General features: G+C 43.1%; 1 protein-coding gene and 1 long non-coding RNA gene across 4 annotated transcripts; both read right to left on the bottom strand.

The window, feature by feature from the left end:
* Positions 1–28,464: 28,464 nt before the first annotated feature.
* LOC308631886 lies at positions 28,465–30,811 on the bottom strand. Its single transcript, XR_014018378.1, has 3 exons — positions 30,710–30,811; positions 30,383–30,433; positions 28,465–28,578 (listed from the first exon to the last, which is right to left on the bottom strand). It is a non-coding gene; the product is annotated as an uncharacterized lncRNA (long non-coding RNA).
* A 4,601-nt stretch (positions 30,812–35,412) lies between these two features.
* On the bottom strand, positions 35,413–65,541 carry GATA6 (GATA binding protein 6). Of its 3 annotated transcripts, none has more exons than XM_081263207.1 (7): positions 65,285–65,541; positions 62,749–63,914; positions 57,948–58,114; positions 54,395–54,520; positions 53,412–53,499; positions 53,213–53,316; positions 35,413–36,771 (listed from the first exon to the last, which is right to left on the bottom strand). In XM_081263207.1, the coding sequence occupies exons 2-7, from the start codon at positions 63,875–63,877 to the stop codon at positions 36,604–36,606; spliced, it is 1,782 nt and encodes a 593-aa protein (XP_081119333.1). In that variant the 5' UTR covers positions 63,878–63,914; positions 65,285–65,541; the 3' UTR covers positions 35,413–36,603. The 3 variants fall into 3 exon arrangements, with proteins under 3 accessions (XP_081119333.1, XP_081119334.1, XP_081119335.1); XM_081263208.1 differs by lacking the exon at positions 65,285–65,541 and adding an exon at positions 64,619–64,709; XM_081263209.1 differs by lacking the exon at positions 65,285–65,541 and adding an exon at positions 64,044–64,240.
* Positions 65,542–72,089: the final 6,548 nt, after the last annotated feature.

Below are 72,089 nucleotides of genomic sequence, written 5' to 3'. Positions count from 1 at the left end.
CTTAAGAATTGAGAGGAAGAATCCCCTCAGCCTTCGCCACAAAGCTGTGTGACCACAGGCAAGTCACTTCACTTACTCCATTTCTGCTTTGTGCAGAGAATGAGGGACATCCAGTCTGTCTCCCTACACTATCAGCTGTCCATTGACCGGACACTGACTTGAGAATCGAAGGAGAGAGCAGGAAGAAAAAAGAAAAAGGATATTAGCTATATTATCTGTGTATATTATCTGCATAGATTTTAGATAGTATTATTTTAAAACGGAAAAAGCAGATGCACAATAGAGAACAGAGGGTGCCGACTCTCTAGGGACCGACAGTTAAGGACACAACATTGCAGTAAACTGAGGTCCAGGGCTGCCTGGGGTTAGCAGAGCCCTTGAAAAAGCCACCACAGGTCACGACCATCCATTTAAGAACAAAGAGAGAAATGCAGCCCAGAGAGAAGCAAAAAATAAAAATAAAAAATAAAAAGAGAAGCAGGAGCTTCCAGGGCAGGCGGGAGAGCCCAGCCTTCGCCTCCAGGCTCTGGTGACAGAGCAGGCATCAAAAAGAGCTGGGCACTTCTCCGGGTTCCTCCCACCCATTCCAACCCAGGCAGCACCTGAGTCACCCACATGTCAGCACACTGGGCTTCCCTGGGACTCCTCTCCCACAGGTGCTGCCAGATGATGAGCTCATGGCACTTAACAAAACCCTTTCTTTCAAAAGCACCTTTTATCCAGATGATTCAAAAAAAAGATCCTAACAGGAATTATCTTACCGGCTGTCCCACACGGCCAGGTCTGTGTGGGGCACATATTCGGTATTTTAAATAGACTTCATATTTGGCAGCCATGTAGCTTCACAGCAAATTTGGACAGAAATACAGAATTCCCACACACCCTATCACCACACGCCCATCCTCTCCTGCTACCAACATCCCAGCATCCCACGCCAGAGCCGTGCAGTTGTGACAACCGATGACCCTACATTGACACATCTTTCTACCCAAACTTCACATTAGGATTCAATTCTCAGTTGTGTGCATTCTTTGAAATTCTGTTTTCAAGGAAGGAAACAGGCAAAAAAAGTCAGAAATTCACAAACATCAGGAGAGCAAGGATCCTACTCTCCCCAACCAGAACATTCTTTTCTCCATCTTTATTATGAAGCCCGCCTTCAACCATAAAGCCAGGGAACATGATATACTAACATGTGGGACAAGTTAAAAATAAATAAATAAAGAGTCATCTAATTCAGTGCTTCTCAAACTTCCTCATGAATATAAGTCCCTAGATAGTCCTGTTAAATCCAAATTTGGCTTTAATATGTCTGGGGTAGGGACTGAGATGCTCCAGCAGCTCCTAGGCATTGCCCATGATGCTGGTCATGAGAGCACACTTTAAGGATGAGGCTCTGCTTCCCAGGAGCAGCCCCAGGACAGGAAGCTTCTCAGGTAAGTGGATTTAGTCAAACTGGAGCTCAGCCACAACGGAATCCAGGAAATGTAATGATCAAACCTACCTTGCCAGATTCAGCAGGATAATGAATGTGAAGTTCAGGTCAGAGCTGGCACTCAATGAGCTAAACAGTAACTATTATTGTTTCCTTTTTGTCACTATTATGTTGTTTTTGTTATATTTGATTATGGTCAGTTTCTCCCATACCCATTTTTTTTTATAAAAGCATGTTACAACCTGTAATCCCAACTATTTAGGAAGCTGAGGTAGGAGGATCGTAAATTCAAGGGCAGCCTCAGCAAGTTAGTGGGACCCTCATCTCAAAATAAAAAACTAAAGGACAGGGGGTGTGACTCAATGGTAAAGTGCCTCTAGATTCAATCCCCAGTACCCCAATCCATAAAAAACGCATTTTACCTACTTTGGGGCAAAAGCCTTACACTTTGCAAAAATTTCACATTCAATCTCACCAAGAACCCTTCATAAAACAAAAGTAGCATATGAGTTAATAGAACCGTTCAGAATTTTAAATGCTATACATTCCAAAACATTTCTTCTGCTCTTTTGAGATCAATCAAGAGATAGGGTTTCCTCTCTGCCCTTTCCTTTCTCTTTCAAGGTTCTGATGTAACTTCAGCCTTTCCTATCTGACCTCACATGTGTTCACTTTAATTACACAATGTTAGATTTGGATGGAACCTTAAGATGTCCTGGCTCAAATCCCTCATTTTAATAAGAAAATTAAGGCCCAAGAGGATTCGATGATTTGGGGGGAAGATGGCGGCGAAGGGAGTGCATCACTCCCGTGTACCGCGTCACTGTTCGGAAGAATGATGAGTTAGAACAGCTAAAAACTATCTTGTTAGGAATTTCTAGCAAAACTGGGGTGCTCCAAAACCTAGTGGAAGGATTTTCATCGCACGAGGATCAGCTACAGGGGCTCAAACGCGAGCGATTTGTCCGCACGGAGGGTCACGCCGCTTATTCAGCAAATCGCCCCGGGGCTAGAATCTGCGGCAAGCGCTGGGAAGCAAGAGATAGCAACGCAAAGATACAGTGCTGCAGATTCTGTGGGCTCCTGCCAGCTGTGCAATCACGGTACACAGTGCTGAATTCTGGGTTTGAGACGGGGAAAGGAAGCGGTCCAGTTCGGTTCTCCACACCGGTCAGACCACAGAGGAGGCCAGCGGCCACCATCTTGGAGAGTTGACGTCATCATCCCTGTTTTCGACTGATCGCAGCTCATTCAACCATAGAACAGGTAATTTCAGGCTGCCATTCGCCTGCGTCTCGCAGACAAATTACTCAGGCGCAGTGCTAAAGAACCCGCGGAAACTGCTTCTTGGGCCCTGCTCCTATCAGAACATACACGGAGCCCGGGGCGGCCGAATTCTGGCTCCCGGAACTGCTCTGGCCCAGGGCTAAGGAGCCCGCGGAGGCTGCTTCTTGGAGCCTGCTCCTATCAGAGCATGCACAGAGCCCAGAGCGGCCGAGTTCTGGCTCCCGGAGCTGCTCTGACCCAGGGCTGAGGAACCCGCGGAGACTGCTTCTCGGTCCGGATCCTGCTGAGTGCTGTGGGGGCCAGGGGGGCAGAGCAGAGCTGCAGCCCGCGTCCGGAACAGCCCCAGCGACCCGCTGGAGTGGTATCACTTCACCCCAACTGCGGTGGGGGCTGAGCAGAGCTGCCGCCCAAGCCCGCAAGGTAGGCAGACCACTGGCTGATCGGCGGAACGGGCCCAGCCGCCTGCCAGCGTGGTAGACACGTCACACCAATGGGAGTAGGGGCAGAGCAGGGCCGCCGCCCGCGCCCGGAGTGGGCCTAGTGACCCGCTGGCGTGGTATCACTTCACCCCAACTGCAGTGGGGGCCGAGCAGAGCTGCCGCCTGAGCCCGCAAGGTAGGTAGACCTGCGACCGACCAGCGGGACAGGCCCAGCGGCCTGCCGGCGTGGTAGACACGTCACACCAATTGGAGTAGGGGCAGAGCAGAGCTGCCACCTGCGCCTGGAACAGGCCTAGTGACCCGCTGGCAAGGTATCACTTCACCCCAACTGCAGTGGAGGCCGAGCAGAGCCGCCGCCCGAGCCCACAAGGTAGGCAGACCTGCGACCGACCGGCGGGACAGGCCCAGCGGCCTGCCGGCGTGGTAGACCCGTCACACCAATTGGGGTAGGGGCAGAGCAGAGCCGCCGCCCGCATCCGGAACAGACCCAACGACCCGCGGGCATGGTAGTCACATCACACCAATTGGAGAAGGGGGAGAGCAGAGCTGCCACCCGCGCCCACAAGGTAGGCAGACCTGCGACCGACCGACACAACAGGCCCAGCGGTCCGCAGGCGTGGTAGACACGTCACACCAATTGGAGAAGGGGCAGAGGAGAGCCGCCACCCACGCCCGGGACAGGCCCAGAGGCCCGCCGGTGTGGTAGTCACGTCACCCCAATTGGAGTAGGGGCAGAGCAGAGCCGCTGCCCGCACCCTGAACAGACCCAGTGGCCGGCCGGCATGGTAGTTACGTCACACCAATTGGAGTAGGGGTAGAGCACAGCCGCCACCCATGCCCGGAACAGGCCCAGCGACCCGCAGGAGTGGTAGACACGTCACACCAATTGGAGTAGGGGCAGAGCAGAGCCACCTCCCGCGCCCGGAACAGGCCCAGCGACCCCCCAGTGTGGTAGACACGTCACCCCAATTGGTATAAGGGCAGAGCAGAGCCGCCACCCATGCCTGCAAGGTAGGCAGACCTGCGACCGACCGGCAGAACAGCCCCAGGGGTCCGCGGGCGTGGTAGACACGTCACACCAAATGGAGGAGGAGCACAGCCACTGCCCGCCCTGCAAGGGAGACTTTTCAACTATACAAGAGTAATATAAATATATACGGGGGAAATTTCAAAAACACAACGGTTTCACCAAGCAGAAAGAAACACGAGCAGTATGAAAAGACAAGGAAAGAGAGGACCACAAGCAATGCAGGTCAACTCAACTTTAGAAGAGGTAATAGCTGCAGCAGATGGAATGTCAGATAAAAAATTCAGGATATACACGCTTCAGATGATCTGGAGTCTCAAGGAAGACATTAGACAGCAAAATCAGTCAATGAAAGATCACTTCGACAATGAATTACATAAACAAATCCAAGAAGCAAAAGATCAACTATACAGGGAGATAGAGGTAATAAAAAACAAACAAACAGAAATCCTAGAAATGCAGGAAGCAATAAACCAACTTAAAAACTCAATTGAGAATACTACCAGCAGAGTAGAACACTTAGAAGATAGAACATCAGACAATGAAGACAAAGTATTTCAACTTGAAAAGAACATAGACAGCTCAGCAAGACTGTTAAAAAACCATGAGCAGAACATTCAAGAAATATGGGATAACATAAAGAGACCAAACTTAAGAGTCATTGGGATACAGGAAGGCACAGAGCTCCAAACCAAAGGAATAAACAATCTATTCAATGAAATAATACGAGAAAACTTCCCAGACTTGAAGAATGAGACAGAATCCCAAATCCTAGAAGCCTACAGGATGCTGAATGTGCAAAATCATAAGAGATCCACACCTAGACACACTATAATGAAGATGCCCAGCATACAGAATAAGGAGAGAATTTTAAAAGCTACAAGAGAAAGGAAGCAGGTTACATTTAGGGGTAAACCAATCAGGATAACAGCTGATCTCTCAACACAGACTCTGAAAGCTAGAAGATCCTGGAATAACATATTTCAAACTCTGAAAGAAAATGGGTTCCAACCAAGAATCATGTATCCAGCGAAATTAAGCTTCAGGATGGAAGATGAAATTAAAATCTTCCACGATAAACAAAAGTTAAAAGAATTTGCAGCTAGAAAACCATCTCTTCAAAACATCCTTGGCAAAACATTTCAGGAAGAGGAAATGGAAAACAACAATGAAAACCAACAGTGGGAGGTAGGACAGTAAAGGGGGGAAAATAATCAAAGAGGAAAACAAACCATGTTTAGTAACATAAATAAACATATATGGCTGGAAGAACAAACCATATCTCAATAATAACCCTAAATGTTAATGGCTTAAACTCACCAATTAAGAGACACAGGCTAGTAGAATGGATCACAAAACAAGTCCCAACAATATGCTGCCTACAGGAGACGCATTTGATAGGAAAAGATATACATAGACTGAAGGTGAAAGGTTGGGAAAAATCATATCACTCATATGGACTTCGGAAACAAGCAGGAGTGTCCATAATCATATCAAATAAAATAGATTTCAAGCCAAAGTTAATCAAAAGGGATAAAGAGGAACACTACATACTGCGCAAGGGAACCATACACCAACAAGACATAACAATCATAAATATATATGCCCCAAACAACGGTGCAGCTATGTTCATCAAGCAAACTCTTCTCAAGTTCAAGAGTCTAATAGACCACCGTACAATAATCATGGGAGACTTCAACACACCTCTCTCACCACTGGACAGATCGTCCAAACAAAAGTTGAATAAGGAAACTATAGAACTCAATAACACAATTAATAACCTAGACTTAATCGACATATATAGAATATACCACTCAACATCAAGTAGTTACACTTTTTTCTCAGCAGCACATGGATCCTTCTAAAAAATAGATCATATATTATGTCACAGGGCAACTCTTAGACAATATAAAGGAGTAGAGATAATACCATGCATCTTATCTGATCATAATGGAATGAAACTGAAAATCAACGATAAAAGAAGGAAGGAAAAATCATGCATCACTTGGAGAATGAACAATAGGTTACTGAATGATCAATGGGTTATAGAAGACATCAAGGAGGAAATTAAAAACTTCTTAGAGTTAAATGAAAACACAGACACAACATGTCGGAATCTATGGGACACATTGAAAGCAGTCCTAAGAGGAAAATTCATTGCTTGGAGCTCATTCCTTAAAAAAAGAAAAAACCAACAAATAAATGATCTCATACTTCATCTCAAAATCCTAGAAAAAGAAGAGCAAAACAACAGCAAAAGAAATAGAAGGCAAGAAATAATTAAAATCAGAGCTGAAATTAATGAAATCGAAACAAAAGAAACAATTGAAAAAATTGACAAAACTAAAAGTTGGTTCTTTGAAAAAATAAATAAAATTGACAGACCCTTAGCCATGCTAACGAAGAGAAGAAGAGAGAGAACTCAAATTACTAGCATACGGGATGAAAAAAGGCAACATCACAACAGACACTTCAGAAATACAGAAGATAATCAGAAATTATTTTGAATCCTTATACTCCAATAAAATAGAAGATAGTGAAGGCATCGATAAATTTCTTAAGTCATATGATCTGCCCAGATTGAGTCAGGAGGATATAGACAACCTAAACAGACCAATAACAACAGAGGAAATAGAAGAAACCATCAAAACACTACCAACTAAGAAAAGCCCAGGACCGGATGGGTATACAGCAGAGTTTTACAAAACCTTTAAAAAGGAACTAACACCAATACTTTTCAAGCTATTTCAGGAAATAGAAAAAGAGGGAGAACTTCCAAATTCATTCTACGAGGCCAACATCACCCTGATTCCTAAACCAGACAGAGACACTTCAAAGAAAGAAAACTACAGACCAATATCTCTAATGAACCTAGATGCAAAAATCCTCAATAAAATTCTGGCGAATTGGATTCAAAAACATATCAAAAAAATTATACACCATGATCAAGTAGGATTCATCCCTGGGATGCAAGGCTGGTTCAATATACGGAAATCAATAAATGTTATTCACCACATCAATAGACTTAAAAATAAGAACCATATGATCATCTCGATAGATGCAGAAAAAGCATTCAACAAAGTACAGCATCCCTTTAGGTTCAAAACTCTAGAAAAATTAGGGATAACAGGTTCATACCTCAACACTGTAAAAGCAATCTATGATAAGCCACAGGCCAGCATCATTCTGAATGGAGAAAAATTGAAGGCATTCCCTCTAAGATCTGGTACAAGACAGGGATGCCCTCTCTCACCACTTCTGTTCAACATAGTCCTCGAAACACTGGCCAGAGCAATTAGACAGATGAAAGAAATTAAAGGCATAAAAATAGTAAAAGAAGAACTTAAATTATCACTATTTGCAGATGACATAATTCTATACCTAGCAGACCCAAAAGGGTCTACAAAGAAACTATTAGAGCTAATAAATGAATTTAGCAAAGTGGCAGGATATAAAATCAACATGCATAAATCAAATGCATTCCTGTATATCAGCGACAAATCCTCTGAAATGGAAATGAGGAAAAACACTCCATTCACAATATCCTCAAAAAAAATAAAATACTTGGGAACCTAACAAAAGAGGTGAAAGACTTATACAATGAAAACTACAGAACCCTAAAGAGAGAAATAGAAGAACATCTTAGAAGATGGAAAAATATACCCTGTTCATGGATAGGCAGAACTAACATCATCAAAATGGTGATATTACCAAAAGTTCTCTATAGGTTTAATGCAATGCCAATCAAAATCCCAACGGCATTTCTCATAGAAATAGATAAAACAATCATGAAATTCATATGGAAAAACAAAAGACCCAGAATAGCAAAAACAATGCTAAGCAGGAAGTGTGAATCAGGTGGTATAGCAATACCAGACTTCAAACTATACTACAGAGCAATAGTAACAAAAACAGCATGGTACTGGTACCAAAACAGGTGGGTGGACCAATGGTACAGAATAGAGGACACAGAAACCAATCCACAAAACTACAACTATCTTATATTTGATAAAGGGGCTAAAAGCATGCAATGGAGGAAGGATAGCATCTTCAACAAATGGTGCTGGGAAAACTGGAAATCCATATGCATCAAAATGAAACTGAATCCCTTTCTCTCGCCATGCACAAAAGTTAACTCAAAATGGATCAAGGAGCTTGATATCAAATCAGAGACACAGCATCTGATAGAAGAAAAAGTTGGCTACGATCTACATTCGGTGGGGTCGGGCCCCAAATTCCTCAATAGGACACCCATAGCACAAGAGTTAATAACTAGAATCAACAAATGGGACTTACTCAAACTAAAAAGTTTTTTCTCAGCAAAAGAAACAATAAGAGAGGTAAATAGGGAGCCTACGTCCTGGGAACAAATCTTTACTCCTCACACTTCAGATAGAGCCCTAATATCCAGAGTATACAAAGAACTCAAAAAATTAGACAATAAGATATCAAATAACCCAATCAACAGATGGGCCAAGGACCTGAACAGACAATTCTCAGAGGAGGACATACTATCAATCAACAAGCACATGAAAAAATGCTCACCATCGCTAGCAGTCAGAGAAATGCAAATCAAAACCACCCTAAGATACCATCTCACTCCAGTAAGATTGGCAGCCATTAGGAAGTCAAACAACAACAAGTGCTGGAGAGGATGCGGGGAAAAGGGTACACTTGCTCATTGTTGGTGGGACTGCAAATTGGTGCAGCCAATTTGGAAAGCAGTATGGAGATTTCTTGGAAAGCTGGGAATGGAACCACCATTTGACCCAGCTATTCCCCTTCTCGGTCTATTCCCTAAAGACCTAAAAAGAGCATGCTACAGGGACACTGCTACATCTATGTTCATAGCAGCATAATTCACAATAGCATGACTGTGGAACCAACCTAGATGCCCTTCAATAGATGAATGGATAAAAAAAAATGTGGCATCTTTACACAATGGAGTATTACTCTGCTTTAAAAAATGACAAAATCATAGAATTTGGAGGGAAATGGATGGCATTAGAGCAGATTATGCTAAGTGAAGCCAGCCAATCCCTAAAAAACAAATGCCAAATGTCTTCTTTGATATAAGGAGAGTAACTAAGAACAGAGTAGGGACGAAGAGCATGAGAAGAAGATTAACATTAAACAGGGATAAGAGGTGGGAGGGAAAGCGAGAGGGAAGGGAAATTGCATGGAAATGGAAGGAGACCCTCATGGTTATACAAAATTACATACAAGAGGAAGTGAGGGGAAAGGGAAAAATAATACAAGAGGGAGAAATGAATTACAGTAGAGGGGGTAGAGAGAGAAGAGGGGAGGGGAGGGGAGGGGGGATAGGAAGGGGATAGGAAAGGCAGCAGAATACAACAGACACTAGTATGGCAATATGTAAATCAATGGAAGTGTAACTGATGTGATTCTGCAATCTGTATACGGGATAAAAACGGGAGTTCATAACCCACTTGAATCAAAATGTGAAATATGATATGTCAAGAACTATGTAATGTTTTGAACAACCAACAATAAAAAAAAAGATTCGATGATTTGCCCATTGTGACAGTGTGTCCTTGAGTTTACATCACTTTTGTTTTGCACATAATAAATTCATGTCCAGGAGAGAGTGGTAAAAATAATTCACAATAGCACATTGCTAAATAATGTGCAAATATAAAGGTAACCTTCTGAATTAGCGGTTCTTGGAGTCTGGGTTTCACAGTTCAGGAAAAGAAAAAAGGGGGGACAAGAAATATAATTCATAACATCATAGACTTAAAGATAAGAACCAAATGATTATAACAATTGATGCAGAAAATGCATTTGACAAAATACAGCACCCCTTCATGTTCAAAAACACTAGGAAAACTAGGGATAAACAGGAACATATCTCAACATCATAAATGCTAAGTCCCAGGTCAATATCATTCTAAATGGAGAAGAATTGAAGGCATTCCCTCTAAAAACTGGAACAAGACAGGGATGCCCTCTTTCACCACTTCTATTTAACATAGTTCTTGAAACACTGGCCAGAGCAATTAGACAGACAAAAGAAATTAAAGGGAAACAGATAGGAAAAGAAGAACTCAAATTAGCAATATTTGCTGACAATATGATTCTACACCTAGAAGTCCCAAAAGAATTCCACCAGAAAGCTTCTAGAACTAGTAAATGAATTCATCAAAGTAGCAGGATACAAAATCAACACCCATAAATCAAAGGCATTTCTGTATATCAGTGACAAATCCTCTGAGAAGGAAATAAGGAAAACTACCCCATTTACAATAGCCTCAAAAAAATAAAATAAAATACTTGGGAATCAACTTAATGAAATAGGTGAAATATCTATACAATGAAAACTACAGAACCCTAAAGAAAGAAATCAAAGAAGACCTTAGAAGATGGAAAGATCTACTTTGCTCTTGGATAGGCAGAATTAATATTATCAAAATGACCATATTACCCAAAGCACTATACAGATTTAATGCAATTCTAATCAAAATCCCAATGACATTCTTCATATAAATAGAAAAAGCAGTCACAAAATTTATCTGGAAAAATAAGAAACCCAGAATAGCTAAAGAAACCTTAGCAAGAAGAGTGAAACATCACTATACCAGACCTTAAACTACACTGGAGAAAAGATAGCCTCTTCAACAAATGGTGCTAGGAAAACTGGAAATCCACATGTAACAAAATGAAAATAAGCCCCTATCTCTCACCATGCACAAAATTCAACTCAAAGTGGATCAAGGACCTAGGAATTAAACCATAGACACTGCACCTATCAGAAGAAAAAGTAGGCCCAAATCTCCATCATGTCAAATTAGGCCCCAACTTCCTTAATAAGATTCCTATAGCACAAGAATTAAAGTCAAGAATCAATAAATGGGATGGATTCAAACTAAAAAGCTTCTTCTCAGCAAAAGAAACAATCAGTGAGGTGAATAGAGAGCCTACATCTTGGGAACAAATTTTTACTCCTCACACATCAGATAGAGCACTAATCTCTAGGGTATATAAAGAACTCAAAAAGCTAAGCACCAAAAAAACAAATAACCCGATCAATAAATGGGCCAAGGACCTGAACAGACACTTCTCAAAAGAGGATATACAATCAATCAACAAACATATGAAAACATGTTCAACATCTCTAGCAATTAGAGAAATGCAAATCAAAACTACTCTAATATACCATCTCACTCCAGTCAGGATAGCAGCTATTATGAATACAAACAACAATAAGTGTTGGTGAGGATGTGGGGGAAAAGACACACTCATTCACTGTTGGTGGGACTGCAAAATGGTGCAGGCAATATGGAAAGCAGTATGGAGATTCCTTGGAAAACTGGCAAAGAAATCACCATTTTACCCAGCTATCCCACTCCTCAGTCTATACTCAAAGAACCTAAAAACAGCATACTAGAGGGACACAGCCACATCAATGTTTATAGCAGCACAATTCACAATAGCTAAACTGTGGAACCAACTTAGATACCCTTCAGTAGATGAATGGATAAAAAAAAAAGTGGCATATATACACAATGGAATATTACTCAGCAATAAAATAGAATAAAATCATGGCATTTTCAGGTAAATGGATGGCATTGGAGAAGATAATGCTAAGTGAAGGTAGCCAATCCCCAAAAAACAAATGCTGAATGTTTTCTCTGATATAAGGAGATTGATTCATAGTGGGGTAGGGAGGGGGAGCATGGGAGGAACAGACGAACTCTAGATAGGACAGAGGGGTGGGAGGGGAAGGGAGGGGGCAGGGGGTTAGAACTGATGGTAGAATGTGATAGACATCATATCCAAAGTACATGTTTGAAGACACGAATTGGTGTGAACATACTTTATATACAATCAGAGATATGAAAAATTGTCCTGTATTTGTGTAATAAGAATTGTAATGCATTCCACTGTCATTTATTTTTTAAAATTCAATTTAAAAAATTTTTTAAACTAGTAATTAAACCAGAGACACAGCACCTATTAGAAGAAAAAGTAGGCCCAAATCTTCATCATGTCAAATTAGGCCCCAAATTCCTTAATAAGATTCCTATAGCACAAGAAGTAAAATCAAGAATCAATAAATGGATGGATTCAAACTAAAAAGCTTCTTCTCAGCAAAAGAAACAATCAGTGAGGTGAATAGAGAGCCTACATATTGGGAGCAAATTTTTACCACTCACACATCAGATAGAGCACTAATCTCTAGGGTATATAAAGAATTCAAAAAGCTATACACCAAAAAAAATAGCCTAATCAATAAATGGGCCAAGGAACTGAACAGACACCTCTCAGAAGATGATATAGAATCAATCAACAAATATATGAGAAAATATTCAACATGTCTAGCAATTAGAGAAATACAAATCAGAGATATGAAAATTATGCTATATATGTGTAATATGAATTGTAATGTATTCTGGTATCATATATAACAAACTAGAATAAAAAAGAAGAAATTGTAATTAAAGATGGAACCATCTTTTTCTAAATGTTATTTTTTAGATGTAGTTGGACACAATACCTTTATTTTATTTATTTATTTTTATGTGGTGCTGAGGATCGAACCCAGGGCCTCACTCGTGCTAGACAAGCGCTCTGTCGTTGAGCCACAACCCCAGCCCCTGGAACTGTCTTATGACTTTGTCAAGAGAAAGCCTTAGCCAGGGGCAGTGGCACCCACCTGTCATTGCAGCTACTCAGGAGGCTGAGGCAGGAGGATAACAAGTTCACGGCTACCCATGTCAACTTAGGGAGACCCTGTCTCAAGAATAAATAAATAAAATGAAATTAAAAAGGGCTGAGAATGTAGCTCAGTAGTAGGTAGAGAACCCTGTGTTCAATCCCCAGTATGGACAAAGAGAGAGAGAGAGAGAGACAGAGAGAGACAGAGAGAGACAGAGAGAGAGAGAGAAACCTTTCTTAAAATTACCATTCATTAGCTCCATTATCCCATAAAAGGAAAGAATATTTTAATACCAAAGTAAGAGACAATCCCAAAATTAAGGGCATTCTTATAATTTTAGGCTTATTTAAAAAAAAACAGTATACCCTTATTTTCTCATTTTATTACAAACTAGCAATCAGAAGTGATTTACTGGTTCTTACCTACTTGGGGTTACAAGTGGCTTTGAGAATCTAATGAAATCAATGGAGTTTTCCCCAGAAAAATGCGTAAACCTGTACGAATATAAAATTCTACCAATTAGTCCAAACAATTGCAGGCCCCAGGTCAAGGTCACCTGCTGCTACCTGACGATTTCACTTCCACCAGACTGATCAGTGACTTCATCCTCTGGGCCTTGTTAATAGCTCTGAGATCCTCTACCAGCTATAGGGGACTCAGGACCAGGTCCTCTGCTCGGGCCCTAGACTAGTTGGCAGGACCCATAGCCCTAAAGCAACTGACATTTCCATAAAGAGAAACAGTTAGAAGCAGCTTCTCTTCTTCCCAGACACTGTCTATCAATAATAACGAAATACAAAAAGGTTATATAGAAGGAGGAAAAGGAGGAGGAGAAGGAGAAGGGAAAGAAAAATCATTTTTGGCAATCTACCTATCCCCTCCCACCCCAACCCCTAAACTAGATACATCTTATCTGCACTGTTGGGGGTTGAGGGTAGGGGGAGTTGCTCTGCCTTAAGCCTATAAAGATTCCTGGCCCTAGTCTCCACAGAAATTAAGAATGGGGGAGCTAAACATGTTATTAACAGGAAGAGGTCTCCCTGTGTGCACTTTCAATCCTTTTTTGTAGTCAAAACTGGGGAAAGTCCTCAGCGGTGGCCAGGATTGTGGGGAAGCTACTGGGAAGGTTTTGGGGAGGGAAGAAAATCCTTCAAATCACCAAGACCAGTTGTTATCTGGAGGATGCCAAAGAGGTGATAGTTGGACATGTTTAAATGTAAAGGTGTGGTGGATTCAGACATTTGGCAGTACATTAAATAGACATGGGCACCTGAAAACTGACCCCAGCCCCACGAAGAAGAGTTCAAAGACTCTGATGCTACTCTACTCTGAAGCTGCATGGTGGGACCTGGGTATTTGTATTGTTATTATCTTTAAGCTGTGCATACGGACGATATGTATCGTTTTGTTTGTGTATCTCATTAAAATGAAAATATTCAATTAAGAAAACTCCTCCATTCCCATGGCCTCCTCTACACAGAGTCAGCAGGATGAGCCTGTTGGATCTGATTTGAAAGTACCTCGCTCTTTCCTTGTCCCGCTCTCTCTTGGTCTCTTCCTCTGTGCTTCTGTCCTTTGTTTGGCTTCCTGTTTCCTGACCCTGCTGGAATGTGAGCACAAACCTCCAAGAACAGAATTTGTGAACAGCTCATGTCTGCCAAAGGACTCAACCTTTGTGTGTTCAGGAGTGACGCTGGCCCAGAGACCCTTTCCCTGAACTGCCCCAAGGAGAGAGAGATCAGATGAGAAGAATAGAGCAATCCCTCCCTTGGGTCCACCTTAGAAGCCAGAGACAAGAAGTGGCTTTGCTCAGCGTAAAGAACCCATGGACAGGCAGCAAGTGACAGTCCCTTTTAGTCCCACCCCTCACTAAAGAGTCACCCAGGGAACAGATTGAGTTCTCTTTTGTGTTTTTTTTCTCTCCCTCTCTCATCTCCTTCCCTTGTCACATGAATGTCCGTCTTAAAGAAGTTGCTTAGGCCTCAAGAGTGGGAAAGCATTCAGTACAGGGAGAGAACCAGAGGGAAGAGGAAGCTGGCCTTCCCACTCTGGAAAACAAAGAGTACGGAGCCCAAGTCCACAGGCCCTTGGATGAAATCAGCCCTGTTGAAACAGCTTTGCTTACTCCACACAAAAGGGGAGTTGAACCCAGTGGCCATGTTAGCTTGGCTGATTTGCAGCAGTAACCAACTCAGAAAAGAGGAACCAAGGGCATCTTGACTCCCAACTTCAGGCATTTGGAGAGTGCCAGTTAAATAACACGCAGAGACTGAGTGTGGTGGAACACATGTATAATCCCAGTGGCTCTGGAGGCTGAGACAAGAGGATAGCAAATTCAAAGACAGCCTCAGCAACTTAGCAAGAACTTGTCTCAAAAATTAAACAAATTAAAAAACAGGCTAGGAATGTGGCTCAGTGGGTAAGTGTCTCTGTGTTCAATCCCTGGTACCCCAAAAATAAAAAATAACACTCAGAGAGCTAGAGGTGTGGCCCAGTGGTACAGTGCTAGTGTAGCATGCATGAGGCTCTGAGTTTGAACCCCAACACTGCAATAAATAAATAAATAGCATGAAGACTATATTGAAGTGTCCTCCAACAGTTTCAAAGGAAGGAAAAAGAGAGAGCCTAGCTCTTTAAAGAATGAAATAATTGAAAGAAACTAATAAATGGTAATTTACAGCCACTTGGGAAAATTGGTTAATGGTTACTAACAGCCATTTGGGGTCTGAAAGAAACCAATGAAGAGAAGGGGTGAATACATTCTGGCCCAACCCAAATGATTCTCTAGAAAAAGGAGGAAAAAATTCTCAGGCTCAGTCCTACAGAGAGCAGTATGGACCAGCCTCAGCCTCCCAAGCAGCCCAGCCAATTCTTACACCGTCACTTTTTTTAATATGCAATTGACAAAGATTGAACATATTCAAGGTGTATAACATGATGATTTGATATACCTATACAACCATGTAATGATTACTACAAATAAATCAACACGTCCATTATCACCTGTACCATTCTGTCTTTGGAAATTGAAAGGATTTTTCTTTTATGTTTTTAGTTAGTTTTGGAGAGAAAATTATTCACCATGATCTGAATACATTATTGATAGTATTTCAAGTCTAAAAGTATTATGCAGGGGAGGGGCAGATATTTTGTTTTGTTTGGATTAATATTTTGTTTTTGTAGTGTTGGAATTAAACCCAGGGCCTGGTACATGCTATAAACTTGCATTTTAGTTAATGTTTTTCAATATACTATGCAAGTCTTTTGAGGTCTTGGAGAGACTCTGACAGGGAGTAAAGCCTAGAATTGACACTTTCAAAACTGGTGACTTCAACCCTAGTAAACCCACCTCTACTCTGGCTCCTCCCAAAATTGTTCTCAACGGAAGGTTCTATTTTTAATGACTTGCATTGGTAATGTACTTGAGGAAAAAAACAATATTTCCTGTAATGATTCATCATTTCTTCCTAGAAAGGAAGAACCGCTGATTTCCTAGAGTACAGACTGTCTGTTTTAAAAGTTAAGTAAAGCACTTTAGGGCTTGACCCTCCCTTTCAGATGTGACATGCTCCACTGGTGACCACACCCTGGTGTGGTTTAAAACAAAAAAAGAGAGTCAGATAAGTTCCTTGACACTTGGGCACCTGGGAAAGTGAGTCTCTTATTTATTTATTTTTCTTTTTAGTTGTAGACAGACACAATATCTTTATTTAGTTAGTTAGTTAATGAAATGGCATAGTTTATTCTTCACTTATTTATTTTATTTTATTGTGGTGCTGGGAATTGAAAATATAGCATTTATTTTTATGTGATGCTGAGGATCAAACCCAGTGCCTCCCACATGCTAGGCAAGTGCTCCACCACTGAGCCACAACCCCAACCCAAGCCCCTTTTCTTGAACTTCCTACTGGTACCACAGTGCTCTAGGACTCCAGAAACTACCCAAGAGGAGAGAAAGGAACTCATTTTTATTTTGAGTTAACTCTGTGTCAAGGATTATGCTTGGCAGTTGACAGATAGCATTTCATTTAACTTCACAGCTACTCTGTGAGACATCCTATTACTTCCATTTGCAGATGAGTAAATTGAAACTCAGAGGAATTAAAAATTCTGGCCAAGTTCACAGAGCTCATAAGTAGAAGAGCCACAATGGAAGTCCAGATCTATCTCATTGAAGAGCTTTGGTTCTTTCCAAATGCTATAGTTTGGATCTTCAATGTTGCCCAAAGGTTGCTGTGTTGAAGGCTTAGTCTCCAGCCTGGGGCACTACTGAGAGGTCGTGGACTCTTTAGGAGGGAACAGCTAGTGGGAGGAAATTAGGTCATTTGGTGCATGCCTTGGAAGTACATTGGCACAAACCCCTTCCTGTCCCTGGATTTCCTTCCTTGCCACTGTGAGGTGAACAGGCCTCCTCTATCACATGCCCCTACCATAATGTACTGGGCTGCCACAGGCCCAAACCAACAGGACCAAATGACCAGGAATTGAAATCTCTGGACCATGAGCCAAAATAAGCCTTTTCTACTATTAATTTGATTATCTCAAGCATTTCATAATAAGGACTCAAAGTTAACACACCAATATACTCAGGGGTTCCCTAAACCACAAGACAGCTGATGCAGAGAAAGGGTCAATCTACGATTGTCCAAGAGCTTCTGCTATGAATATAAATAATGAGATATACATTAAAAAAATTTAATCCAAAAAACATTTATCAAGCACTACTAGATGAATGATAGCATCACATCACTGATAAAAAGGTATCACTTTTCCTCTCAATAAACATGTGATGTCAATTCTTAATGTTGCTTAAAAATATGGAGATATTTCCAAAAAAGTGAAGCAATCATAAGCCAGAAATTCCTAACAAGTCTCTGCAAACCTGGTATTAAAAGAGGATCGGAGAAAAGCAGTGTTAAAAGGGGAAAAGAGGACAGGCTCCGGAAGATGGCGGTGAAGGCAGTGCATCACCCCAGTGCGCCGTGTCACTGTGCGGGAGAAAGACGAGGTAAAACAGCTGAAGGCTATCTTGTTGGGAATTTCCAGTGAAATTGAGGTGCTCCAGAATCTAGTGGACGGATTTCCATCGCGCGAGGTTCGGCTGCGGGGGCTCGGTCGTGGGTGATTTCTCCGCACGGAGGGTCGAAGTGCCTGATCGGTGGACCGCCCCACAGCTGGAGTCTGCAGCGCGCGCTGGGAAGGGGCAAGGTACCGGAGCGGGAGTACAGCGATGCGGATTCTGGGGGCTCCTGCCAGTGGTGCAATGGCCGTGCTTAGTGCTGAGTTCCAGCTTTGAGACAGAGGAGAGAAGCGGTCCAGTTCGATTCTCTATACCGGTCAGACCACGGAGGAGGACAGCAGCCGCCATCTTAGAGAGCTGATGTAATCATCCCTGTTTTCTACTGATCTCAGCTCATTCAGCTACGGAACAGGTGATTTCAGGCTGGTATTTGCCTGCGTCTGGCAGACACATCGCTCAGGCTCGGGGCTGGAGAACCTGAGAATACTCCTTGGGGCTCGCTCCTGGAAAGGCGTGCGCCGGCTTTGAGCGGCCGGATTCTGGTTCCCCGGGCTGCTTTGGCCCAGGGCTGGGGAACCTGCGGGGACTGCGTGTTCAGGCCAGCTCCAAGTGGAGCGTGCGCTGAGCTCGGGGCGGCTGGGCTCTGACTCCCAGAACAGTTTTGGCCCGGGGCTGGGGAGCCCGCGGGGACTGCATCTTTGAGCCTGCTCCCAGCGGAGCGTGCACCGAGCTGGGAGAGCTTGGAGCGGCCAGGCTCGGGCTCCCGGGGCTGCTTTGGCCTGGGGCTGGGGAACCCGCGGAGGTCGCTCCGTGGAGCCTGCTCCTAGCGGAGCGTGGCCGGGATCAGAGAGGCCGAGTTCTGGCTCCCGAAGCTGCTTTAGCCCAGGGCTGGGGAACCTGCGGGGACTGCTCCTCGGTCCGGGTCCTGCTGGGTGCTGTGGGGGCCAGGGGGGCAGAGTGGAGCTGCAGCCTGCGCCCAGAGCAGGCCAAGTGACCCGCCGGCGTGGTATCACGATACCCCAACGGCAGCTGGGGCTGAAGAGAGTAGCCACCCACGCCTAGAACAGGACCAGTGACCCGACGGCGCGGTAGCCAAGTCACCCCATTTGGAGTAGGGGCTGTGCAGAGCCGCCATCTGAGCCTGCAAGGTAGGCAGACCTGCGACCCACTGGCAGGACAGGCCCGGTAGCCTGCCAGCGGGGTGGACAAGTAGCACCGAGGCAGTAAGGTCACACTGATTGGAGTGGGGGTGGAGCAGAGCCGCCACCCATGTCCGGAAAAGGCCCAGCGACCTGTTGGAGAGGCAGTCAGGTACCCCCACGGGGAGTGGGGGCTGAACAGAACTGCGGCCCGAGCCCGCAAGGTAGGCAGACCTGCGACCCACCGGGGGAACAGGCCTAGAGGCCGACCAGCGTGGTAGACACGTCACACCAATTGGAGTAGGGGCCGAGCAGAGCCGCCGCCCACATTCGGATCAGGACCAATGACCCGAGGGCGTGGTAGTTACGTCACCACAATTGGAGTGGGGGCAGAGCAGAGCCACCACCCGCGCCCGCAGGGTGGGCAGACCTGCGACCAACCAGCATGGTAGACAGATAACCTTAATTAGAGGAGGAGCACAGCCACTACCCGCCCTGCAAGGGAGATTTCCCAACTATACAAGAGCAATATAAATAAATAGGGGGAAAATTTCAAAAACACAACAGTTTCACCAAGCAGAAAGAAACGCGAGCAGTATGAAAAGACAAGGAAAGAGAGGACCACAAGCAATGCAGGTCAACTCAACTTTAGAAGAGGTAATAGCTGCAGCAGATGGAATGTCAGATAAAAAATTCAGGATATACACGCTTCAGATGATCTGGAGTCTCAAGGAAGACATTAGACAGCAAAATCAGTCAATGAAAGATCACTTCGACAATGAATTACATAAACAAATCCAAGAAGCAAAAGATCAACTATACAGGGAGATAGAGGTAATAAAAAACAAACAAACAGAAATCCTAGAAATGCAGGAAGCAATAAACCAACTTAAAAACTCAATTGAGAATACTACCAGCAGAGTAGAACACTTAGAAGATAGAACATCAGACAATGAAGACAAAGTATTTCAACTTGAAAAGAACATAGACAGCTCAGCAAGACTGTTAAAAAACCATGAGCAGAACATTCAAGAAATATGGGATAACATAAAGAGACCAAACTTAAGAGTCATTGGGATACAGGAAGGCACAGAGCTCCAAACCAAAGGAATAAACAATCTATTCAATGAAATAATACGAGAAAACTTCCCAGACTTGAAGAATGAGACAGAATCCCAAATCCTAGAAGCCTACAAGACGCCGAATGTGCAAAATCATAAGAGATCCACACCTAGACACACTATAATGAAGATGCCCAGCATACAGAATAAGGAGAGAATTTTAAAAGCTACAAGAGAAAGGAAGCAGATTACATTTAGGGGTAAACCAATCAGGATAACAGCTGATCTTTCAACACAGACTCTGAAAGCTAGAAGATCCTGGAATAACATATTTCAAACTCTGAAAGAAAGTGGGTTCCAACCAAGAATCGTGTATCCGGCGAAATTAAGCTTCAGGATGGAAGATGAAATTAAAACCTTCCACGATAAACAAAAGTTAAAAGAATTTGCAGCTAGAAAACCATCTCTTCAAAACATCCTTGGCAAAACATTTCAGGAAGAGGAAATGGAAAACAACAATGAAAACCAACAGTGGGAGGTAGGACAGTAAAGGGGGGAAAATAATCAAAGAGGAAAACAAACCATGTTTAGTAACATAAATAAACATATATGGCTGGAAGAACAAACCATATCTCAATAATAACCCTAAATGTTAATGGCTTAAACTCACCAATTAAGAGACACAGGCTAGTTGAATGGATCACAAAACAAGACCCAACAATATGCTGCCTACAGGAGACGCATTTGATAGGAAAAGATATACATAGACTGAAGGTGAAAGGTTGGGAAAAATCATACCACTCATATGGACTACAGAAACAAGCAGGAGTGTCCATACTCATATCAAATAAAATAGATTTCAAGCCAAAGTTAATCAAAAGGGATAAAGAGGGACACTACATACTGCTCAAGGGAACCATACACCAACAAGACATAACAATCATAAATATATATGCCCCAAACAACGGTGCAGCTATGTTCATCAAGCAAACTCTTCTCAAGTTCAAGAGTCTAATAGACCATCGTACAATAATCATGGGAGACTTCAACACACCTCTCTCACCACTGGACAGATCTTCCAAACAAAAGTTAAATAAGGAAACTATAGAACTCAATAACACAATTAATAACCTAGACTTAATTGACATATATAGAATATACCACCCAACATCAAGTAGTTACACTTTTTTCTCAGTAGCACATGGATCCTTCTCAAAAACAGATCATATATTATGTCACAGGGCAACTCTTAGACAATATAAAGGAGTAGAGATAATACCATGCATCTTATCTGATCATAATGGAATGAAACTGAAAATCAACGATAAAAGAAGGAAGGAAAAATCATGCATCACTTGGAGAATGAACAATAGGTTACTGAATGATCAATGGGTTTTAGAAGACATCAAGGAGGAAATTAAAAACTTCTTAGAGTTAAATGAAAACACAGAAACAACATGTCGGAATCTATGGGACACATTGAAAGCAGTCCTAAGAGGAAAATTCATTGCTTGGAGCTCATTCCTTAAAAAAAGAAAAAACCAACAAATAAATGATCTCATACTTCATCTCAAAATCCTAGAAAAAGAAGAGCAAAACAACAGCAAAAGAAATAGAAGGCAAGAAATAATTAAAATCAGAGCTGAAATTAATGAAATCGAAACAAAAGAAACAATTGAAAAAATTGACAAAACCAAAAGTTGGTTCTTTGAAAAAATAAATAAAATTGACAGACCCTTAGCCATGCTAACGAAGAGAAGAAGAGAGAGAACTCAAATTACTAGCATACGGGATGAAAAAGGCAACATCACAACAGACACTTCAGAAATACAGAAGATAATCAGAAATTATTTTGAATCCTTATACTCCAATAAAATAGAAGATAGTGAAGGCATCGATAAATTTCTTAAGTCATATGATCTGCCCAGATTGAGTCAAGAGGATATAGACAACCTAAACAGACTAATAACAACAGAGGAAATAGAAGAAACCATCAAAACACTACCAACTAAGAAAAGCCCAGGACCGGATGGGTATACAGCAGAATTTTACAAAACCTTTAAAGAGGAACTAACACCAATACTTTTCAAGCTATTTCAGGAAATAGAAAAAGAGGGAGAACTTCCAAATTCATTCTACGAGGCCAACATCACCCTGATTCCTAAACCAGACAGAGACACTTCAAAGAAAGAAAACTACAGACCAATATCTCTAATGAACCTAGATGCAAAAATCCTCAATAAAATTCTGGCGAATCGGATTCAAAAACATATCAAAAAAATTATACACCATGATCAAGTAGGATTCATCCCTGGGATGCAAGGCTGGTTCGATATACGGAAATCAATAAATGTTATTCACCACATCAATAGACTTAAAAATAAGAACCATATGATCATCTCGATAGATGCAGAAAAAGCATTCAACAAAGTACAGCATCCCTTTAGGTTCAAAACTCTAGAAAAATTAGGGATAACAGGCTCAACATTGTAAAAGCAATCTATGATAAGCCACAGGCCAGCATCATTCTGAATGGAGAAAAATTGAAGGCATTCCCTCTAAGATCTGGTACAAGACAGGGATGCCCTCTCTCACCACTTCTGTTCAACATAGTCCTCGAAACACTGGCCAGAGCAATTAGACAGACGAAAGAAATTAAAGGCATAAAAATAGTAAAAGAAGAACTTAAATTATCACTTTTTGCAGATGACATAATTCTATACCTAGAAGACCCAAAAGGGTCTACAAAGAAACTATTAGAGCTAATAAATGAATTTAGCAAAGTGGCAGGATATAAAATCAACATGCATAAATCAAAGGCATTCCTGTATATCAGCGACAAATCCTCTGAAATGGAAATGAGGAAAAACACTCCATTCACAATATCCTCAAAAAAAATAAAATACTTGGGAATCAACCTAACAAAAGAGGTGAAAGACTTATACAATGAAAACTACAGAACCCTAAAGAGAGAAATAGAAGAAGATCTTAGAAGATGGAAAAATATACCCTGTTCATGGATAGGCAGAACTAACATCATCAAAATGGCGATATTACCAAAAGTTCTCTATAGGTTTAATGCAATGCCAATCAAAATCCCAACGGCATTTCTTATAGAAATAGATAAAAAAAATCATGAAATTCATATGGAAAAACAAAAGACCCAGAATAGCAAAAACAATGCTAAGCAGGAAGTGTGAATCAGGCGGTATAGCGATACCAGACTTCAAACTATACTACAGAGCAATAGTAACAAAAACAGCATGGTACTGGTACCAAAACAGGTGGGTGGACCAATGGTACAGAATAGAGGACACAGTAACCAATCCACAAAACTACAACTATCTTATATTTGATAAAGGGGCTAAAAGCATGCAATGGAGGAAGGATAGCATCTTCAATAAATGGTGCTGGGAAAACTGGAAATCCATTTGCATCAAAATGAAACTGAATCCCTTTCTCTCGCCATGCACAAAAGTTAACTCAAAATGGATCAAGGAGCTGGATATTAAATCACAGACACGGCGTCTGATAGAAGAAAAAGTTGGCTATGATCTACATACTGTGGGGTCGGGCTCCAAATTCCTCAATAGGACACCCATAGCGCAAGAGTTAACAACTAGAATCAACAAATGGGACTTACTCAAACTAAAAAGTTTTTTCTCAGCAAAAGAAACAATAAGAGAGATAAACAGGGAGCCTACATCCTGGGAACAAATCTTTACTCCACACACTTCAGATAGAGCCCTAATATCCAGAGTATACAAAGAACTCAAAAAATTAGACAATAAGATATCAAATAACCCAATCAGCAAATGGGCCAAGGACCTGAACAGACACTTCTCAGAGGAGGACATACAATCAATCAATAAGTACATGAAAAAATGCTCACCATCTCTAGCAGTCAGAGAAATGCAAATCAAAACCACCCTAAGATACCATCTCACTCCAGCAAGATTGGCAGCCATTATGAAGTCCAACAACAACAAGTGTTGGAGAGGATGCGGGGAAAAGGGTACACTTGCTCATTGTTGGTGGGACTGCAAATTGGTGCAGCCAATTTGGAAAGCAGTATGGAGATTTCTTGGAAAGCTGGGAATGGAACCACCATTTGACCCAGCTATTCCCCTTCTCTGTCTATTCCCTAAAGACCAAATAAGAGCATGCTATAGGGACACTGCTACATCGATGTTCATAGCAGCACAATTCACGATAGCAAGATTGTGGAACCAACCTAGATGCCCTTCAATAGATGAATGGATAAAAAAATGTGGCATTTATACACAATGGAGTATTACTCTGCTTTAAAAAATGACAAAATCATAGAATTTGGAGGGAAATGGATGGCATTAGAGCAGATTATGCTAAGTGAAGCTAGCCAATCCTTAAAAAACAAATGCCAAATGACTTCTTTGATATAAGGGGAGTAACCAAAGACATGGAAGGGAGGAAGAGCTTGAGAAGAAGATTAACATTAAACAGGGATGAGAGGTGGGAGGGAAAGGGAGTGAGAAGGGAAATCGCATGGAAATGGAAGGTGATCCTCAGGGTTATACAAAATTACATATAAGAGGAAAGGAGGGGTAAGAGAATAATAATACAAGTGGAAGAAATGATTTACAGTAGAGGGGGTAGAGAGAGAAAAGGGGAGGGGAGGGAAGGGGAGGGGAAGGGGGATAGTAGAGAATAGGATAGACAGCAGAATACATCAGTCACTAGTATGGCAATATGTAAATCAATGGAAGTGTAACTGATGTGATACAGCAATCTGTATACGGGGTAAAAATGGGAGTTCATAACCCACTTGAATCAAACTGTGAAATATGATATATTAAGAACTATATAATGTGCCGCAGTCTTGGCTGGGCACAGAATCACGAGCCACCACACAGCTTTGTAGATTCAAACAGCAAATCTTTATTCCCGAACTCACACTGGCCTCCACACACGTTCTGGGGCAATCCCCGTGCTTCTGCCACCCAATTCACCTACTCCACGAGGCTTTTTTCCCAAATACTCTCTAAATCTCACGAGAGCTCAGCGGGAGCTCAGGTAGCAGGAACGCCCTATTTCCAGCAGCAATAATCCTCAACATCGAACTTCCCTAAAACCCAAGGTCTTAAACTGGGAACGCCCTAAACCCAAGGACCGGGATACTATACTTCCTCAAACTGCAGGATACACCCTAATCCTGGATCCACCCTCGTCCTTGAGTAGGGTCATCTTTCTCAAACACACATGCAAGGTCACAGCAAATTTAACATGGGGTACACTGGCAAGGAAATCGATGCATCATTCCTACTTGGTAATGGCCCTCAGCAGTAATGTTTTGAATGACCAACAATAAAAAAAAAAGAAAAAAAAAAGAAAAAAAAGAAAAGGGGAAAAGAGAAAATGCACCAAGTCTTAAATGTTCCCCTTTATAGATGGATTAGCTGAGGTCCAGAAGAACCCAGTGACTTGCCCAGGGTCACACAAGGCAGAACTAAACCCAGACCTAAGCCAAAGGAAGCCCCTGGGCTTCAGGATGGCACCCCTCTACCTAACTTCCCCTAAGTAAGCACCCCAAGGGAGGCTTCAAGAAATATCACAGAATTCTGATCCCGAGAGAATTCTAACAGAGATTCCTAAGCCCCACCCCCCATGTTGTTATCACCTCAACGTCCTTTAACTTTGAACTGGAGCCCAGTTGCTAAGTATCAGTGACCCAGCTTATGGAGTGTGATAGTTAATTTTAGGTAGCGATTTGGCGAAGCTATGGTGCCCAGTTGTTTAGTCCAACACCACCAATCTAAAAGCTTCAGTGAAGGTATTTTTTAGAAGAGATTAATATTTCTATTATAGACTTAGAGCAAAGAAGATTACCCTCCATAGTGATGGTGAGCCTCATCAGTCAGTGGAAGGTCATAAGAGCAAAGACTGGTTTCCCAAAGAAGAAATTCTCCAGACTGCAAGATGGAAATTCTCCCTGATCCCCCAAACTATTGCCCTGAAGAATTTGGACTTAAGACTCCAACATCAGCTCTTAGCTGAGTCACCAGATTCATGCTGGCCTGAATGACAGATCTCAGACTTACCAACCTCCACAATTACATAAGCCAATTCCTCAAAATATATATGTCTATCTACATATTTGTAAACATATGTGCGTGTGTGTGTGTGTGTGTATGTGTGTGTGTGTTTCCCCTTGGTTTTGTCTCCCTAGAGAACACTCATACTTTGTACACTCATACTTTGTACATTCAGTGAATGTCTATCCTAGCATCATGCCCAGGATTTCAACCCCTGCTCCAACATTCACAAAGCTGAAGCTGGATAGAGCATCAAGGCTGATGACCAGGATGTGAGATGGGCAATGTTGCCCTCTTTTTGAGGCGAGAACCCTGTGAGCTGGGTGCAGTGGTGCACACCCTCGATCCCAGAGACTGGGAAGGCTGAGGCAGGAGGATTGCATAAAGGAAAGGAGGGATGAAAAAAGGGAAGGAGGGAACCCTGTACCCTGGGGAGATTGAGTAACTTGTTCAAGCCTCAGGGTTGGTGTATAGAATCAAGGTCCAAACCCACATTTTCATGACCGCAAATCCATGGTCTTCCCACCTCCCCATACTCCTGATATATCTATAGCATCCTGAAAGTCAAATGGAGAAAGGGTTTAAGGAAAGACAGAGTGGGCCACAGTGTCAAATGTCCCACAGAGCGATCAAGGAAAAACAAATTTGAACTGGGGGGCAGCAGATCCATCAGATGCCCTCATTCAAGATATAAACACTGGCCAAAGACTTCTCATGGTCACTTCTAAAATAAAAGTATCTTTAACCCATTTATAAAGGAAAGGAGGTATTTCCTGGAAGGACCCAAATGGAAATTATACCACTGAATTGAGTAGTATCAAAAAGTAAGAAATTTTTGTTGGAGATTCAAACAACCAACAAAACTTAAATGGAAGAATAGATCAAACAAAGCCACAAAAAGGAAGTCCTGGTATAAAAACAAAGAGTACAAGAAAGAACTGCAGATGAGATCCTAGGTTCAATCTTAGCACCACCAAATTAAAAAAGAAAAAAAAAAAGAGTACCAAAAAAAGCATATATAAATAATGAATTATGAGAAGTGTTAAATACATAGCAATCTATACCAATATACCACAGGTAACGAAGGTGCTTCCAACATGGTTTTCCATGAATAAGATGCCTTGTGTTTTCAACATCTAGGGTCCTCTGAATAAAGTATAGCGGACTGACCAAGCTTATTCAAATGAAGTCACCACTCTCTCCCAGGTGGCCCAGCTACTGGTCATCCCCACTGATTGAAGCCAGAGGTCCTCCCTCTGCCAGCTTCAAACAAAAGGGGAGCATGAGGAATGCACCCTCTTATTTACAAGCTGTGAAGCCTGTAAGAACTTTGCAGAGCAGATCTGTCCATTTGGTGACAAATGATCTCCAGGGACTCAGAAAGGGAAGCTGTTTGATTTAGCAAGTGTAGGTGTTTGTCCTGATTTCCTGCTCTCACAGTACATTCATTCATTCCAGCAAATGCAGCCTGATGATTCATTGGAGACCAATGGTCATTTGCGCTACTCCCTTGAGGAAACTTGGAGCTAGTGTTTGGAGACATTGCAATCTCTGAAAATCGACTCTGGCCCAAGTTTCCGGATTGTGTTAATTCCTAAACCGATTAATAAAGAAGCATAGCTCAGAGTAGTGAGAAGCTACCAGTCTTTGCCAAAGTCGAAGCTTTTGCTCATGGTGTTTGGTTCTTGAGTTTTATACACTGACCTCTTAGCCTAGCCCAGAGCCCAAGCTATTGAGCCACAAAGTCTAGAAACCCAGGTTCTACACTGATCATCTGGGACTTAACTCTCTGAGGTTCAATTTTCTCATCTGGACCTCAGAAAGTATGAAAGGGTCAATCTCTAAAGTTATATAAATCCATAATTTAATTGAGTAATTACAGTATACGGTGTGTATTTATTTCCTTAATCAAACATCAAGAGCACAGTTTCCACCAACACCTGAACCACCAGCCATACAAATAAACTGCCAATTCCCTCAGAAAACACAAGAGAATTGGCTGAAGAAAGATATGGGAATTCAGAATGTTTCTGAGGAAGAAGCTTAATAATAGTCTTAATGGACACAACAATGAGTTAGAAGTTATACTGACATCAAACACCTAGAAAAAAACTTTATAAAACCAGAAACATGCAGAAGACATGTATGAAAAAAATATTTAAAATATTAGTGGACACAGGAAAAGATTTAAACAAATGAAAAGACATACTTTATCTTGGACAGGAAGATTTAACAAAATAAAGATACTAATCCTGCATGAGCTAATCTAAAACTTTAATATTATTCCAATGAAAATACCAACAGGACTTTTTAAAACTGAACAAGATGATTCTGAAGTTCATGTGGAGGGCTGGGGGCGTAGCTCAGTGGTAGAGCCCTTGTCTGTCGTGAATAAGGTCCCTGATTCAATCCCCAGCACTGTGAAAAGAAAAGAAAATTTGTATTAAAAAATAAATAAGAATAATGACCAAAAATTTGTAAGATTAATGAGAAATGACAAACCCTCTAAATATTAAGATTCATTATAAAATATAATAAAGAAACATGGTATTGAAGCATTAAATAAATGGATCATTGGTACAGAATAGACTATCCAAAAATAGTGAATATAGTTGTAGTAAATATATATTCACATGGGCTGGGGATGTGGCTTAAGCGGTAGCGCACTCGCCTGGCATCCATGCGGCCCAGGTTTGATCCTCAGCACCACATACAAACAAAGATGTTGTGTCTGCCGAAAACTAAAAAATAAATATTAAAAAAAAATTTTCTCTTTCTCTCTCTTAAAAGAAATATATATATATACATATATATATATACATATATATATTCACATAAGAAGTTACATAAGAATACATATTCATGAGATTTTTCATATTTTTATTCCCTTTTTTTAATTAATAGAAGGGAAATGCATTATTCAGGAAATAATGCTGAGATAATCAGGTGGCCATTTGCAAAAATATAAGATTGAATATATAGTTTACACATCATAACAACCAACAACAAAAATTCCATATGGAAAAAAAAAACCTCCAAAATAAAACCATAAAAATACTAAAAGAAAACAGATCTTTAAAAGTAATCTGAAGAGTGGGAAAGGCCTTCATAAATATTTCACAGAAGTTTGAAGCCATAAAGACTGACAAATTGACTTTCCTTAAAAAAAGAAAAGAACATATTTTTTTAAGTATAAAGTCAAATGGAAAATCATGAAAAAACATATTTTTAAAATAATTTGAAACAAAAGTCTACTTTCCTTAACATGCAAAAAAACTTCACAAGTCAATAAGGCCAATAACCCAATCAAAAAAAAAAAAAAAGAGGCAGAAGATATAAACAGAGATGGGCAAAAAAGTTCACCAAAAAGAACAGGAACTACCTCTGGCTCTTAGTCACAGGAAAAGTTGTTCGCTCTCACTCACAATAAGATAAATGCAAAACAAAAATCAGAGATACAAGATTGACAAAGACCTGTTTGATAACAAATTCATTTGACTAAGAGAAAACAGACAGTGTCACATTGCCAGGGGGAGTACAAAGGAGACAATCTCTGAAGAGCTATTTAGCAATAACTATCTAAATGGAAAGGAGATCCCCTTGACCCAGTAATGAATGCCACTTCTAAAAATTCACCTTTTAGATATGTTACATATGTGCAAAATGACACAGACACCGCATATTAATTGCAGCATCACTTGAACAGATTAGCACAGGCGCTGATCTAAATAAGGAACACAGGTGTACTGAGAGAAAGAAAAGCAAACTGCAAAGCAATGTTTATAACATGCTACCACACATGTAAAAATAGAGTGAAATATGGATAATTGTATACACTTATGTGTGCACTGCCAGTTAACAACTATAACCTATGCAAGAAGTCGAAGTTCCATCTGAGAGAGGAACTGAATGGCTGGAGAACCGGGGTGGAAAAGGCAATTATTTTCCACTGCATTCCAATTTTTGACTTTTGAATTTTGTACTAGCCAAGAAATTTGATGAATGCGAAAGCCAAAATGTGCAATTTCATCACCATGACACAGAGCCTATAAAACCAGATTCTCTGGGGAAGGACTGAAGGACCGTGCAATTTTAAATAAGCACTGTGTGTGATTCTCGTGCACACAGGAGTTGGTGAACCCCTGGCGCAGAGCATCACTGGTAATGCACACTTATCAAAGTAATAATAGCAACAATGATGTAAGCAGTAATGAACACTCACCAAAGAAGATAAAGCCAAAGACACCACTGCCAAAATCTTACGCAAGTTTTCCTGAAAAAAAAAAAAAAATTCTTTGGCACAGCTGAGCACAGAAAGATTTTACACCAGCATGAGGTATTCCTCGTGCTCTCTGATGCTCTGTTTTAGCCACTATTAATAATTCCTCCATCTTTCTATATTTTGCAAAATGCTCTCCCCTAATTTTTTAAGCTAGATAAGAAGATTACAAGCCTTACTTGAAGTTACATGAAAAAAATTGCTCCAGAGATAGAGAAAACCTCCAGACTCATTATCCAGTTAACAACCAGGCACTTAGAAAGCAAATACCTAGGCCAGAGATGGAAACACACATCTGTAGTCCCAGCTACTCAGGAGAGGCAGGAAGATTACCTGGGCCCAGGAATTTGAGGCCAGCTTGGGCAATATAGCAACACCCTGTCTCGAATACAAACAAACAAAAATAAAACAGGGGTTAAACATTATAGCTAACTGGAGGAAATAATACATGTGTCCTAATTTTCTTCAATCTAGGCATACCTGTGTCAGCAAATCACCACTGTGCATTTCTGAGATGTTAGAAGAGAGAACCGTAGCCTCAAATCCCAAGCAGGGCTAGCTTTCTCTCTGTGTTCTTTCTTCCATTTCATCATCTTTCAATAAAAATGAAAAGACAATATTCTGTAGTGATTAAGAGTAGCTCAGGAGCCAGACTTCAAGGTTCCAATTGCAGCTCTGCCACTGTAGAACCTTGGACAAGTTACTTTACTTCTCTGTGCTCAGTAGATACATCTGTAAAATGGGGAGAGTGCTGCCTTGTTTACTCAGTGTAAAAATTAGATCAGTTGGTATATGTGAAACATTTTGTATGGAAACCAGCCCATGGGAAGTACTATGTCAATATTTGCTACTATTATCTCAGACCAGTCTTTGGAGCATTAAAGGAATAGAATTCACCAAAAAAATATTGGTTAAAACCCATGGAAGCAGGTGGAGTACCCTGTATAGAAACTGGCTCATCAGAAGTGCTATCTAAATATTTACCATTATTGTCTCAGTCTTGGAGTGTTAAAGGACAAGAATTCACAAAAATATATGAGTAAAGTCTGCGGAAGTGGGAGGAAAGAGAGAGGAAAATTTTGGAATAGCTAAAGAGAAGGCACAGAAAGCAAACAACGAAAAGTTGGTGTTTCCAAGAAATAAAAAAAACCCACCACAAGATATTGAAGCAATGGGCCAAGCAAAGCAAAACTGTTTTTTCCTTATTCTACGGACTGTGGTGCTACTAGACTTTTCCATTTTCCCGTCTGGGTTTGTATCGCTGTATGTTTTATATCAGGAGCCTCAGACCCAACAGGCTGGGTGTTGGGGCAATGGCACTTCTTACCATCCCTGTGTTCATGAATATGACCAGGACTCTCATCCTCTGTGGCCTTGGTCTCCACAGACCCATCCCTTGAGGAGGTGAGGCAGCAAGAAGAGAGATAGGAGACTCCAGTTCCCCCCTACTCATGAGGCACCTCAAACTCAGACCACATCACAGATGCACCATCCCTAAACACAGAATTTGCCTTGGGACCATGGGATGCAAAGGAAGATAGAGGGAACTTCTGAGACAACACTGCTGGATGTCTGGAGGTCCAGAGAGAGGAAACACTTTGTCCAAAAGTCACTAGATATCTAGATAATTATCTTAACAGAGGGGACCACTGATAACTGAAATGCAAACACTCCTACGAAGCAAACATTATTTCATTTGTAATTGTTATAATTTAACCATTTTTAAAATGTTCATTCTTTAAAAAGAAAAAAAAAAAACAAACAAGTACCAGGCATGGAGGTACACACCTGTAATCCTAGCAACCTGCGAGGATGAGGCAGGAGGATCGAAAGTTTGAGGCCAGTCTGGGCAACTTAGCAAAACCCTGTCTCAAAAGAAAAAGGATTATGGATGTGGCAGCTCAGTGGTAAAGGGACCCTGGTTTCATTCTCCAGTACCAAAAAAAAAAAAAAAAAAAAAAAAAAAACAAAGAAAGCCACCAAGCCAAATACATCTCTCTTTAACTAAAATAGCAATATCACCTATGTAACTTCCCTATGACAGCTGCTGAGAACAGTATAGTACCAGCTGTCATCTGGCTCCTGCAGATGTGGGAGATGCTGTAGGATACTTGGGGGAATATGGATGCTCACTCAGATGTGAGTTTCAGAGGTTCAACATGCATCTGCAATATGCTAACAACTGTCCTTTAGGATCTGTTTGAGAAGACTAGAAATGATATATACCAGGTCCCTATGCACTTACGTCGGCCTTCAGCCTACCTATATCTTGTAGCTGAACCAACGAAAACATCCTATTTCCTCTCTTCCGTGTCTTACAATGTCTATCATCTTCTTGCAGGTCACAGTCAAAGGCGGCCTGCTCAGAGCCCAGCTGCTGAATGCTCAGCCACACAGGATCCAGGGCAAGGCCTCAGGTAGCCACAGCCAGAGGTACCAGATGTTGACCCACAGATCCTATTTCAAAAAATTTTGTCTAACAAATTATTCTATATTTGTTTCCCACTTAAATAATCAAACTCTGCTGGGCATAGTGGTGCACTCCTGTGATCTTAGTGATTCAGGAAGCTGAGACAGGAGGATCAAAAGTTTGAGGACAGCCTCAACAACTTATTGAGACTCTGTCTCAAAATAAAAAATAAAAAAAAGGGACCTGGGATTAGCTCAGGGGTAAAGAGCCCCTGGTTTCAATCATCGGTATCAAAAAAATAAAATAATCAAATTCCTGACTGCTAATTAGGGCCTCCAAGCAACAAGAGATAACTAGTATTGCCAGACTGATTTATTATTTCAATCCAGAAACAAAAATTAGCCAGAGCTGCCTGATTGTGAATGATAGTCTGCTCTCTGCCTCCTCTTTCCCTCACACTCAGCCCCTCATATTTTCTTCTGAGTCACTGGGATGCAAGAACCCATACACAATGTGGGCCCGTAAAACTTAATACTCCAAAGCCACCACAAGGCCCCAAACTGGAATCTAGCAGAGCCACCACTGAGTTGCCCTCCCAGCAGCTAATTTATCTATGATCTGAAATTACATCAAATTTCCAAGGCCTCAGAAAACATTTCCCATGAGCAAGAAGTTAATTTATTTGCAGGGGGAAATGAATGGCTCCCTTTGCTTTCCTGACCCTCCCATAGGAACCAGGAAGCAACATTAAGTGGCCCTGAAGAGAGAGACTCCAGACAGAGCCTTCACTTATGTAAGATGGCCTAACATCAGCCCAAGGGTGACAGAGGACATAAATTCTGTAACCCACGCTAATGGGTCTAAGGATCTCTTAAGCTAAGGAGCACCCATGAGAGATCATTGGTTTTTATTTCTGTATGACATACTTTAAGGGAGGCGTGTGGAGATTGTGTATTTGGAACCAATTATGGAACTTTTGCTTTATGCAACCACAGGTAAGAAAATCGTCATTTAAAACGCCCAGATTAGGAGAGTTTGTTGTATTAGGACAGACAACAAAAAGAGCCCCTTCCCTTTCTTCTGCCTCTTGTAATTTATTTCATGACAACTAGAATTTTTCTCGATTTGTATTCTAAAAGAAAGGAAGGGGACTTAGCAATTGAATGACATCTTAGGATTGGAAAAGAGCAATATTTAAGACCACCCCCCCAGCCCCCAAAAGGATTATTTGGAAGCCACAATCAGAAAAATTCATTTTTCAGTCAAAGCATATTAATTTTATCAAAGCACATTAACTTTAACAACTCCCAACCCACCCGAAAGCACTCAAAGTAATAAGGACCGTTAGAGAAAAGAAAAAAAAAATCAGTTCATGAGGGTAATAATTTTCTTTTGCTGTCAGAGCAGCCCTGTTCTATAAAACTATCAGCCCCAGGCAGACTGGAATCTCTCAGGCATCCTCCCTCCAACTCTGCCAATGCCCTGGGTTGAGAGAATCCTTCATTTCTCTCTCCTCAGCCTTATTCAAGAAGTGCAGGTGACCCAAGGGACATTAGACCATTAACTTCTGAGACTAAGATATTATTCAAAGCACCCGCATTGTGAGAGCTCTTGCCACTGCCTTCCAAAGTCAAGTTAACACTTCATGCTTACTATGTACCAGGCACTGTGTACTTTATATGGATTATCTCAGGTTAGCCCATGAGTTATACTCCATTTGCCTTATTCTACAACATTAGAAAAATGAAAGTTGGACAACTGGCCCAAGTTCACAGAGCTGGTTCATTGCCCTGAAGAGATTTGAAGGTCTAATTCCATTCTCAGCACTATGAACCACTGTTCTAGTCCTTGGGGTTAGAGCAGGGTGTCTGTGGATTTCCGTGAAATCCCCAGATCCACACAAGCACATACACCAGCCCAAGTCTGGCCACCAGCATCACCTACCATTTCCTAACATAGAGAGGCATCTCCCACTAAGGAAGATTCCCTTAAAGATTCAGACTGAAACCCCACAGAATGAAATACATGAAAAAAAAGTTCAAAATGCCTCCCATTCAAAAGAGCCCAAGTTAAATACCACCATTTCATATTATGGAACTGACTTCTGATTTCCTGAAATCCACCCAACAATGAAAAAAAAAACAAACAGGCCGTTCAGACCATTTGTGAGCTTAGATGAGCTTTGAGATTTCATGGCTCTCTACAAAACAGCGGAACCATAAAAGAACCCATTCTGTTCTTGGGCCATGGAAGCCTATTTCATTCACAAGGAAAAACCACCCCGGACTTAGGAAAATGTTTTTCAAGCATTGATCCTAAACAAAATGCTGATATCTCAGACAATGTCATTCAATAGTGGGTCCTCTTCACCTATAAAATTGTCTCCAGTGCAACTGGAAAGTGACAACTAACTCCATGCGCCAACTTCAAGTAAACCAAAGTACAATAGTTTCCAAAGGACAATTTTTGATAAAAAAAGACAGCTTGCAGACACCACGTGCCTTTGTTTTATATGAAGTTCTATAACCATATGCAGCATCCAAATGAAGTAAAAGGGAAAGTACTCACTGTACAGGACAAAAACAATACCCTTTTATTTTTTTTAAAACTCTGGTGAAATAGTTTTCAATATGACATCCCATTTTTTAAAAAAATTAATGTAAACCAACCTGTGGGTTAGTCACACTATACAGACTTCATCAGAGTGTTTACAGATGCCTAGAATATTTACAAATGCTATTTGTTAGGTAGTAAAGTTTTGTTGCAATTTTTTCCAGCACGTATTCCACAGTAAAAGAAAGGGTGTTTATGGGTGTTCTTGTATAAAAATTCTTAACAAATGGAGAAAGGCAAATTTTCCTGAGAGAAGATTTGTTCTTGAAATAGTTTTTCTATTGGGAATATAGAAATGGGATGTGGATGTACAAGAAGCATAAGAATGTCTAAGTTAACATTTTTTCTTTTAAATTATTTTAAGTACCATTAAGTTAAAATGTTTACATTCATTATAAAAATGCTGTTAAATCTTATGCAAATGATTTAACACTGATTGCTGCAACGCAAATTGCACTTTTTAAAAAAATTATTGTATACATGGAAGAAAAATATCTTGCTTGCTACCCTGTTTACAAATTCCGACTGACCTCAGATCAGTCACACAAGATGAACTTCGAGAAATGTCAGTCACAGTGTACATTAGAGTTTACTATGCAGTCTTGCAAATTGAGGAATTTTGACAAAAGAGTTCCAGGAACCCACTCAGCCTCCAGGATGTGTACCAAATGGCCTCCAATGATCTTCTCCATGAACATTTGTGAAATCTGCATGTGGAACGGGTATGAATAAATTCTGGAATAACCAAAATCGATTAGAAGAAACACATGGGGGACAATGCACGTAAAACCTTGTTTTCAAGATTCTCTGTCCATCTTCCTTAGCAGGCAAGGCCCTGGCCCAAGTCCCAGTTTTTGCAAGCTATGCAGGAGCTGACCCAAAGAAAGGCTGGCTGGAGGTGGCCCTGGCTAGATGAAGCAGGCCACATTCCTGCTGCACCAGCCCGGAAGAGTCGCATCTTCTATTCTTTTAACAAGCTTCATGGGGAAATATATCTCTTTCAAAACAAAGGCACAGAAATCACACATTGGAGGAATGTTCTGTCTGCATCGTTGCCACCATCTGGGCTGCTGGACAAAAATCAGACATAAGAGATGCAAGGACTTGGGTGGAGCCCTCCCTGCCTCTTGGCAGGAGGGGCTCAGGCCAGGGCCAGAGCACACCAGGAATCCTGTCGCACTGAGGATGTGACTTCGGCCGGCGAGGCCAGACTAACGCCTATGTAGAGCCCGTCTTGACCTGAATACTTGAGCTCGCTGTTCTCAGGGTTGGTGCCCTCTCCTGCACCAGACATCACTGGGGCACCCGCCTGGCAAAACAGGAGGATAGAGAGAAGGAGAAATGGTTATTATGCATCACTTTGTCAGCTGGCCCAATTCTGCTAGTTCAACACGAGAAATCCAATGAGCAGGGTAATTCCAGGGAGGCTGAGGCAGGAGGATCCAGGCCAGCCTCAGCAACTTGGCAAGGCCCTGTTTCAAAAATAAAAAATTAAAAGGGGTAGGGATGTGGCTCAGTGGTTAAGCACGCTGGGTTCAATTTATCCCCCACCCCCCCAAAAAAATGAGAGGTCATTGCAGCCAGGATGAGGGCTGCTCTCAGGAGCATCCCAGGACAAAGAAAGAAAGTCTGCCTTGCTCATCCCTACACGGTACAAGCAGGAGCTTGTCACCATGTCACAAGATGCTTCACAGGTGCCATTGACCTGACCCTGGCAACTTAAGCTCTGATCCTGTTCACTTCAGAGTGCTCAGTAACTAACCACTCAGCAAGGAAAAGGGGGACTGAAGGAATCCTATTTATAAACGGGCCAAACTCAAAGATCTCTGACAGTGAAACAAACCAAACCACACAGGTAAACACTGCATGGCCTAAATGATGCTCACACAATCTAATCGCTTTGAAAGACAAAATGCAGAGCACTGCAGACACACACACACACACAGATTATGTCAAAGTCTAAAAAGGAAAGCTACACAGCTCAACATTCCCTGATACATGAAATTTTTGTGCACTGACTTCATGAAAATAAACCCATGCATAGACAGATTTTTAATATCGACCTCATTTACCTTAAGTCTTTACAAGAACAGGCCATGTTTGCAGCAGACCATGTCGTAAAAGAAAATGCTAACATCCTCTATCTGTCATGAGTATGGCCATTATTTCTTGAGGCAAAAGTTCACCTTTCTCATTTCATTCATTCCTCCCATCCAATAGAGAAGAGCCAAATATTAAACATTCCATAATTGAGTAGAATCAAACCAAAATAACTAGAATGGGTTTAGACTGTTTGAGGAACAGTTGCATTTGAAAGTGTTTCTCAAAAATCTAGCTATAACTATGTACTTTTTAATCACATATTTTTCCTTTTAAGTTCTCAGAAGCTCCTAATTGCTTCCAAGTTTTTAGGATTCCATTTCGTACCTTATTGAATAGAATGTTTCATTCACTTTTCAAACTTTTTTTACATTTTTGCATACATAATCCAATTAAATCCTGCAAACAGATTTCTCTGCTACCTGATTGTTACCACTTCAGAGAAACCCAGAACACCAGACACGAGAGCTGAATAATGCACTTGGGATGAGCCTAAGAAGCAAATGTAGTCCTACTGGACTCCTTTTTCCAAGCAAGATCTGGTTGGCTTTATGCTTCTCACAACACCTCCATGAAGCAGAGGCACAGCGTAGGAGAGAAGCCTGGCAGTTCTAGTCCCCCATCTTGCTCTATGCCCACCCAAACGTCCTCCACAGGTACCAATTGATCCTCCCCTTTCCTAGCAAAACTAGGGTTTATGAAAATTAAGAACAATGGTACCCCATACCCAAACTTTTGTTTAAATAACACAAATGTAGAAACAAAAACTGAGCAAGGGCTTTGGATTCATGAAAAAAGGTGATTTTCACCAAGTTATTGAGATGTCTGAAATTTAAAATAGATTCTTGCAAAAACTTTGAAATAACTGCAAAATCCTGTCAAACAAACAGAACACACAGGATTTGGTTATACTTATAAACATGATTAATGTTAGCTCTTAATTCCAGAATCTCCCACTTCGAGCAAATCCAATGCAGGACCAGATTTAACCCCCAAAGAAATAAACCAAAGGATGATATTCAATTACAAAAGAATGGTTTGTTTTAAAAAGGAACTATCAAGCTGGGCACCGTGGTGCATGCCTGTAATCCCAGCAACATGGGAGAGTGATGCAGGAGAATAGCAAGTTTGAGGTCATCCTGGGCAATTTAGAGAGACCCTGTCTCAAAATAAAAAAAAAAAAAAATGAAAAGAAAAAGAAAAGAAAGGGGCTGGGGATGTAGCTTGTCTGGAGAGCACTTTTCCTGGGTTGGTACTAGTACTATTAAAAAAAAAAAAAAGGAACTATGGATTAAAAGAAAGCAAATTCCCTTATTATGATTGATGTCAGACCCAGCTTTGCATAGATCTACCTCTTCTATAAAAGCACATCTGCAGGTCTCTGACTAAATGACTGCAAGTGCTATTTTGGAAGTAGCCCACCTGAAACAGCCAGAGGTACTAAGACAGTAGAGGGCTGACTTCATCACACAGACAGCAACCAGGAACACTGTCAGCAAAGCTCTCACTGAGAGCCCTGCACTTGAACTAGGAGCTCCTGGCTTCGTGGAGAGCCAAGACACTTCCACACTAGACAGAGCAAGACCACTCAGTGGCCTATCATGGCCAGTGAGTCACCAAGACAAGAAAGTAGTAGCACAAGAAGTCAGAAAAGGAACTGCAGAAGCTTCCTCCGTGATGGGTGAAGGCAATGAACTTGAGGTCCAAAGTCATGCCCTGGATAGGTCACCTGCTGAGTGCAGTCACCTCCTGCAGCAGCCTCCTCTACATGTGGGTCCTCGAGTTACCTGCCACAGGTATGACTGCAGCAATTAACTGAGCTCATGTTTGTGACATCCTCAGCAGGATGCCCTATCGTGCTGAACAAGCCAAAGAGGAGGTTAATGTGACTGGTGAGAAATAAGATTATGGTCCTGCCATAGAGTTTAACTTTTAATCTGAAGAAAGAAAACAGTAGTTTTCTAATAAGAGGACATGCAGGATGTGGGGCAGCGGTCACCTGGCCTGTTCAGCAGAGAAGCCCGCTGGAACAGAAGGGTTCAAGGGCATGGAAAGTGATCAGGTGGGAGAGGTAACTGAGCAGGACTGGCATCAAGCATTCTGTGCCTCAGTGCCCTCACAAAATGGAAATAAGAGGCCCTACATTATAAGGTCGTTATAAGAATGAGCTAAATACCTGATGTAAAGCCCTTATTAACATGGGACATTATTCTTTCACCTAAGCAACTATCCCAAAAGCTACCTGCTGAAATAACTACTGTTTTCTTTCTTCAGATTAAAAGTTAAGCTCTATGGCAGGACCATAATCAGACATATGGTCAATGGCCCAACAAACCACAAATTATGTGAGTGATCTCTGGGGCTATAGCTCAGTGGTAGAGAGTTTTTCTAGCATGCTCAAGGCCCTGGGTTGGATGCCCAGAATTGGGGAGGAAAAAATGGAATGAGAACTTGTGTCCATAGTTTGATAACCTTAAAATGATGATATAATAATATTATTTGTAATATTTCACATTTAAATATTTAAATATAACATTTAATATAATATTTAAATATATAATAATATTTAAATGTGAAATATTACTGTAAGGTGAGTACCCCAATCCCCTTGTCCATAGCTAGTGGAGCTATAGAGTCTGGTACAAACCTTACAGAGTGTGGCAGTTAGCAGTAGTGCCCAGGGCCATCAAGAAGTTAAACACGGCTTAACCCTATAACTTCACTTATGGAAATCCCTTATAAGGAAATCATTTAAGAGAAAGGAAAATCTCCACAAAGGAAACCAGCCACTGCCAGGCTTCTCCCGGTAGTGGAAACCATGGACACAAGCTAATGTCTAATAACATGGAAATGATTTGGAAAAGCAGGGTACACTCTCAATGAATGATTATGCAATTATTAAAAATAATAAGATCATGTAATAAGATGGAAAAATCCAATCATAGAATGTTAAATGAAAAACAGCAGGATATGAATTCTTTGTCCCATGCACAAGCTGTTAAGTACAAGGGAATCCATGTTTTATGAGCCTGTAATCCCAGAGGCTGAGCAGCGGGAGGCACAACAACTAGGGGGCCAAATCTACAGCTTACCTTATCTTGGAGGTTTTTTTTGTTGTTTTTGTTTTGCTTGTTTGTTTGTTTGTTTGGGTGTTTTTTTTTTTTTTGTACCACGGCACTGAGCTACAGCCCTAGTACTTTTTATTTTCTTTATTCTGAGACAGGAGTCTCACTAAATTGCTTCATGCTTTGCTAAATTGCTGAGGCTGGCCTCAAACTTGCAATCCTCCTGCCTCAGCCTTCTGACTTGCTGGGATTTAGGCATGTACCACCACATGCAGCTAAGACAATCTAACTTCAGGGAAGATTAAATGATATTCATACCAGAAATATGCATAAACACTTAAGGGTCAACCCAGCCAGGGCAGGGTCATAAACTAATTTGAAAAACTAGGGAGGAATCAGAGTGAGGGGACTCACAGAGGGAATGGAGTGCCAGAAGCTGCCCCAAGAACCTCTGAAATCTCTCCATGTGGGAACTGGCTAAGTATGCACATGTGAAACACACTGCAGCCAAGTCAAAACACGGAAAACACTACATCCATGCATCAGAGGAACATGGGATCAGAACTGGTCCGTTACTGCAGCAACTCTCCTGAAGAAATCTGGCTCGTTATGCTCTGGAGCCAGTACGCGTACACACAAATGCATGCCTGCGCACACGCATGCACACACACACACACACACACACACACACGCAGTAAAAAAAAAAACAAAAGTAAGAATTTCAGTTGGTCAGTGTTTTCCCACAATTAAACCCTTCAAAGGACTTCAGATGGCGGACATCTCAACATAGCAAAAGCAGACACGCCACAAACCTAATCAAACCTAAACAAATGTTCCTGAACAAAAGTAGAGAAGAGCTCTTCGGAATGCCCAGCAGCTGACCCATCCTTCCTCCCGAGGCTGGGCAGGCAGCTCGGGCCAGGCAGAGGTCCTTGCTCCCTCCCGATCAAAGTGCAATGAGGGTGGAGCAGAAATCTGTTCTGTGTTTCCATTCACAGCTTATCTGCCCTCCACCCTCCCACAGACAACTGAAAATGGAGGCACTTCCTGTTGAAAGAATGTGTTATCAGCACCAGACCCAGCCTGGGCTTAGCACTGCATGCAGGCCAGGGTAGGTGGGAGACAGGCAGCGCCACTGGGCTGGAAAACTCCCTCCCAAAGGAAGGAATGACTCCAGGGAGAAGCTGAGCTGCTATAGATTGGGAAAATATGCCCCAGCCTGTGAAGCAGGCACAGTTATCTGTAGATCACCCAGATTGTCTCCTATGAGAATAAGCCTTCACTGACTTTGGACACTTCTCTAAAAAGCAGACTTCTGATTTGATACACATGCAGTTAAAAGTCCAACAGAAGTTTCTGGCTGGGCTGGGGATGTGGCTCAGAGGTAGAGTGCTTGCCTAGCATGCGTGAGGCCCTGGGTTCGATCCTCAGCACCACATAAATATAAAATAAAGATATTGTGTCCACCTATAAATATTAAAAAAAGTTTCTGGCTCCTGCCTGTAATCCAAGCGGCTCCAGAGGCTGAGGCAAGGAGGATTGTGAGTTCAAAGCCAGCCTCAGTCTCTAAATACAAAATAGAGCTGGGGATGTGGCTCAGTGGTTGAGTACCCCTGAGTTCAATCCCTGGTACCCCCAAAAAAAAAAATGTTTCTAACAGGCTACTCAACAATATTATTCCTCTTTTCCTTGACTTCACATCTCCCTGAAAGATGGACTGAAGTTCAGCCTCTGTGGGGATTCATAGAGACAGCAATGGAAGGGAAACACATCCAAGAAAAGGGAAACCGTAGGCCTTCTTTTCATTTTTTACAGGCATATCCTTTCCAGGAGGATAAAGTGGGTTCTCCGGCTTGTGGACAGGTAAGTGTGTGGTCATTCTCAGGGCTAAGACCCTGATGGAGATCACACTGCCCCCAGAGCTCCCAGCAGGCTATGGCCACTAAATGGCTCTTCTTACACGGATCTAAGTGAGTTTGAGGTTCTAGCTCTTTCCTTGTGCTGGGAATCAAGCCCTGGGCCTTGTGCGTGCTGGGCGAAGCACCCGTCCACTGAGCTACACCCCCAGCCCACAGGTTTTTTTGGGGGGAGGGGAAGCCAGTCATCCCTGCCTGCCAGACAAATCTCCTCTGCTTTTGTAACCTCTAGGTTAGACTCCTGCGGCGCTTTATAGCTGCCTTCCTCAAAATAAAAGCTGCGTATGAATTCCAGCAGAGTGGAACACTTCCGTGGAAGTCTTCACTTCCACTACAAAAATGAGGCTCACCCCAGTTTGGATGGATGGGGGGAAAACAGGTCCAGACACAGACGTGACAGGAAAGATACAGGAACAAGGACTTGTAAAAATCGTCAATCACAACAAAATCCTCGGATTCTCCCATTACAGTTGAATAAAGGAAGAGAACTCAAGCACCTTCTCTCGCCAAAGAATCTGTCACCTTTAGCTGATGATGTGACTCAGTTTTCAGCAGAACGGTTTCATAATGTTTTTGTAGTTTAGCAGATTCCTCACTGGGGATTTCTCTGGCTGTCCTTCACCCCCGGAGCCAAGTTATATCTTGGCCACAGGATGGTGCCCCTTTTCAAGGAGTGGGGCTCGATGCTTTACCCACAAGTCGTTCTGGGCAAAGCAACAGTGTTTTATGCACATGTGCACACTCAGACAGCAAGGATGACCAGGCACTGTGTTGCACGCCTGTAATCCCAGTGGCTTGGGAGGCTGAGACAGGAGGATTGCAAGTTACAAGCCAGCCACAGCAACTTAGAGAGGCCCCAAGCAACTTAGTCTGACCCTGACACTAAATAAAATATAGTAAATAAAATGTTTTTAAAAGGGCTAGGGATGTTAGGCTCCTGCAGTGCTTAATAGCTGCCTTCCTCAAAAGCTGCCTATGAATTCCAGCACGGGGACAAGGCTTTCTTGGAAATCTTCACTTCCACTTCAAAAATGAGGCTCATTTCAGTTTGGATAGAGGGGAAATAGGTCCAGTGGTTAAGCACCCTAGGTTCAATACCCAGTACCAAAAAAAAAAAAAATGGCGAGCATTAGGGGTGCAGTAGGCACTCCAAATTTACCAGTCCACTGCAATTATCAGCAAAATGCTGATGTTCAAATATAGATAGTATAGATAGATGGCCAGGGGGAGGGTCTGTCCCGTGACTCAAGTCAATGGGTGCACTAAAGAAAAGGCTTATCTTCTGAAATGACAAGAATGGAGTAGTCTTATTTTAGTCCTCAAATGCAGTGGTCAAGAATCCTGAGGCAACCTGGTGAATTACGATCTTAAGTTTTGTAACAAAGCTGGCTTTTCAGAAGATTGGCTGAGTATTTTCATCTTTCCCATTACAATAATGACAGAAAACACAACCATGGATGGTCAAAGGACCAGTAGCACTCACAAAGCACTCTCTCACCACAGAAAGCATTGGGAGAGGACCAAGCATGAGAGAAATAAAAAGCTTTAAAATATGGTTCCTTCTTAACACAGTAACTCTACATCTCTAAATTTCTCCTTTAGAAAGGTAAGGATTTATTTCTAATGTCTTGGGATGACAAAAAAAAAAGCCATACAAATAAAACACATCACTATTAATTCATGATTAATTCACTATTAATTCATGATCAAATTTAAGTAGTGCTATTCTTTTTGCTCTTCAAAGAGGTCTGCAGGCACCTCCTGATTATACCACACAATACTCCTAAGGGCCAGAGAACAGGAATTACTCACCCCCCACCCCCTCCTCACCCCCACTGCCATAGAAGGAAAACAGAGGCTTCAAAAAACCTTGGCAGTTCTCTATCATGGTGTATCATGGCACGGACCGAGCCGGAGCTATCTCCTGGCTGCCTGAATCTGTTTCCTTTCAGCAGTTAATCCACGAACCCCAGATTGAACTTCAGGCCACAGACAGGCCTCACTACAAATCGAGCAACTAAGTTTATTGAGTGTTTTAAACGTAAAGTCTTTGTGTTCAATAAAAGAAAAATCAGATTCTGGAGCATGTGGCCCGGCTCTGGTAAAACCCTGTGATGCCAGCAACCCAAGCACTGCAAGCCACCAAGCCACTGGTGATCAGTGAAACCTCAGCAGTTACTCACCTGTGGTTCTGTTTACCCCCACCACGACATGGATATCAAGGCCTTGTTGTTTATTTGCTCAAATGGTTCTTAAAATTCTGAGGTCAAAATAACCTTTTGGTGCTCGTTCTCAAAAATTCTGAGAACTGGGCCTTGATAAAGCCCCATATGGTAAGCAGCTGAACTACGTGTTGTCTATTGACAACACCTGTCTTTGGAGGTGCCTTTCTAAATTATTGACGTTTCAGAGAAAATTAACAGGTAGCTCCAAACGTAAAGAGAGTTACCAGTTTGTACTTAATTCATATCCATTAGATCTTCATATTGCTAGTAACTCTTTTGGCAGACACCCATGAAATGCATAATAAATTACTTTGGTTCCAGTAAGAGAATTCATTTTCTTCGAAGATTCATTTAGCAATAACATTTCAGAGCATCCTAAGCCAGATTTCTTAAATTTGGTCATGTTTTCCCGTAACATTATTTCATGTTTTGTGACAATTTTGTATATTTTTACAGAGGAAGGGGCAAACTGCAAAAAAAAATAAAATAAAAATAAAAATCTGTAATTTGCAAAGAAAAGAATATCAGAGATGAAGCCAAATGAAAAAGCAAATAACTTCTGCTTACACTTCTGCTTACACTTACTCCTTACCTAGTACTCTGACTTCCAAATTATAATAATGAGTCACTTATTAAATAAACCATAGTTCTGTGTTACATCTGGGGAGCATATATATTATATTACAAGCTAAAGAGCAATATAGTTTTACTGTTTCCTAACATATAGACCAAGCCATTAGCTATTAATATGGTACAATGTATTACTACTTCTTATCATTCTCCTTAGTACATGTGCGTATACACACACACACACACACACACACACACACAAACACACACAAACTTCCAAAAAAAGCCTTGAGATCAAAATGAAAAATGAAAGTATACAAAGTCTGCATGCTGAAACGTTCCTAGCTAGGGTGACGTGTGACTTTCACGTAAAGGCCAATGTGTTCAAACAGGAATGTGAGTTTTTAGAAGGGGCTGTGAATGGAGAGAGAAAAGGAGCCTGGCACAAAAGGAGCATGAAGATAAAATGCCAAAAAAATATTTATGTTCATGGCTTGTAGCATGTGGCAAGTGGGATATTAATAACTGTGATGACTGGTCAACTCCCTGGGAAGGGTAACAGCCCTGGACGGGGACTGGGAGGCAGGAGACGTCGGTTCCAGTCCCGGCTTCAACACGGGCTTGTTTTGTGACCTTATGGAGTCACTCGGGATCCTGGTTTATAAATGAGGCAATAATAATACCTAACCGCAACTCTTTCTCAGACCCTTGTCAGAGATTAATGATTTTTTTAACTCTTTTTTTTTATTATTCACTTAGAAAAGAGTGATTTGGACCATAAAATTCTGGAAAGGGTGGCGGGGGTCGGGGGGACTTGCCTATTAAGGAATACTTGTTTAATGAGTCCACAAAAACTAAATGAAGGCAATTCAAACATTCTGAAAAGCTACAAAACTTAGCCCTCACTATGTCTGAATTTAAATCACACCACTAGGAGGATGTTATTATTGCAATCTTGTATTTTAAAAGAACCTTGTTATAACCATATCAGGTACATCGACAACAGAATTTTTACTATTTAATAATACTAATAATTTTACTAATTTTACTAATAATAAACAGCATTTTTCCACCTATCATCTACCTGCCATATTCTTAGTCCTACACTACATTTTATTTCTAAGTATAATATTGATAAGAAAATTTGTATTAAGGGCTTTACATACTTGGTCACTGTTTTCCCATCTGCTTTACTGGGAGGATATTTGATCCTGAAGTTAGTAATCAAAATTAGTCAAACTTTTTTAGGAAAACATTATTTGTTGTCTCTAAAGATTTCAAAGATCACAGTAATCTCTATGTTCTAGTGGGAACAATGCTAACTCTGCATCAGTCTGACCTGGGTCCAAATGGAAGCCTTGTCTCTTAATTTGACACAGTCCTTGGGTCTGATCAGTACCTTACTCAGAAGAAAGGTTAAAAGAGAAAAATGCACCTAAAGCACTTGGCACATAAAAGGTACTTGATAGAAACTAATTTCCCACCTCCCTACTATCTTATAAGTGAGTCGATGATAAAGGACTAATCCAGGAGTGGTTGGCTCCTCCAAAGAGTTTTGCAGAATATTCAAATGAAGAGTGAAACAGAACCATCTTAGTGGCACACACCTATAATCCCAGGATTCTGGAGACTGAGGCAGGAAATTCAAAGCCCCCTCAGCAATTTAGCAAAGCCCTAGGCAACTTAGCAAGACCCTGTCTCTAAATATAAAAAAGGGTTAGGGATGTGGCTCGGTGGTTAAGCACCCCTGATTTCAATTCGAAGTATCAATTAAATAACAACAACAACAAAAAAAAAAGAGTACAGCAGGGCTGGGAGAGTAGTTCAGTGTTAAAGCCCTTGCCTAGCATGTGTGAGGCCCTGGATTCAATACCCAGCACTGCAAAAGAACAAAGAGTAAAACAGTAATTTTCCACCCCAGCCCAGGAAAAGCAACTCACACTATCAGTGCAACCTAAGTCCTTTCTGAATTTACCTTTCAGCTCTTTAATGGTCTTTATCTTGTGACCAACCGTAATGCCATGGTAAATCTTGGATGATCCCAAAGCTTAAGAAAGAAAGTGAAATAAAAATTTGCTAAGAAAAAAAAAAAAAACCTTCCTAATTTTGATTACTAATTGAATGCATTTTTTAATTTATTTTTTAGTTATAGTTGGACACAATACCTTATTTTATTTTTATGTGGTACTGAAGATCGAACCCAGGGCCTTGCACGTGCTAGGCAAGCGCTCTACCACTGAGCCACAATCCCAGCCCAAATTGAATGCATTTTTTTTCAGGAAGAAATGAATAGTAAGCTATAGGACCAAAGTGGATATTTTCTAATTTCCTCCTTGGGATGCAAATGTTCATACATAAAATAAAATCTAAAAAGCAATTTTCCTAATTATCCTACAAAGTGTCTAAGCTTTCTTCAGAAGACCTTATAAAGCACCTGTAATCCCAACTGTTAACAACAAAAAACACAAAAGTGAGGAAACCTATTTCTTCTCACCAACATACCAGGCCTTATGTTTCCAGTAGGAGAAGTGACCCAGGCAGCCACCCAAGCCATTCTGCCCATGGAGAGAAAAATTTCTGCGTGAGGTCAGTGCATATAATCAGCACTGGGGAAACATTTTTCTCCACTGACGTGAAAAGAAAAACCTTCTTTGTGAAAGGAACAAGCAGGAGCTTACTAAGTCAATTATCAAAATACTCTCAATTAAGCCAGGCACAGTGGCACACACCTGTAATCCCAGTAACTCAGGAGGCTGAGGCAGGACGACTGCAAGTTCAAGGCTAGCCCCAGCAATTTAGTGAAACCCTGTCTCAAAAAATAAAAAGGGATATAGCTCAGTGGTAGAGAACCCCTGGGTACAATTAAGAATGTTTTTTCATTGTTGAATTCCAACAGACATAAAAAGCATTTATCACCAAAGCTGGGGTTAGACAAAGCCCATCAACTTGAAATGAGCAGAGTCTGGGTCCTGCTTTAAGGAGACTTGAATGGAATTGAAATATTGCCATATATCTTCTTTCCACCTGTTTCACTGAGCAGACTCATGTCCTGCCTTTGGCTTCTTATACCCTGCATTCCAGCCACCCTGAACCTACACCCTTTAGTACCATGGATTCCTACACCTACTGTGCTGCACACTCTATCCCCACTTTTCCCTGAACAAGTCCCACCCAACTAGTTCAGATACCTTCAACTCCTGTTAAGGCATTTCCACCTCTGTAGTCAAGGGCCAGAGATGGGGCTCAGAGTTAGAGCACTTGCCTAACATACATGAAGCCCTAGGTTCAATCCCAGCACTGGTCGGAGAACACTCCACAACCAGAATTCACTGCCTCCTCCATATTTCAGCATATCCAAATCTGACCAGCAGTGAGATCTGTCTACACCTGCCCCCACCTATGACCAATCCCAGGTATGGGACCTATGGGACCTCGTTTCCTCATTTGTAGACAGTGCCTCCCAGCCAGGGGCACACCTATGATCCTAGCCACTCCAGAGGCTGAGGCAGGAGGGTCACAAAGCCAGTCTCAGAAATTTGGCAAAACCCTGAACAAGTTAGTGAGATCCTGTCTCAAAATAAAATATTAAAAAGAGAACTAGGGATGTGGCTCAGTGGCTGAGTGCCCCTGGGTCCAATTCCTGGTACCCCTCTCCCCCCAAAAAAATTGCTTTCCATAGAGTAATGCTTAACAACTACAAGCAAAAGCTAGTCACATATTTTTCATCTCTAAATTTATTTCAGTATTACACATTATGACTTCGATTATATTTGCTGTTTTAACATCAACCTAAGAAGGCTTTATTTTTTAAGTAATTATTTATACAAACTATTTTTAGGCAAAGTATGTTCAGTGACTACCTATTCTCTGTTATTAAGTCTTAGTGATAATTTCATCCCTAAATTACTCTCTCCTATCCCAAAGGAAATGAAGAAAGACATTTTTAATCTACAAAATCTGGGGAGTGCCAAGTGCTGTAGTATATTCCTGTAAATCCTAACTACTTGGGAGAATCCTAACTACTAAGGCAGAAGGATCACAAGTTTTAGAGGCCAGGCTTAGTAACTTAGAGACATCCTGTCTCAAAATTAAAAAAAAAAAAAGAGGGCTGGGATGTTGTAAAATGCCTCAGGATTCATTACTCAGTACCTCAAGAAAACGGGATGCGGGGAGACTGAGCTATAAAGTTTACATAAAATATCCTACAGTTTTAGAGTTTTAAGCCATAGATGGATGAGAAAACTTATGGCATGCTTATTAAATCTCATTTGAGAATGGCTAATATAGAATACATTATCAAGTTTTCCTCCTAAATAACAATAATCAAAAAAGGGAATTGAAAATACTTTAATATTCTTATATTCCATAGTGAATATGCCACAGGAAATCTGATGTCTATTTATGTCAATCAATTATGTTTTTCAGTAAATCCATATCAATATGAAAATTTTAGCCAGAAAGAAAGACTAGATTTTTTCCACAAAATTAACCAGCCATCTATCAAAAATTAAGTTTAACACATTTAAGGAACAAAAACAGCAATATTTTAATACCAAGCTACCTGGCAGTGAGTCTTCCTGATCCCAAGCAGAAAATAAATTGTTCTCTCTACCTCGAATGCATACACACCATACACTCACAGCAACAACGAGAAACTGAGTCAATGTGACCAGGTCATCAACCAGGTGACTTATCAGAAGGAATGTCTCCTTTTCTCCCAAGCAGAGGTCTGTTGAAGCACTAAATCAGCAGCAAGTACATACAGCCAAGACCCAAAAATTAGTCAAAGAAATAGTGTCAGAGATGGGCAAAAATTATTTCTAGGACACTTCAATGTTTACCTGCCCTGTGCTAGGAATCCTGCCCACACCTCCATTCCTACCTTCTCTCAATGCCAACTGCTCATGGCAACAGACAATTAGAACAGTCTCCCTCAGGACACTCAGCTGCTGGGGCCCCTTTTACCTGGGCCAACAGACCCCACGAACCTGTGCCTACATGTTAAATGGCCCACAAGCAAGAAGTCTGCTGAGAATGCCAACTAGGGATCTCCTGCAACTTGTTTCTCAAAGTGGGGATTTACGTGAACACGGGGTTTGACATGGGCCTCTAACTCACAGTCACCTAGGAAACGCAGTTGTATTGCCATGTACATCCTTCAGTGGTGAGGTGCGTGGTCCCTGGTCCCCATCTTCTACTGACCGTGTGCCTTAGATTGTCCTTTGTTGGCAGCCTCGTAGACCCATTAAACTGAGGCATCGGCACTACTATTTCTACCACATCAGTCACACAGAGCACGGAAAGTCAGTGGGATGGATCCAGGGTTTAAACCCTAAGCCAATGAAGGCGCTGTATGATGCACTCACTTTCTAAACCCCAGATTCAACCTTGCTGTAGGGTTCTATAGTGTTTTACACAAGTATAGGTGACCAGTCAAACCCAGCTGGCCTTTGACATCAGATACAGGCGCACTCAGGCATTCTGGCAAAACCACTCCACCCGCTGCAATTATTTGTAGAGGGGGACAGAGTTTCCAAATGAAGCCAGTAGATGGGCATCTGCCAAATAGGCCTGGTCCTGCCCCCCACCCCCCAACAGCCAAGTCAGGTAATAACCTGGAGACATCCACGATAAGACAACACCATCAGAGGAAAACCTGCAAGCCCGGGTGTCAGCCCTGTGCCCTCTGAATGAGGAGAAGAGAAGTCCAGGGGCATGGGTAGGTGGGAGGGCAACCCCATCCCTACCCTGGGAAATGCTGCCAGGAAATTCTACAGCCCAGCTTCATCTTCAGGCACTGCCCCCCAGCCTGCAGCCTACACCAGCCACCGCTAGCTTCCAGGGTCCCGTGGAGGCTGCCTGGGCTGTGGGAGGAATGAAGATTACAGTAAAAGACCTTGTGTGAAACTACTCTCAAAACTCCCCCAACCTGAAAAATCCAATTGCTTTGCCTCCTGGTCTCTAGTGAGGAGTTAATCTTTCATCCGGAGGGCACTGACCTGCAAGCTACCTCTAGGAATTCAGTCCCAGGTTAGAGTCCTGGACACCAAAGGGACTAGGGCTCCTTTGGGTGCCTTTCCCCCTCCTTTCCCTCGAGGGCAACTGATTGAACTTGCTGAAAGCCAATTTTGAAATTCTGCATCACAAAACCACAAGAACAAACCAGACTCCACCTACAAAGTCATCCATTACCCAAAGCCCATTCTTGGTCAAATATGTTTCCTTGCCATTTATCATTTAAATTAGGCTCTTTCTACACTCTCAGAGATTTGGAGATGGCAGCATGCTCATGTCTTCTTGGAGATAGGACACAGACACTGAGGCCAACAACCTAGCCTCCCTCAATACCTTGGTTTCTGAAACACCATTTTGCCTCATTCAGTTGTGCAATTGTTTCCAAGGATTAAATAATTTTAACCTTTTAGTTTCCCACAAGTAACTAATACTATTTACCCCTTAGATCCTCAAAGTGACATCTAATCCTCCTACTAAAAAAAAAATACACTTTATCAAGTCTATAAAGGTTCTTTAACATGTGTCTGTGACAAATGAAAAGTTTTTTCCCTTGTGAAATTAATTAGATATTTTATTTCATTAAAGAAAAAGCTCAAGAGAATTTGTACTGGTGAACAAAAAGAAATAGCAAATATAATTTTAAGCATCATTTTTGTTTGTTAAAGTCAGCTAAAAATATGACAGGGGAGGGGAGAGTGGGGGAGGCTGACAGGTCCTTAAATTCCTGGTTCCCCAAGGACTCCAGGGTAGCAGTTTCAATTTCACCTGGGGCGCTTGTTCAAAGACACAAATTTCCAAGCCCCACCCCTAGAGACTTAAGATTCAAAAATCCAGGGCAGGGCCCAGGAATCTGTAGTATTTTTAAGTGCCCCGAACAATTTTAGAAGAAAACTAAAAGTAGAAAACGATTAAACTAATCTTAGAGTAAATGTAAGAATCATCACTAGGGCACATTTTAAAGTCCTGTGGGAGAACTGGGAATATAGCTTAGTGGAAGAGCACTTCCCTAGCACGCACTAGGCCCTGGGTTCATTCCTGAAATCACAGAAAGTAAAAGAAAAAAAAGTTCTGCTTGTCTGAGTTCTTGCCCTTGACCTCACTGAGGTCTCAGGTAAAGCCAGGTGGTTTTCCCAGGTGAATCTGGGAAACATTAAGGTAGGACAATGCTCTTTACTTATGGATGGCAATTTTGATCATAGCTCCACAAAGATATTCACAAAGACCCCTCGATCTCCTGTCCCAGGCAGCCCTCACCGCTGCTGCTGCTGCTGCTGCTGCTGCCTCAGAAGCCAGTGACTTAATTAGGCCTGTGTACAATGAAGGCAGAAAGGTCTCCCAGCAAGAAGGTTGGGGGAAGTAACATCCCTGAATGCAGAAGCCCAGAACACATTAAGAAGAGTTTCACTTTGGGTAGAAACAAAAAGAAAGACAGCCAGAATTGACATAAGCAAAAGCAACTTCAATGTCATGGGCCCAAGACCTGTGGAACCACAGGCCTGGCAACTTTCCTGATCTATATTAGAAATACACATAACGAGCGAAGCAACTCTGATTAGGAAAAAAAAAAAAAAAACCTAGAAATAAAACAGTTTAAAGCTCTTCAAAAGTTCTTGCTTTTCTTTGGTTTAATTTAACCATAAAAAAAAATGATAGAGATCTTAATTAAGAGGTTTGTAAAGTACTTAAGTTTGTCATTTTGTTGACATTTAAATGTAACTTCCTCTAAAAACTATTCTTAGGTATCAACTAACTAAACTGTTGGTTTAGGTTATTGTACTGCCAGATAAGATAAAGTTTGAGATAATTTACTAGAGAGCAACCCACGAAGTTGAAGGAGTCTATTCTGTTTTAACACTTACCCCTGAGGCTGTTGGTTGTGTTGGAGGGGAAGTATTTTTGCTGCAATCATCTGAGTTAGAAGAGGTGGAAGTTGGAGTCATGGGAACAGAATTATTACTATTACCTGCAAGAGTCAAAATGAACTTTATAAACATACACATACCTACTGTGACAGTAGGCAAATACTTTACAATCAAAGGGCATTTTTATTATATTTACCAGAGCAAGTCTTTGACTTATTTATGTTTTTAGGTTTTCGTTTCCTGGTTTGAATCCCCTCTTTTTTCATAGCAAGTGGTCGAGGCACCTAAAAAATATCCACATAGGCTTTAATAAGTATTATATGGAAGGAAAATCAAACTAAACACACAACATCAGTACTACAAGCCTTCATGCAAAAGAACTTGGCATCAACCATTTTTGTATATACTCCATAGATCCAAGTACACAAGACTACACTTTCCCCATCAAATGTAAAGATGCCTTAGAGAAAAGGGGGTGACTGGGCTAAGGGATGAAGCCCACTGGTAGACAGCTCAGTGATAGAGTGCTTGCCTACATCCTGGCACAAGGGTTTGATCCCCAGCTTCGAAAAATGCTGGAACGGGGGTGGGGGGGAATACCAAGGAGAATTTAATTGTTTCAACTTAATGATTATTGTTTGAAATGACGTTGTTAATTATACAATAAAAATTTATTGGGTTTTTTATTTAAAAAAGAGAGCATGTACTCTTCCTCCTATAAGGTAAATCATTTTTCTTTGTGTGATTGAGGTAATATTTTGTGTAGTCTTTGAAAATGAAGGACAGAGTCATTCTAACTAAAATATCAAGTGTACTCCTCCTTTGTACAAATGTCTCTGGTTGCATTCAAAAAATTTAAGATATAAACTAGTTATTGTACATTTCTCATTGGCTTTCTTGCTTACAAGCTTAAACAGTTACTAACATGTCATCAACTCTTAAAATGCACATTTCACATTTTCATATTTCTAAAATTGGAATGTGTCTCAAGATGAGTGTTCGTGATTAACAGGCAGCAATTTGTTTTTTACTGGTACATATTGTAATTGAAAGCCTCTTAGATTCAATGAGGTACATCTATCTACACATTCAAATTTCTCACTTTGGTACCTTTCATTTGCTGATTATGTTTTGTAATGGAAACCAGACTAAAAGGTATATACAGAATAAAGGGCGTACCCCATGGAGTTTCATGTAGAGTCCACAAGCGTTGCACACAGGTTCACCCTCAGCATTTCTGCGCCATAAGGTGGTGGTTGTGGTGTGACAGTTGGCACAGGACAACCCCAACCGCCGTGATGAAGGCTATAAAAGAACAAAAGAAAGTAAGTGGAAATATGGAAATATATACATGACATTGAGGAATTTTCACTGTATGTGTGTCCCATATATACACCTGTGTATCATGCCCATCTTTGCTATGCATGTTCCTAATTTATTAATGAATATTTATAATGATATTTATAAATGAAATATCACTTGAGAAAAAATTTTGAAATATAATTAGGTTGAGTTCACTGAACCAAGAAACTAGGTTTGCACAGGGTGCTAGATGCCATACCTTCAATTTGCTCTTCTAGCCTGTCCTTGTAAACTACAGAATAACTGGGAAGCAGTCACACAATTACTACATGCAAAGCATCACACACAGAGAGTTTCAACAGTAGTTGCCTCTCCAAGAATTTAGTTTTCCACTTACTGCTGTTTTTTAAAGGGAAACTAGAAGACTTTCTAAAAGTTGCCAAGTAAGAGTTATATTCTGAAATGCGCCAAAAGTATCAATACAACTGGACATTAAGGTGGGAGTCCCCCCACCATGGAGAGTCATGCTCTACGATCATAGGTTGAGACATCATGAAATACAATCACAAAGCAGCTACACATACTAAATAGCTTTGGGTAGTGTCCACCTGAAAAACTGAGATAAACAAGTCAATTTTTCATTCAGGTGTAGGGAAATCAACCAGAAACTTTAAAAAGGCCTGCATAGATGAACAGAAGCAGATCTTAGCAAAAAAAGTCTAAAGCGTTTGGAAAGAAATATGCTCCATTTCCTCTAAATTACTACAAATGAATTATAAAGGAGAATTTAAACTTAGTATAATCTCCTCCCCAGAATGACAAAACATAACATTTGTTTTTCAATTATCAAATTTAAAATGCCTTTAAAACTTGTTTTAAATTACTCTTAAAGCTTAACAAGATTTGGGGAGCTAGCAAAACTGGGTAATTTCTTTTTTTAATCTTCTTTTAAACAATGGACAACAAAAATATTAATTGAGCTTGTATCAAATATTCCCAGATTAGAAAACAGAGATGTCTAACTCTCTGCTGGAAAATTTAAATAATGACATTTAATTTAGCATTTACATTTTGCATCCTGTTGTATTACTTTAGTAACATTCTTTACAGTCATTTTGTAAAAACAGACACTAGTGGGCCTTTTAGCACTATAAAAATTAGCACTGATAGCACTGACTCCTTAGAATATGGTTGAAATGATCATGTTTGTCGGATAGGAAAACTATAGGGGAATTGCTTTGTTTGAACGTTGAGAACATTACAAAACCTTACACATTGGAGCTGCTTTATGGTTAAAAGAAAACCATTTTCTAGGCAAGCACTATTTTTTTCTCCATAAATGTGAATCAGTAAACGAAGGATGGCAAGATTCATTTTACAAACAGGCCATTTATGACAGTTTCCAGTGGAATTTGGAGCCAATGTGAAGCAAACTTGTTATCAGAATTTGCCATTATAACAAAGAACTTTATGACTGTCAACTGCAGATCATAAGTGAAGCCAGTCCTCATAAACATGTGAAATGAAGGTGAATGGGTTATAAAAGTTCCTTGTAACAAGTGATCTCAGTTATATTCCTCACTGGCAAGGAATTCAAGTTACACCATAAATCTCTTATTTTGCAATGTATTGCAAGTTCAAATTCACAGTGATTGGTTCTGTATTGCTGGCTAAACAAACTTGGGTTCAACATTCTGTTTCTGAGAATGAAGTCAGATCCATCAAAACCATATATAAGAAGCCCATAAGGAGAACTAATTGATAATGACACACCCTACAATTGGTATCATTTATAACTCATTTACAAAGCATACAGGCTGACCTTGGTTACCATCAAGACACCTGCCACAAAGCAAGAAAACCGATTCAGAAATGTTAAAAACGGGTTTCTTGCTAGTAACAGTTATTTTTACTGCTACATGTGCAAAAATAAATGGCACTATCTACATCGGAATGTCACTAGATCAAATTCATACTTCAACTAGAACCCAAATTGGCTACTCTTAACAAGTTTTTTTTTTCCTCAATCTTGACAAAATGTTACCCTTCAGAGCTCAACTAGTGCTTAGTTCAATGTAGCTTTACAGAATTAATAATAGTTTCATTGTTCATGTGTTGTCTAATGTGAAAACAAGGAACTTCCTTGGAATATTTTCCAGTGACTACATTTTAAATAGGATGCATATAAGAAAAATACTCTTAGAGAGTCACACACTGAAAGGGACCCCTTAAAATTCTAAGCTGTGAGAGGCTTTAACAAGTTAAAGGCACATACACTCATTAAATTAATGCCAGCCACTTTATTTTAAATGCATTAAAAACAAACCAACCATAAAGCTAATTACCTCTCTTTAAGGTGTCAGACTTACATTGTGATGCAATTTCGCTCTAATCTATTTAACACAAACAACATGTGTAGCATTTGTTCTGCTAATTAGAGTATAACAATTAAATAAATTACTTGGATACTTAAGATGACTGACATCTTACTGTAAAATATTTTACTTTTAAAGGCATTTATACTATTGAGCATTTCGGCTAAACAAATGTTAGCCTTAAAGTGGGGTTCCTGGAAGATTTAATTTATTTTCTCTGATCACTATAATAATGCATACCCTCTCTTGCTACGCACGCAAAACAATGACAATGCGAGATTAATGCCTGAAGAAAATCAAGCATCGCCATACTTTAAAAGATGATTAAAACGTGATCACATTTGGTGAAAATCCCTAATTTGAGAACATACATATTCTCAAGTACTATGTATTGGTGTTTAAAAAAAAATTACTAAGGATTGGGTAAATCAATTTTCACTGGAGTACACAGCAATCCAAAGACATCAGGAACCTAGAGGGATAAACCTTTCTCCCAGGATGAGCGGCAGAAGGGTAAAGAGGTAGAAAGAACAAAGTAAAAGGGACCCAGAGCGCTCTGTAAGGAGCAGAGGGAGGCGGGTACTGGCGGAGGGGGTGTTGGAAGAGAGCATGGTCTCCCCAGAATAAAATCCAAACCAGATCCAAGCTTCCTTCTCCTAGCCTGGGTAGGTCTACTCCGTTTTCCACTCCCTATGTTAGCCATTCCCAATGTCTTGTGTATCCCTCGAGAATTAATTCGCTGCTTTGGCAAGTATGTCTAGAGATAGGTAAATACATTGTGCATTAAAAAAAAAAAAAAAAAAAAAAAAAAAAAAAAAAAAAAAAAAAACTAGCAACACCTTCCTTACTTGCCATTTAGGAAAGTCATTTTCAATAGGCAAAGGGGGAAAGGCTGTCTTGGCTTCCCTAGCTCGGCTTCGGGGTAACCTCCGCGGGGGCGCCGGCGGGCGAGGGTTGGAGCCGGGGAGTGACTGGTGCGGCTGGGACCCTGCGCAAGGCTCCAGCCTCGGCGTCCGCACCTGTCCCCGCGGGGCGCGCCCGGCGCTCACACTCACCACGCGCTTCTGCGGCTTGATGAGGGGCCGGCTGAGGCCGTTCATCTTGCTGTAGAGGCCGCAGGCGTTGCACAGGTAGTGGCCGGTGCCGTCCCGCCGCCACAGCGGCGTCTGGATGGAGCCGCAGTTCACGCACTCGCGGCTATCGGGCAGGTCCTCCAGCAGGTCTGCGGCGAGAGCGGGGACAAGAAGCATCGTGAGGCCGCGCGGGGCCCGTGCCTCCCCAAACACCCGATCGCCCCCCAGGACCCCACATCCAGCGCGGGAGGTGCGCTGCCACGATCCCCTCCCGCGCCCTTGGGGATCGCGCTTTTCCCCTTGGCGGCTAAGCCGGGAACTTGATCGTGTCGCCATGGATTTGCTGACCATTAGTCCCATATTTCTGTACCATCGCGGTGCTCCGGGTAGAAATTCCCGGGAAAGTCGTGGGCAGTGCTAGAGTTTGAGATGAACTACGGGAAGGTCAGCCTGACCCCTAACTCTCTGGCTGTCCCCTCGGTTTTTAAAACTAAAATTCATCATAATTACAATTTCCAGCTTGCCAAACCGAGCAAGCCGCACAGTGTTAACAATGATTACTCACCCTGCTGCAACCCACAAATGCCCCAGGACACGCTGCCTTATTTATATTTATCAAGTAATTTTTAAAGTATTTTCTAAATCTACAACCTTTCCTTCTTATACGGCTTTTCCCCAATAAAAAATAGATGAGTTAAAGTACAAGTACCTTTCTGAAGACACTTAACGTCAATGAGAAAGGGGAAAAGGCGCTGAGATGGAAGTTTTATTTACGTGCCACAAAGATCAAACGCTAAAATATTTTTATTCCATTCTGAAATTTTTTTTACAAAAGGTCAATACTTTACTGGTTGAGAAACTACTAAGAACTTCTCAGCGATAAATAAAACCACCTTTTTCCCTACACTAAAATTTTAATTTATTCCATCTATTCTAAATGTGATTATTTCACATTAATTAATAATTTGATTGGATTTTGGAATTTGCAGTACTCTAGATCTGCTAATTAAAAACAAATCTGAATTAAGGGTAAATGGTTGTACATTTATTACTTCCCTTTGAGAAGGTTAAATATGAAATAATAAATATCCTCTAAAATTAGGTTAGTATTACTAAATAAACTCTTGAAAAACAAATGTTTCCTACTGTTTAGGGCTCTTTAAATTATAGAGGGTTCAAATGTTCTAATTCTTGAAGCATATTTCTGAATTACTGTTTAAAGTAAATAAACATTACACTTGAGGTTTTATTTGAAGATGAAGTGTGCTAGCAAACCTTTCTATTCCTTCTCATTCTCCTGCAGCTGATAGTTTGCTTCTACCAGCGATTGTGCAGTAAAGACATTTGAGCATGACTTTAGCATTAAAATGCTTTAATCCATTAGTAACATTTACCCTACAAAACAAGTGGCCTTCCTCATTTCAAGTTATTTCTTAGGTTTAAACTAGCATCCTACACCAGCCGAGTTCAAAGTTGTCGTTGGGATACTGCAACTTACAACACATCACAAAGATTTATTCTTCTCCGCCCTAAAAGCCACTATTGACTGCGGTAATCAGTAAAATGCTCAGGACTTCAAGGACGCTGAAGTTAAACAAGGTATTTGTCTTTGTTGTTGACTTTAAAATGTTACCTATCAGAGCCCCTCTCCGTAGAAGAGTGGGGCATTCCCTGGAAAACCCGACTTGCTAGGTGCCTGGCCTCTTCCCCTCTCCTGGGAACAATAAAAACAGATTCCCTGAAAAAAGAAGAGTGTGAACTCCCCAGGTAGACCTCTTTAGTTACCTGCAAATCCAAAAACAAAAATTTAAAGTCCTTTTTGGAAAAATAAAATCTAGGAAATTTGCTTTTTAAAAATTAAATAAAATTTCTCTCTTTCCTTCCCTTTCTACCTCTCACACCCAGGCAGCTAGACTTTTCTAACTCTAAATGGGAGGCGGGACACTGCCTAAATTTTGCAAAAATCTAATTGTGCTGGAAGCTTGCCTCTGCTCTCCTGAGATGGCTGTTTGAGATGCTCTTGGGAAGTGACAGATTCCATCACCCAGCAAATGGAGCACAGTTCTGGGGAATTGAGAACCAGGGAATAAGGGGCTGTGAGTACTCAGAGCTCATCCCAGAATGAGCCCTACCCATCCACCACCAATCAGGGAAAGGTGTAGGGGGAGTGGGTTTCCAAAAGCCTCTAAACTGTACAGCTTGATAAAGCTCAGGACTCAGGTTTTAGCCCTGATGTTTGCTCAAGTCAATTAAAAAGAGCCTGCCTCCAAAAATGGTTTGTTTAAAAAAAAAAAAATCAAGAGAAGAAACAGGAAATCTAGATAGAAGCTGGCATTAGAACACCTGTGAGGACAAGCAAAGTTAGGGCCACTCACCCTCTCACCTCAAATACTGACTTGGTCCCTGCCGCTTCCTACTTTCTTAGAAGACTGCAAAATCCGGGTGTTTCAAATCCCTTCACCTCCAACCCTGATTTTTTTTTAAACATTCTGTCTGCAGATTTGTTTATAGTGTCAAGCCCAGAAGGTGTAAAAATTAGGAAAAGAATAGGCTAAGTTTAAAACCAAAAGAAACCTCTAACTTGCCTGCGACCACATTATACTCTAAAAATTATTTTTCAAACAGAATCAAGTTATTGTCAATATCTGAAGATTAGAGTGTTTGTGTGTTCTATCTCCTCTCTCTCTCTCTCTCTCTCTCTCTCTCTCTCTCTCTCTCTCTCTCTCCCCCCACCCCACCTTGACGTGACCTGTTAGAAGCCTGGGGGAAAGGAATCTGGAGATCAAGTTAGGGTATGTCAATCAACAGGCAGAGTTGCAGGATCCTGCTCAAACTGCAGCTACCGCTTTCTCAACATACCACATCAGATTCCCTACAGGACCGCAGACTGAAAAAGAAGCTTCACATCCTAACCACCACCCGCTTCCCATTCTTTGATGAGTCCCTTACATGCAGGCTGTTTCTGGGAGCCAAACATGGGTTCCTATTTGGAAGGAAGGGTGACAATCTTTGGATCTCTCAAGTCCTAACCCAACAGGGCAAATCTCAGCAGAGTCCTCTGCTTCTGCTCCAAATACTGTTGGTAAAGATGGTCTCTAGGGCCATCATTGCAGGACTGGAGAAGTTAGGTCAGTCTTTGAAAGAAGTGAAAAGAGTGGCTGGGGATGTGCAGTGGTACAGCACTACAGTGGTTCAATCCCAGTACCTGGCAAAATTAATTAAATTAAAATGAAAAGCCTATATGTTAAAAAAAAAAAACGGCTGGGGATGCGATTTAGAGGAGAGCAGTGCTTGCCTGGCATGTTTGAGGCTACGGGTTCAATCTCCAGCACCTCAAGGAAAAGAGAGAAACAGAGAGAGAGAGAGAGAGAGAGAGAGAGAGAGAGAGAGAGAGAGAGAGAATATGCACTTGTTACCAAGAAGTCTTGCCCAGTCCCTAATGTTACAAGGGGGAGCTATTCAAATCCCTTCTTTCACTTTCAGACCACTTTTAACCTAATTAGAATCCCTAAAAGTCCTCCATATCCCTAAATGGAAGCTTCTAGGAGAAGCCCAGACTTGGGGCACAAAAGACACCAAGATAGGACACTTTGGACTGATATGCCTCCTTTCTTGCCGCTTCTGTTGCCAAGTTCTCCCCACAACTCACCTCCAACAGTAAAAGTTCTGCTTTTTTTAAGAAACAACAGGTGAAATCAAAAAGACCCATGAATGCACCAAGGACTCAGAATGCTGGGACTGAGAAAAAGCAAATAATCTGACTCAGACCTTCTCCTGCTAGGGCAGAACCAAACACTTTCCAAAATAAGGTATTTCCCCCTTGATTTGACAATTTTGTTTTCCCATTTTATCCTAAAATGGTCCCCAGACACAGGAATGAGAATATGAATGGAACAACTGCAAAAATGGTGGGCTAAACTCTGGAGGAAGAATAAAATAGGTGGCCCTGCTCCTGGATCCCTGGATCCGAGCCTGGCCACGAGCCTGGCCACGTGGAAGCAGCAGCCCCAGACCCCCACCCACCCTAACACATATCCACCAGCGGACCATCAGTATAAAGTCACAAGGCTGTCTAATCTAGATGTCCTCTCATCTTTTTCCTCTCACTTGAGGGGGCAGGAATGTCCACTGGATCCCCGGTTCCTTTACTCTCCTGGAACTTGTTTAAATACCTTCTTCCCTAGTCTCATAGTGTAGGCCTGTAATCCCAGCCACTTGGGAGGCTTAGGCAGGAGGGTAGCCAAGTTTGAGGCCAGCCTCAGCAACTAAGCAATGTTATTTTTAAATAATATTTTTAAGCGGGCTGGGAGTGTAGCTTAGTGGTAAAGCGCCCCTGGATTCAATCCCCATTTCCAAGAGGAAAATATACCACACGAGTGCTTGTACATAAATACGTATGTATTTGGGGAGGAGAGAGTAAATCAAGCACCTAACATTTCCTCCAAACTTACCCCAGAGCAGAATCTCACTATTCCGTTTGTCCAAACTGGGGTATGCGGTAAAACTCAAGGCAGTTCCCTCCCAACTTCAATTTTTCCCAATTGCCCACTCAATATTCATCAAAGACCCCCCAACTTCTGCAAGGCTCAGAGATACAGAAGTGCAAGTTAGTCTTTTTCCTAGAAACAAACTGAGATAGTTCGCACAATAAAAACACTATTCTCTGGTCATTCTGCCACAGTCCTGCAAATCCATTCCGGGACACCAGTCAAGTAGCTGCTCCAGACCCCCTTGTGTTCCAGCATCTCGGTCACGCACCCTCACACTGCGGCGAGACCCTTACCTGTACTGGGGCCCCGAGGCACCGGGAGCGGAGCTCCGGCGCGGCTCTGCAGGCTGTGCAGCACCGGAGTCTCAAAGGGTCCAGCCGGCCAGGCAGGCGTCAATGGCGCTCCCATGTAGGGCGAGTAAGGACTCGGATGGTGGTGGTGGTGATGGTGGTACGTCCCGTTCAGCGGCCGCGCCGCAGTCAGCGAGCTGTACTGGTGCTCCCGGCCTCCCATGGCCGCCAGGCTGCCCCCGCCGCCGCCGCTCACGCTGCCCGCGCCCCCGCTGCCCGCTGCAGTGTAGCCCCCAGGCTCCCGCGCTGCGCCGTTAGCCATGGGAGGGCTCGGCGAGTAGGGGAAGCGCGCAGAGGCATGCGCCGAGGCGGAGCCGGCGCTGCCAGGGCCCCCGGCCCCACCGCCGGCCGCGCCGCCTCCGCTGCCGTATGGGGGACTGTCGGCTGATGCCTGGGGCCAGCCAGGGTGCGCCCCCGCGCTACCCGCATGGTTGGAGGGCCCGCTGCCCGCCCCTTGCAGGTACGGCAGGCCTGGCAGCATGGAACCCACGCGGGTGGTGGGCACGTAGACTGGGGAACTGGCTGCCGCCGCGGCTGCAGCTGCAGCTGCTGCAGAATGTACGAAGCCCCCGGGCGCGCCATCGTAAGCGGCCGGTCCCTGGCTGGAGAGGGCGGCGAGGGTCTGGTACATCTCCTCGGGCTGCTCGGGTGTAAAGGGGCTCAGCTTGGCGCCACGACTGGACCACAGCAACTTGCTGGCGGTCGCGGCCTGGTCGAGGTCAGTGAAGAGCAACAGGTCCTCCCAGCTCGACAAGGCACTCCCGGGGCCAGCGACCCCGGGAGCCGAAGGTCCGTGGGGAGCCCCGAAAGGGTGCGAGGCGTAGGGGCTGAGCAGCAACGAGCGGGCCGCAGGTCCCGCCACCGCCTGTGTGTCGAGTTGTGGCGTCCTGCAGTTGCTGGCGCCGCCGGGGCCACGATCCCCGCCCCGGGAGCAGGAGGACGAGGACGAGGAAGAGATGGGGGAAGGCGGCGTGGAGAGGTCCCGCGATGGAAAGGCCGCGGAGTCGCCTGCGTCCGCAGTCGCGGCTCCAAAGCGCTTTGGCAGACACCAGCCGCCGTCAGTCAAGGCCATCCACGGTCCGGCGCTGCTTCTAGCTAGCTTTTAGCTCCTGAGGCGGGGTTGGGAGGGCAGGGACGGTAAAAGAGATAAAGAGGCCTTACTAAAGGTTTAGGCAGTGCACCACCTCACCTCCACTCCCTCTTCTAGCTCAAGAGATCCCTCAAAGGTCCCTTTCTACCTTGGGCCCCGGCGTCGGGGAGGAAGGAGAATGGAGCCTGCGCAGCACCCACAGGGTCCTCCAAGGATACCCTCCTTCTTTCACCACGTGAAAGAAGGAGGCTTTGGTCCCCCCTAGTCCTCTCTGCCCACCCTCTCCGCAGCATCCTTCCTCCGCACGCGCGCCAGATGCTAGGAGTGACGGCCAAACTGGCCGAGGTTTTCCTTCCGCCCCAGAGTGGCTCCCTCCAGGCTGATGACACACAAAAGAATAGTAGCTTTGCGTGTCGGCGGCGTGGTGTCATCCCGACTCACTCAAGGTGCCCTTCTCCGGGAATGCCTCCCGGTTCTCCAAGTGGAAATCGCTAGCACAAGGAAGGCAACCTGCTCCTGAAAACGAAACCGCCGCTTGTCCCCAGAGCTTTCTGAACCGTGCCGACCAGACCCAACACAAACCCGGGAGAAATGCACTCAGCCTAGGGAAACTGGGGTGCCAGGGCTGGGATGGCAGTTCAAGATCTTCCTGGCAGGAATAGTAAGGAAAAACTGTGGGGCAGGAGCCTCACGCCCCACAGGCGTCCCTGCGGGGCCGCACACCTTAGCCACAGCCCGCGTCTGCAGCCACCAGATCGCGATCTCACGCCGGCCGGGCCACCCGGGCCCACCCCGCGGTTATCCCCAGCCAGGGAAAGGCCAGACCGTTCCGGAATAGGACGTAGCGGGGTGGAGCAGAGAGCCAAGAAAAGGAGGGGGAAACGCAAGGGAGGGGGCGGGAGACCGCCCCGCAGTCGAGGCCACCCCAAAGGGGAGAGCAGGAAGAATGACAGGGAGACTTAGAGGGGGTGGGGAAGGAAGCAAAAAGCTGCCAGGCGGGCCTCCTCGAGGCTGCTTTTCCAAATCGCTTCGGCTCATCAGAGATAACCACACTAAAAATTATAATGCCCACACACAGACCCGGGCAAGATAGCCAGAAAGAAGTTTCTCTACCAGCCTGACTACCGGCTCCCGCCCCTTTGCACTGAGATAACTCGGAGATAAGGCTGCGAGCAGATAAGCACTTCGAGAAGAGGAAAAGACACCAGAAGTTGGTCCGTGGTGTCCCGGGAACCTGGGAGCCGCTGCAGCCCTCCCAGAGAGGAGGAGGGAGACACCCTAGGAGCCGACCGCGGGCGGGAGAGGGCCGGAGGCCGAGAGGCCCGCGACTGGTAGGGGTAGAAGGGAGGAAAGTAGGGAGACAACAAGCAAAGGAGAAAGCAGCCGAACCTCGGGTGAACGCTGAGCATGGAGAACGGCCGCAGCGGAGGGTGCTCCTGGGCTCGGAGAGAGGCCCAGGGCGCCGGTGAGAGAGCACGAGTCCGGGGTCTGCGCGGCGCTGCTGGTGAATAAAAAGGAGAGAGGAGGCGCCTCTTACTGCTGTGCCGGAAAACTGCAGCCTGCGCTCCTGATTGGACTCACCGAGCCCTAAACAAACAGCGCTCGCCGAAGGGTGCCAGGCTGTGGGTCGGAACTGCGCTCTGGGAGCAGCTGGGCGCGGAGGTGAAGAGGAGGAGGAGGAGGAGGAGGAGGAGGAGGAGGGATCGAGGGGAGGAGAGAAAAGAGGGTGGGGAGGGGAGGGGGAGGGGAGCGCGCCGCCCCGGCGGACAATGAGCGCCGCGCAGCCTACGGGCGTGGGCAGAGTGGCTAGCACAGTCCGCGTAGCTGGGGAGATTCCACCCAGGGGGCGCCGAGCCTAGGGAGCCGGGGGAGGGGCGGAGGCGACAGAACGCCTGACCTGGCTGGCGACCCACACCCATCCTGCCACAGAGCACCCTCTCGCGCCCCCAGTTACATACACACATACACACACACACACACACACACACACACACACCGGAGTAGGGGAGGGAACCTTGGCACAGAGAACCTGTCTCGCGCCGCCACCGCTGAGGGAGGGGCACGCCAGCTCCTGGGTCAGCGCGCCCCCAAAATGAGCCGGGAAAGTGCTTTGCTTCTCTGGCACTCCTCACTCCTCCCTCAACATTAAATAAGTTTTTGCTCCACAGTTGTGTGTAACTGACCTTAAACTTTCCCCGACCCTATTTCGGGATGCTAGGGCTCAGGTCGTAGTGGCCGTTGGGGGTCCGGGCTCCTAGGACTTGGGAAAGAAGGGGCCTGGGTGTCCAACTCCCTACCTCTCCCCAGTTCTTAAAATATATACTAAATTCCTGAGAAGTTTCAGGAAGTTTTCGACGGTACTCTCTAGCCAACCTTAGAGAACTTTTACTCTGGAGTTGTCAAGTACGGAAAGGTTAGGCTGTGCGATGCGCAGGATGGAAGAGGGGTTCCCTTCCAGTCCTGTCCTAGGGCGCACGCTCAGTTTTGTTGACGTGTTTACTCAGAGCTTTTCCTGGGCTTCAGGTAGGTTGCAAATATGTAGTTGGAAAGGGGGTGGGGTGGTACCTTCCCTGGACACAGCGCAAAATATTGGTTCCCCACCCCCATCCTCACACACGCGCGCGGACACACACACCTTCTTCTCTCCCTCCAAAAGATTATCACAACTGTGTACAAACTGATATGGTCCTCAGCCAAGAGACTGGAAATGAACATCGCGGGGTTATCAGTGCCGATCTGTCAGCAGCGAGTCGCGCGGCCGCAGACTCGTCCGCGGCTGTGTCTCGCTCCCTTTCGCTCGCAAAACGGATTTCTTCCGACAGGCGTGACCCCAGAAGGCTGCGGAGAGAGCATTTAACTAAGCAGAAGGAGTTGTCTTGTGGGATTGGATTTTTACACACACACCCCCGAGGTAAATCAAAATAAATGATTTTCCAAAGGTCAGTCTCCCTGAAAGCGTTTGGGCTGTGTTTTTTTGTTTTGTTTTGGTTTGGTTTTTCATTGGGGAAGGAAGAGGAACCTAATCAGAGTTGAACAGGGATAGATAGGTGCATTGTAAAATATGGTTTCGATTGATTGTGAGATCTGGTTGCGAAGGGTAGGTTTCCTGGCAATATAACAGTGAGTGGTGAACCTGTGGATCCCTAGGGGACGGGGGAGGGGAAAAGAGTTTCGCGTTGACCCGGAGGGGGGGGCGCGGACTCTAGGAAGTTGGGTAAAATTCTCCATTTTTTAAATTCTTCGTTGTAAATTGTTGCTAAACACTTCTGAATTTTAAATTGCTACAGAGAAAGTCCATAAACCGTTCTCGTTCAATTTAGTCACTTTTATTACATTCCTCTTTGCCTCCCCCAATCATTACTTCGGCTCCCAGTTTCAGCGTGGCCGCATTTCGGAAACGCTGAAGGTAGAAAACTCTGGAATGGAGAGATTGGTGACAGGAGCAGGATCCAGGGCCTTTAAAGTTTAACCTGAGTTCGATCAATGCAACTACCGGAGTAACGTTGGCCGGCCGCTCAGTTCCCACCATGCCTTCAGATGTCTTGCACTCGGTTCTTTGCTGAGTTCCGACCAAATGGACTGGGTTTTGCAGAGTTCTTTTGTGAGCGGTTGTTTTAATGTTCTGGACATTTATTTTCCTTTGAGTCCAATTGTTTTTGAAATGTTTCTCAGATTTACTATTAAAAGTGATTTTTTAAAGTCCATGCTTGCTAAAAAATAAATGCTTTGGTTAGGTTTGCATCCAGGCTGTGAATGGCCTCCAAGTCTGAGCCCCGGAGGAGATCAAGCCCTGGCACGAGCTTGATTCCTACCTATCCTCTATGATTCTTTATATTTGCAAATATGATGATATCGGTGTGGATTTCCTGGGAGATAGATAACCCCCACTGTCCTGCCTTTCTTGCAGCTCCCCCGCAGCATTAGGAGGGCGCACTGACCTCGGCGCCCGCCGATGCGACAGAGGTGAGCTGCTGGGCGGATATTGACCAATTCAACAATGTTCGGGCTGTGTAAGGGTTCAAGAGAGAACCCAGCATTTTTACCTTAATATTCCCAATCACTTAAGAGTGCCCAAACCAAAGGGAAACATAAGTAATTGTTCCTTTTCAGGCCACAGGTTATACCTCTTTATAATAAAGATTGGCTTTCCAATCAAAGAGGGAATGGGTAAAGAAATGCTTTCCATATAAGTTAATTTTAAAATAAAACAAAACTATTAAACCTGAACAGTCGATTAAGACAAAAAGACCAGGTTGTCTGGCCGCCCCAATTTGCCTTTTTCGGACGCAAAGACTTTGGCGCTGGGGACAAACACCCACCGACAGAGGCGGGTTTTCCAAGCCAGCCCCCATGGGCTCCAGGCCCCAGGCACTGAGATTCCTCTAATCCGGTCTGAAATGGCAGCAGAATCCGGGGTGCAGAGGAAAGAGGCACACCCCAAACTAAGGAGGAACCCAAGAACTGTATAAAACCCAATAGTGCCCACATAAACAGATAATTCTCTTAAGAATTTCTCCTTTTTTTCTTGTTTTTTTCCCCTATTTTCTTTTTCTTTAAAAAAATATTTTTCTTTTCGCTTCTCCTGTCTCCTCTTTAGGAACCTGCTAATATTGAACGAAACCTTTTATCTCAAGACTATTTAGACCCCAGAAGCGACCATTCCAAAAATGAGCTGTAATCCTCACCCTTGGAGAGGGCTGGCCCTGGGGCGCGGCCTGTCCCCGAGGGCTGATTTATTTGGGCCGCGCCACGCCACTAGACGCGATTCGAATCCAACCAGAACACAACAGCCAATTGGGCAGGGGGCGGGGGCTCTGCTGCCAAAACGGAAGGGGTGTTTGGGGACTTTGTGGTGCGCTGCTTCCGGAGAAGCGGTGAGACCCAGGCAAAGACTTGCGTCACCTTTACCCCCGCAAAATCAAGCGCATTAGATTGTCGTTTCATTGTCGTTCCAGCGCCTTTTCAGGAAGAAAAAGAAAAGAAAAAGAAAACATGGTTCTAACTAAAGATTTTTTAAAAACCGGTTTTATGGGGCCTTTCGCTTATACCATAATCCGTTTTGTCCCTGGGACGCTTTTCGTCCAAAGACACAAGGTCACCTTGGCGCGCCCCCAACCCCCAGCGTCCGGCGCCAGTCGCCGGGTCCGGACGGCTTGTCCCCCTACTCTCAGCGACCTTCAGTCTAGCGCAGGCCAGAGTCCCCACAGGCAAAGAGTTCTCTTTTCCTTCTTTGCTCCCTTCTTACCTCCCTTCCTTCCTTCTGGTCTTATTCTTTCTTCTCTCTCCCTCTCTTCCTTCCTTTTGTTTCTTTCCTCTTTTCCTTCCCTCCTTTTATTTTTAATTCTCAAAAAAAAGTCCAACATATTCTAGAAATGTCAGGTGGTGGCGGAAACGCGAAGGTCGCCCCAACTCCCTGTCCCGGCTCCCCGCCCCCCCCCCTTCGCAGCCTGTGGCTTGGGGTAAAGACCACGCAGACCCAACGCCGAGGTCCCCAAGGCGGTGGGAATCACGTCCCAGGGTGCGCGAGACCCGGCGGCCCCTCTCCCGGCGCTGCCCCGGGCCGACCCCGCGCGCCGCCGGCGGCCGCCAGCACGGCGCGGAGGTGGGCTCACTGCAGCGGCGCACGAAAGGTCACCGCGGTGGCATTCCTCTCCGCGCGCTGTTTACGTGACTTAATGTACTTCATACGCCGCGGGTAAATTAGGGCCGCGATAAGGGGGCGACCGGGGGAGGGTCGCTATAAAAGCCCCACGCTGGGCGCCGCTCGCCCACCCCGCATCCATTAACCTTTTTACTTTCTTCTTCCCCTCTCCCTTAAAGCTTGTTATCTAGGCCACCCAATGACCGACGAAAGATCTTCCCTCCCTGCTTCTCCCGTGGCCGCTTTAAACCAAATAAATTTAGCTATTAAGGGCCAAGATGTCTGACAAAAGATCGAAAGGTGTCTTTCTGTGATCGCTTAAAGAAGCGAAGGAGAAGCTTGCAGCTCTCAAAGCCCGATAAAGAAATTCCACACCGGCGCCGGCCTCCCTCCCCGCGGCCTGCTTGAGTCCAGAGACCCTGCGATCCCGACTTCGGCGACCGCAGAGCTCGGGTAGGCCCAGGGGGACTGGTGGCCGCTGGAGGAGGGGGAGTGGAGACGCCCGGGCCACCTCGATCAGGAATGCCAGGACTTGGGGGCGGGACGGACATTGGGGTCCCCTGGGAGCTGCGGATCCAGGTCCGAGCTGGGGGTGTTGATACAAACGTCCTCCCCTCCTGCATTTGGCTGAAAAACTAAAGCGAGGTTATCCGGCCCTAAATTACTGTCCTATTTTGATTATGTTCCAAAATTAAGTAAAGACAAAGCCAGTGCACCCCCTAAGTCCCCATCCCACTCCCTAGGGTTCTGCGTAGGAGCACTATGGTGCCCGCATCTCGCGGTAGTGGTGGTGAACAGACTGTCCTTTGAACCCCACGCAGGACCTTGTGGGTGGAACTGGGCAGTTGGATTCGACTGAGACTAACTAAGGGTGTGGACTCCCAGGCTAACAGCGTGCAGGTGGGAGGCAGAGGTCCAATCATTCAGTCATGCTCAGGTTGGGTTTGGTTATGAAGTGTGGTATTTATTATCATTATTAATTACCACTGGCATGGCTACATGAAGCCTAGGGCTGCCAGCTGGGTGGAGGCCCTGCTCTCGGAGCAATGGCTTTCCTCATCAAAGGAAGGGAATATCCAGTTAAGTTTCCTGATTCAGGACTCTGAAAGTGGGCTTGGGGAGTCAGATTCCAGTATTTTTGATATTTTTCTCCTCCCCCATACTCCAGGCCACAAAAAGCAGAAGCCTTTTCTGCCTCCTTGAAATAGGACAGACTGAGAAGTTAGGGGAGCATGGAGGTGCAGCTGAGACCCCTTGGGGTCCCTGCCTGTGACTCCTTCCCATTCCTCTGCTCTCCCAAACTGTTCTCTGGAAAATGTTGGAGATAGGACTCTTAATTCCAAAAGGCAATCCAGGATGTCTGTCACCTCGTGCTGACACAGAGAGTTAAAGATGCCTGTCTTCTCTCCTGGTCCCCTCCAAATAAAGTGAACTCCACAATCATCCCCTTTATCTAATCTGTACCCCTAATACAGCTTCTAGGGATGGTAACAATCAGGGCATCAGAAGAAAAAGTACCATTTCTATTCCTAAGAAGGTGAAAGAAACACAGAAATTCCCAACACCCTAGGCAGGTAGGAACTGGGCCCTTCTTGGAATTTGCTACAGTCATGCCAAGTCTAAGGTCAGGGTCCAGCTACCACTGCCCCAGAGCTCTTGGCTCAGAGATCTTCCTTGCCATTTGGTAGTGTTTTTGTTTTCATTTTTGTTTTCAAAGAAGCAGCAGTAATTGCTAAAGGGAAGTAGAAAAGTGGAGGAAATGAGCTTTTGGAGATTTGTTACATTGCAAATACCCCTCTTTGAGTTGATCTTAAAAGGAAAAAGTACCCAAGAAATTTTTAAAAGTTGCTACATTGGACACTCAGAAATATGACTCTCTTTTCAGCTATGTTGCAAATATGCAGAGAATTAGGACGGAAGACTTGTCTACCATTATAAAGTCCCCCAGCTTCCTGCCACTTGCCTGACATTCACTGAGTATGCACTGCATGAAGAAAAAAAAATAAGAGGTAGGTCCTAGTTTTGAAGTGTTTACAGTCTAGAAGTTTGGCACCTCTATAAAGCCTATTAGGCAAAGTTCCACAGACAGCTTCCAAGATGGAAGGCTAGAAAAGCACTCGAGTACTGATTTTTTTTCTAGGCTTCATGGTGGTTTTGAAAAGATGGCATTCACTCTGGCTCATGTATTGATGAAATTTCTAGGTGCCACTGGATCAGCACAGGACTCTGGGCCAGTCTACCTGGGTCTGGTAACCCACTTGCTATGTGATCAATTCAAGTTGCCTAACTTCTTTGAACCACAGTTTCCTCCTCTGTAAAATGGGGATAAATAAAGTACCTCCTTCACAGGATTTTGGACAAGATTTTTTTAAATAAAAATGTCTTCAATGGAAGGTGCTCACAGTACCTGGCACATAGTAAACACTGTATTAGTGGGATCTGTTATGACTAATAGACTTGCATGCTATGCCCAATGCAATGTCATGTATAACCTAACTATTCCCCGAGTTAAATTAGTTCCTGGGAAAGAACTTCTTTGAGTGCCTATTTAAT

Source organism: Spermophilus citellus (genome assembly GCF_964194105.1).
Source record: "Spermophilus citellus genome assembly, chromosome: 12".
NCBI lineage: Eukaryota > Metazoa > Chordata > Mammalia > Rodentia > Sciuridae > Spermophilus > Spermophilus citellus.
The sequence above is the reverse complement of the archived record's forward strand: the minus strand, read 5'-3'. Positions and strand labels throughout refer to the sequence as shown.

Bases quoted from the DNA above. Each gene is read 5' to 3' on its own strand.
- GATA6 (XM_081263207.1), bottom strand. From the start codon at position 63,877: ATGGCCTTGACTGACGGCGGCTGGTGTCTGCCAAAGCGCTTTGGAGCC. The intron at 58,115-62,748 runs GTAAGGGTCTCG...CTCTCGCCGCAG, and splicing joins GCCTCGGGGCCCCAGTACAG to ACCTGCTGGAGGACCTGCCC. The intron at 53,317-53,411 runs GTAAATATAATA...TGACTCTTGCAG, and splicing joins TAAGTCAAAGACTTGCTCTG to GTAATAGTAATAATTCTGTT.